Below are 72089 nucleotides of genomic sequence, written 5' to 3'. Positions count from 1 at the left end.
AAGAATCTTTTCTTGCTCATAGCTATGAGCTTCTTTTAGCCACCATCAATCAAAAGTAATCAAGAGTGATAACTGACATATTTTGGGATGACCTTCTGTCTTAGTGTTTTCGTGTGTTGTTTTTCCCAATTTGGCCCACTCTTTTCTAGCAACACCTGTCAAAGCCACATTGCCAAGAGTTCTCTGTTCCTGAGGAGCTTGATATTTCATTTTTGGGAAGACGAGAAGGAAGTACTATTACAGCTATATTAAATAAAGACCACTACTTAAACCCTCCAGCTCTGCACCATTAAAAAATAAGCTAGTTGTGGGAAATCTCTGTGATAACTCTTCCCATGTTTGTTGCACCATTTGGGTGGGGTGCATTGGCCCAGCACATTTGATCCCATCTCCCAACAGAAAGAGATCCTTGTCACCTATGGAGGACGCTAAGCAGCACCTGAAACACAAGGGACAGTTCAAGCTCTTTCATTGGTGCCCTGATTGCTAATACCACCCTGGATATCCAGAGAAGAGTCCCTGCTGTTGCACCGCCACCCCTACATGAAGCAAGCGGACTGCACTGATTTCCCAGTGAACTCTTCTGTGAAGAAAAGTACACCCAGCACTGGTAGAATAAGCTATCGCAGCTCACATGCAGTCAGTCACCACAGTGCTGCAAGCCAAGTCCATGGCCACAGGCAGGCACAGGACACAGATTTGAAAGGGTAGTGCCAGTCAGGTATTGCCTGCAGATCCAATAACTGATGGGGTGAGGGTGACTCATGGTGCATAGGATAGAGACTCCAAGGTTATGTAGGGAGAGATCACAGTGTTTTATGAGAGGGGAGTCTATTTAAGCATGAGGAGGAGGATCCTGAGAGGGACTCAAAGAGACAGCCAGGGACCCCTCCTGGACTGTGCATCACACAGCTGGGAATGCTGCACTGACCTGCCTGACCCTTCTTCTTGACTGCACCATCTCTCCCAAAACTCAGGAAAGTCATGTAACTCATAAAATTGCACTTATCTGTGATTAAGGCATTTTGGTATCCAAATCCATTTAACCTCCACACTGCCATTTGTTCTTAAACAGTGGCAAGTATGTAAATAAAGAATCTCTGAGGAAAGCCAGCATGGATTTTTGTGCAAGGAAACCCTGACTCATTGGCATTCTACAGTTCCTTTTTGTGTATCAATAGGCATGTGGATTAAAAAAAAAAAAAAAAAAAAAATCCAGCAGACATACTTTGTACAGATTTTTTTAAAGCCTTTTATTATTAAACAGTTGTCACAGGACTGGAGGAAAAAAAATCTTTCACAGCTTAAAAAATATGAATCAAACAACAAGGCTTAATGAACAGTTCTCAGGATCAAGAGGAGTCAACAGTCATGTTCCCCAGAGACTGACTCAGCTTCATTCTGCTTCTTTATCAATGATTTGAAGTTCATTGTACTGTGAACTCTGCAAGCCTGCAGCCAATTCCACTCTTCCAGGCGGTCAAAAGCCAAGTCATTCACCAGGAATGCCAAAAAGTCTTAACAAATTTTGTAAGTGGGTAAAAAGGTAGCAGATGAGCAAGGAGAGAAGGCTCTGGTTAAGGAAAACTACCCTAAAGTTGGCATATGCAGTCCTGAGATCATAAAAATGCAATTATAATTTAGAAGAATTTGAGAGTCATCACTTGTACTTCTCTGAGACTATTGTGCAGCAGTAGCCCAAAAAAGGGCAATAAAATGTTGGACATCAACAGAAAGATGTTGAGAGCAGGACAGAAGACATCACTGTGCCATTTTAAGAAACTTTGGCATGCCTGCTTTGGAGTTACTATGCCCAGTTCTGGTCTCTGCATCTGAGGAAGGAGACATAGCTAGAGGAGATGTAGAGAAGGTCAACTAGATGGTCAAGTGGCTAGAGGGATACCTTATGAGGGTAAATGAGGAAGGCTGGGACTTTCAAGTATGGGGCAGAAGAGGCCTTACAGAATCATGAAGGCCACGGAAAATCTGAGCACAAAACCGTTTTTCACCAAATCCTGCAATTAGAGAACTAGGTAGCACTTGTTGAAACACTACTAGGAAACTGACTGAAAACAAACAAAATACTTATTCATTCAGTAGGTGTTAACTTATGGAAAACAGGAGACAGGGTAATGAGATAGTGTCATCACACACAAAAATGGGTAGACAGATTCATGGAGCACAAGACCATACTAAAAAGAGAGTTCGGAGGCATACCTTCTAACTTTCCTAATACAATGTTTCTGAATGCTGGGACAGTAAAAGGGGAGTGAATGCTAAAAGTGACAAACAAACTGAGTCTCCTTTGTGCTGTGAAAAGTAAAAAAAAAAAAAAAAAAAAAAAAAAAAATCCACAAATGTTTTAAGGTCTTAAAGATAGATTGCACAGTATCAATCAAACAATAGATAAGATACTTGTCAAAAGCTGGAATTCAAATCCCTCCTTCCCATCCCATTCCTTTTCTTCATCAGTTCTCTAGTGGCATGTCTCCATTTTGACACTGCTTATATGTAGCCTGAAATGCCTTCTTGACTGCTTTAGGGCTGGTGGGTTTTGATCTACTAATAATAACAAGAGAAATTAAAAAAAAAAAAAAAAGGAAAAAAAAAAAAGAAAAATCTTTAAAAGATATTCAAATAATTGACAAAAGCACACAATAAGGTTGTCAATCCACCTTAACTCAGAAGAGTAAAATAGATGCCAGTAGAGTAGGTTGGCATTTACTCGACTTGAAATTGTCAGGAAGTGTTTAAGTGCACCACTCCACAGTGAAGCTGACAAAACCTGCAGATTTCATTCCCAGAGGGGATGTCAGCAAAGGGGAAAGAAACGGGAGCTATTCAAAATTCCAAACACATAGTCAGAAATGCAGCCTTTGCAAATTCAGTCTCTTCTACACTAGTCTAAGGACTCTTATATACACCAGCTCCATTTCAACTCTCCCATTACCTTAGTAAAGTTTAAAATAGTCTGCTTAGAGTAGAGGAGGAAAGCACATGGAATGAGGTGAAAAATGCAGAATTCTGAGACTATAATGAGATCCCAAGGTACACCCTTGCTGACATTGGACTGCTGTTTCAAGCTTTACCATTTGGCAGGCCCAGAAACTTCACAGGACACCCAAGTGGGTAGTCCCTCCCATACAGGCCTCTAGTTCTCCATGGGAAGTCTATGAAACACTCACATACATGAAAATTGAATGTGTCGGGGAACACACAAGGCCCATAGCTACTCTGGTACCCATCAAAGCTGGTACACATAGCCACATGTCTTCTGGTGAAGAGTAGAGAAAATGGTTGGTGTTATAGACCCTATCAAACTGTAACATGGCATACACAGTAGCCATAAAGACCAACTATTTTAACTTCATTTTCATTTCCCCCAATTAATAGAATAATTTTCTTCTTTTTTTCTCTTTTCTTTTCTTTTCTTTTCTTTTCTTTTCTTTCTTTTCTTTCCTTCTTTTCTTTTTCCTTCTCTTTTCTTCTTTTCTTTCTTTTCTGTTTTTCTCTTCTTTTCTTTTCTTTTTTGACATCTTCCTTTGGTCAGATAAAAGGAACAGAGAATCATACTAATTGGTTTTGATTTTGGACTGCCTAAATTATGTTGCAGGTTTAAGCATGCACTGCCTATTTTCAACACAAGAATCCCTTTTGATGAAATATTAACTAGGTTCAGCAAAGAAGCCTGAATATTAGTGAAAAACAGAGGAATTAGCCTCCTGAGTCACCCAAGTCTCTTTTAAGTGCTTTAATGTATTATATAACAAATTAAGATTAAATTATCAATTGCTTTAGACATCATTGTCTAAAATGTTTTATTACACTAAAATTTAAATGAAGTAAAATGGAAATGCACAGCAGAACAAAGGCAATATAGCTTTGTAAAAGTTCATGTTTGACACAGATTTTCAGTTTAACTCATTTTTGTATTTAACTTTCTGCTGCACTGTCATGAAAACAAACAATAATAGTAAGGGGTTCATAGCTAAGAATCAAAAATGAGGCTGTTTTAAAATTCTTATGTTTATATTTTAATTTCCCTACCAACATTCATTACACAAACCAGATACATGATTAAACACATTGAGGTTTTGTCAGTTTCCTCATTTTTTCACCTCTAAAATAATGTTGAAAATTTAACAGGAAAGACCTGCAAATACTTTTTCTTTTCCCACAGACTGTCTTTCAAGGCATCACCAGTTTTTTGATCTTCTAATCCATGTAAACAAATTATCAAATTATTTCTTCCCTGTAAGTCTGATAAGAAAATAATGAATATCACCGCTAGGGGATGCTGATAGTAAACCAACAGAACTTTTTAACCTTATATCGGTATCTTCATCTTGTTATTTTCTATGCAAGTACTTCAATTTCAACTTGGAACTTTATACCAAAAGACAACACGCCAGAGGTATTTATTCAAATTTGGTCAGTGAAGACTTGAAGAAAAATTATTAAAATATTCTATACATTTAAGAGAACAAGGGTGGCATGTAAATAAAAGCCCAGAAGTTTTTTAAGTGCTGGTACAATACAATACATTTAGCACTGTTTCTCATCAATTCAGATTTAAATTTACATAGTTATCTATTAGTTCTAAGATCTTGGTGAGTGGGATGTACAGAGGAGGAAGAAAAATGCAGAAATAGTTTGAAGAAAAAAAATGAGTTTTCTTTCTCCTGGCAATTTTAGTTTGGGAAGCTCTTTAATAGTAAAATTAGGTCAAAACCTAAATAATCGATGTAACTGAGGGAGATAAAGTTAAGATACTGTTTTACTGTTAACACAAAAAATCATCCACAAGAATCAAGATGTAAAACGAATGCAAAAAAAATCTAAATAATTTCTGTTTAATCACCAGTGTGGTTTTATAGCTTGTATATTTGTGTTGAATTCAGCAAAGGTTTTACCATTAAGATTATTTTATTGCCATTCAAAAAAAAAAAAAACCATCCTCTATATCCCATTTATCTTAAAGTATTAGAGTCTTTTATCTTTGCTGCTACAATGTTGTTTTTGTTTGGAGTTTGTAATCTTTGGAGTCAGATCCTGGAAAGTGCTGAGTTGATACTGGAATTAGCAAGTCCCCAGGATTTGACAAATTGACATGTTTCCATGGCCTCTTAAAAAGAGGAGAGAAAATAACTTTAAACTTTTAACTGTAAGTTAATGCTTTCTCCTAGCAAGCATGAAATCTGTCCATTGAAATCAAAGGAGCATCATATAGTACAGTGAAAGAAGAACTCACAGCTGGCCCTTAGATTAACTCTCCTGCCTGGTGCCAGTGTGCAGAAGGAAGCAAGAGTGTGATAAGGCACAGCCAAAAAAACAAGATTATTAACAAGACAAAAGCACTTCAAAATTATGCAAGATGCAGCAGCTAGCCAAAGTTCAAATTATCTACAAGTCCTTCCAGATACAGTAAAGACAACACTGTAGTGGTTTTAGATTTACAGCTTTGTATCACACTGAGCACATCATCTGTCCCATTTCACTTGGTATAACACCTGCTGAAATGGGAGTTATACTTTCTTGGGGAAAGAAGAGGGAAGCAGGTAGGATTTATTAATAACTGGCATGAGGGCTATATGGATGTGATGTTTATAGTCTGAATGTCAGATCTTGAGGGGTACAGTCACACACTTGCAAGTATCTCATATTTGATCTGTCCACTTTACTGTATGTAGAAAGAATTCTGTTCCATAAGTCTGGTGAAGCTAAAGTACCTGTTGGGAGTTCCTTGGCAGTTGCTTTTAAGGATGAACAGCATGCAAGATAGATTGGGCCAGTCTCTCTCTCCTGTATCTTTGTAACTTACTATGGAAAGATAATTTAAGGCTCTAGAGCTGTATCTAAAATATTGCACATTTCTAAGGCTGTAATTCCACACTGATGTTTGTATCATTCTTATATATGTGTTATATTCATATAGATTTGTATCAGAGTGGTTATCTTGACTAAAATCAATTGAACTGATTAAATCGACAGCCCAGAGAGATAAGCAGTGGTTGAGAAGTTGCTATTCACAACTTAGTCATCACTTCAGGCTGATCAAAACAAAGCTACAAAATTTTCATGTCAGCTAGCAGGATGGGAAATAGTAATGAAACTGATATTCTTAAATGCAGAGGGATATAGAATATACATGTACAAATACTCACACTCTTACGTATATTTGTGCATTGAAACTAGACATAGACACACAGCCTATAACTGAGATGTTGTATTGAATTTCTCATCATAAAGATAACAGAACAGTATAATGATAGCTTCTGTACCTTTTCACAAGTGATGTGTGTGGAAACAAAGGTCTTTCATTTTCCTTCCTCTCCTCTTCTAACCTGCCCTTTCCAGTCTGCCCCCATTATGGAGGTATCACAAGGGCCACAATTACCACTCTAGGTTTTGGGACCTCTTACCCTGTCACAGTCCCTTCCATTGCCCAGTCCCATACCAGGATTTACAGGTTCCTGATAGCCCCACATGTGCTGTATTTCTGCTCAGTCCTATTCCAGGATTTTCTCAGGAAGGCAAAGGAGCATGTTGACAAAAGAGGAGACAAAAGGGGACACAGCCCTACAACTCTCTCCTCCACATTGCTGCTCCAGCAGCAGGTGCGGGTGAGGAAGAGGCAAGAAACAGATGCTGGACAGAATCAAAAGCATACATGATTTTGCAACACTGTGTGGAGAAGTACTGATTATGTCAACCTTAATAATGCTAGCATTTCCTCAATACAATTTACATTGGGAGCAGTGAAACTACATATTGAGCATCAACAGAATAATGTAGTTGCATATAACCACACATAAAGAAATCCAGAAATTCAAATCACCCCTTTTTTACTTTCAGTAAATATTCATGTATAAAATTTATACTCTGTGCATGTCTGTACCACCCTTGAGAAGGTATGGGGGACAACAGCAAAATGAAAAAGAAAACCTATTGTCTATATGTAGTAGGCCTGATCATAGCCATCATTTATTTTGCTTCATTTCATAAATAAATGGGATTTCAAACAGCTTCCTTTAGCACAACTATATTGTTAATACATACATAAGGCTCCTAATGAGGGATATAACTCACCACCTATTCAGGCTGTTTCCCTTTGCTTATCAGCATTTCCCACTTAGATCTCAGTTCAGTTTCAAACAGGTAAGTCTCAATTTATTCAATATTCTGTTCGTTCTTTGGTTTTTGGTTTTTGATTTCTAAAAGCATAAGTGATATTATTTATGGAATTCAATGTAATTCAATCAAAAGCAAAAATAAATAGAACACTTTCATTGTAGATACATAACAATTCATTGTGCAGTTGTATTAAATTAAATGGTAAGTAACATCTTTTAGTTTACAGGATGTATATCTACATGAACGTATCTGATACTTCTTGTGGGGCTGGATATATCCACAACAGTGATATGGGAGTGATATGGCAACAATAAATCTCCTTATCTGGTGTGTAACACACACAATTCAGGCTGTGCTACACACAAAAAAAATCACATTAACTTCAGCCTTTTTGTTATAACCTTCCAAAGCAGGGTGGATGCAATTTTTGGGTGAAAGACTTATTAATTCCCTTCTTTTTTGTAAACTAAAATATGTGCAGAAATGAGCTGCTTCATCTCCACCGATAAAGTCTATCACAGGTGCAGCTCACTTCCAAACCACTCCATCATCCTGATCCAGCCCACCTGAATTATTGATAACTCCTTTAGACAACATGTCTAAAAGACCTCTTGAGAAAAGCAAGTCAGTAAACCTGAAAGAGAAACATTTAGTAAAACAAAAACAAAACAAAAACCAAAATACAACCCAAGAGATAATCTTGACTGGGGCCTCAGTTGTCAGCAATGTGGTACAAGTGGCCTCATTTAGGTTCATACACACAGGATGGTTCCCCAGTCATGCCTGCAGACCACAGACCTCTCCAGATTCTGAAATCGGATTCCTTCTTAGGAAAACAAGGAGCCAAGATGCCTGCATAGCCCCAGTCTCAGAAAGACTTTTAGATCCTTCTAATTAGGACGAGGTTTTGTGGTTAGTCTTCAGGAGTGAGAAGCACAATCCTTGACTATCTGCCAGAACAAGACAAATAAGACATAGCATGAGAAGTTTTCATTTGAAATTATTAATGTGAGCCTAATTAAACAATTGAGGATCATTTTAGGGACAGTTTTAAAATTAAGGGTGAAAAATAATCAGATATGGGAGTGTCACATGTGTGAAATCTAAAGAACCTAACAGAAATGAAAGAAAAATAAAACAGTGGGGAAAATTTGTGCCCATAATAGCTGCCAGACCTTGTAACCACATGGAATTTCACATTTAAATCTTACCTAGAAGGCAGCCTCTTTCACTTGAACTACATACATGATAGTCTTATAAGAAGAGCTCTTTGATTTTTGAACTCTTACCTTGACTGTCTGACAGCTTCAGGTTACTGCACCTGAATTATACCTACTGCAATGCAACTTTCATCTTTCTCCAACTTGCAAACTTTACCCCAAATTCAGGTATCTTATTAAACCATCACATCTGGAGATTTAAGTGAATAAAAACCACTTGCATTATGTGAACAGTTTTATTGCTCATGGCTCCACCTTGCCAGCGGCAGCAAGGCGCAGATACATAGAGAATGTTCTCAAGTGTGAAATAATGTCCTCAGCTGCCAGTTCAAGCTGCATCTAAGCAGCAGTTTCCCAGAATTTTAGTACCATGGCTAAACTGGTGAAAACAGACTAGATACTCATCCACACAGAAACTTTTTGAAACTGAAACTGAAGACAAAATGCAACTGAGACTACAAAAAGCAATAAATGCTTTCTGATAAAATGCTTTTGAAGTTAATGGAGAAATTTTCCCAGCATCCAAGGACTGGAAATATCATCCCAATTATTTTTTTTTTCTTGATCCTTATTCTTACTATTCTTCACAAACAGTAACAAGAAAATATGGAAGTATTTCCAATAATGAATTAAACTTCCTTTTGTTAATATAGTTTCTGTAAGTAGTTAATAACCTTGAACATATTCATTTAATTAAATGTATTTATTACTTCAATTTACTCAACAGAAGCTGTCAATAATTATTTTATTTAATCTCTAGGCTGCACACCCACACACACTTTGCTGCAAGAATTTTAGATTTAATGTCTGAAACCTGAGATCTTTTTTAATTGCAGAGGGTCACGAATATTGTTTCTCCCCTTTAACTGGCTCCCATCATCAAAGAAGTGTTGGGGGAAGCAGCTGGGACTGGCAATCTCTCAGGAAAAGTAAAGCAGTGCTAGGGAATTGTAGTAAATTTACATCTCTGAGTGTTTGAGGGTAATGAAGACCTTCTGAGGAAGCTGAATTCACTGTAAGTTTTCATACATATATAGCTGCATCCAGAATTTGATTTTTTTTAAATGGACTTTTTTATGTGTCCTGGTTTTGTTAAAAACAAGTTTCTCTTTTAGTGAATTTGCCTGTCAGCTAAAGCTTTCATATTAGCTGCATTTTCCTGGAAAACCAGAGACATGTTTTGGTAAACATAGCAATGGAACGTGAGGTTATTGATTATGAATTGATGCACATCTTGTGAGAGGAGCAACGAGAAACAGGTGACCAAGAAACTGAACAACAAAGTATAACATTCCATTCACATGAATACTTCATATAAAAGTGGGAGATCACAAGGATCTCGTCCCTTTTCCTTATGGCCAACATTAGGAGAGGACCTTGCTAGTTGTCCCTGCGAACTGAGGCCTAGTGAAAGACTGAATCCAGCTCCGGTTGGCTGCAGAGTCCAATCCAGAACTCCAGGTGCCGGCTCTGCAGTTGCTGGGACTTTCAAGATTGGTTTTGTATATTTTGTATTATTTTCTCTATTCTTATTGGTAGAATTAGTAAAACATTTTTAATTTTTCAATTCTCTTCTCTCTGTCCTTCTTTCCCTCCAGATCGCCTGTCCTTAGTGGGAAGGGGGGAGAGGGAGGGGTTGAAGAGGGAAGGAGGGGGAGAGGGGTTAACAATACATTTGCCATGGTTTTATTGTCACCCCGCAATCAAAACCTCGACATTATGTCACAGTCATGGAAAATTTTGACTTTGACTGTTTAAAGATTCTGGCACAGGGACTGTTTTGTTATTCTGATCATTTCTTGCATGGATACTGTAAAGTCTATCATTCACTGAACCGTGAATTTTCTTTGTGTTCCTGAATATAATCTTTAGTCACTTAAAAAGTGAATCAATCAATGTTGTTCCTCTTTGCAGTTTGCATATACATTTCAAGATTTTTTTAACATTGTTTCTTAGAACTTTCTACAATGTGAGTGTTTATGTTCATTAAGTATTTTGATTCTGCCCATATCATGGCCTTTTAACAGCCTGTTTTGCAAACCTGTGAAGTTGCATACTTGCCTGATATTTGTAGCAGTTACAGAAAATACACATAAACTCTCAGATAGTTTTTTAAATACACTTGCTAATATCCTTAATTTATTTGTAATTTAGGGCATTGATTAGCATCTGACAATAAGATAGGGCAGATACCTTGGGCAAATACCTAACAAATACGTTTATGGCTCCCAGAGGAAGACCATTTATCGATGAACCTTAAGAAGGAACATTCAAAAGGCACTGATGGTGACCTAGGGTGGATCTCACCAGGCTGCACTCTGGCCAGTACATGAGCAGAGCTCCTCTGGGAGAATGTGGAGTAACTTTGACAGAGAAATAAAAATGTAACTAGCAATTTTTCTTCTCTCATGCAAAGTCACAGTGGCCTATCAGATCACTGTCTAAAGAGAATCCATAGAACTGCTGCTTCTTATGTGAGGAATGTAGGAAATGAAGGGGTTACTATTCATATTTTTTTCCCAGTTGCTATAAATGTGACTGGCTAAGGATTCAGGAAATATTTGCTATAGTTCTATGCCAGCACCTGATTGTGAAAGTCTGATTAGATCAAATTACTGAATGTATTGTCTGGTTTGCATAACAGAACAAAGAAAGGACACACCCTTCTCCTAATCCTATACATGGTTCTGGGGCAGTGTTGCATTTCCATACTGAACAGTTTTTCAGTTTTTCTGCTTTCATTTTCCACCCTTATTGGGTGTAAATACAGGTTGTACTTTAAAAGTGAGCCACCACATTTTAAGTATGACTATTGCTTTAGTGCTGTCTTATTCTAGACACTCCTAGGGTTATCTACCCAGAAGCTAGCACTTTTTTACACATTAATGAACAATTTTACACTACATGATATTTATTAACTTGTATTAACAAACAGTGTAAAACATCATTCTCCCAACCTAGACAAGCCCACAGCAACGGTACAAGAACACCTAAATGAACTTCAGCCTGGATTCATTTTACTGTGACAATATTAAACATATTTCAATAAGAGATCTGAATTTTGCCAGGTATGGGGAAGTCAGAAATAAACTGTGAAACGTTCAAAAGACGTTACTTTCCTGCTGGTTGCTTTCAGTCTCTTGTTCTATCTTGTGTGAATAAAGTTGCAACATGTTTTCACAGATGGGTTTTCTGTTTAGATTCAGATACCTGTGAATACACTGCATCAGTTATCACAGACGCATCTCTCATGCCCTGGGGAATTAGACTATGGATTAAAAATGGTGTTCTTTGGGACATAAACCTAACAGCCATTTGATAAATATACTGAGCCTGTTACTCTATCATGTTGCAGTTTCTATTGCAAAGTGTAATGCTACCTCAGTGGAGCTGCTACTTTTGTTCCTCTCATTTGTTTAATGTTTCTTGCTTCCTGTCTCATAAAAGCAGAGCTGTGTCTGCTGTGATAACACAGATCAAACATTTTTGGAACAATGAAGAAACTTAAAGGTATAATGATTTATTTTCAATATTTGGCAAGCACAAGTGTTAAACTGTAAGATTTGAAGTATACTCTGCTTTATGTATGTTGAATGCAAATGACAAATGAAGCTCGGAAGTTCCAGCATCCTGGAGTAAGTACCACAGAGCCAGTCACTTACAGACAACAGCAGCAAAAAGCATGAATGGCTGGTGACAGGAAGAAAATTCACTGATGTGAACAGAAGCATGATGTGCTATGGGGCACTGAGGCCATTTTATCCATTCAAAAGGACAGAATCAAACCAGCATAAGAAACCTTGCAGGAAAGTTGTTATAACTATAAAAATAGGAGCTCCTGTAATGACAACTGATACAGCTCAAATTAAATCAGGGACAGTGGAAAGCATATAGGATTGGTGTCATCTGATGTCAGTCAGCTCTACCATAGAATCAATATTTTATTTCTTTTTGATGAACTGCCATTTAAAACAACTACAAAGGAGATGAGAACCTTAGAGATAACATAGCTGTACCCCATGGTCCTAATTGCTCATTTATGATATAACACTCATTTTTAAGGTCCAAACCAATAACTTTCAGGATAAGCGGCTTCCAACATCCTGTTGCAAAGCTTGTAAGGGTACAGTAGTGTTCCTGAGATTGTATTATACAAATCACTCAGGTTAGAAGGGATCTCCAAAAGTCATCTAGTTCATCTGCCTGTTCAAAGCAGCTTCACTTAAAGCATGTTCTTGTCTAGCTGAGTTTTCAGTCTCTCAAAAAATATAGATTCCACAGATAATTCGGGCACCTTATTCCAGTGTTTGACTAGCCTCATTATTTAAAATAAATAAATAAATAAATTTCTTACATCTAGAATAAGTTTCCCATGTAGCAACTTGCGCTTCTCATAGCCATTCATCTTGAAGAGGAATCTCACTCCATCTTCTCTACAGTCTCCCACTAGGTAGCTTTGGAGAGCAATAAGAGCTTTCTCTCAGCTTTTTCTTCTCAAATCTTTCAGCTCAAACCTTGAGTTGTTCAAGCCCAGTGCTTTCAGCTTTTCCTCATACACCTGGTGCTCCACCCAGCTCCTTGAGCACCTCACTGGGGAGCCCAAACTAGGATGCAGTACTACAGAATTGATTTCAGATGTGCTCAACATAGGAAAAGAACCATATCCTTCGATTTGCTGGCTACGACCATCCCAGTACAGCCCAAGATGCAGCCGGCCATCTTCAGTGAAAGGACTCACTGCTGGCTGATGGTCGATTTTCTGTTCACCAGGATTCCCAGGACCTTTCCTCCAAAGTCTCAGACTGTATTTGTGCACAGGGTTAATCCATCCCACATGTACGACACTGCACCTGTGTTTGACTTCACACAGTACCTGCAAGCCTGTTTCTCCATCCTACCAAGATCCTTCTGAACAGCAGCCCTGCCCAATATAATCTGCTGAGAGCACAGCAAATATCTTATCTCTCATCATTCAGTTCATTAAGACCACATTACACAAAATCAGCCTTAGAACTGACCCCCAAAGGACATGACTAGGGAGCAGCTGCCAGACGGACTTTGTCCCATTGATCCCTCTGAGACTGGAATGACATGTCCAAATGAAAAAAAAAAGGACAATTATGGCTCTTTAACTGCCTGTGACTTGTGGGAGCATATGATCGCATTGACAGTTCGTAACACTGACCACAGCAGACTGTCCCAGGGCAGGAGCTGCTGGGCAGTTCAAATCCCCAGATGGGGGAGGGAATGAATCAGCCAAGAATTACAAGATGCACACTGCTCATTCATATGAAGCTACAGTATTAATTCAACACAACTAACCACAGTTGAAGCAAAGAAGCTTTCTGTGAGCTATTATCATCTCCCAGCTGAGACCTTCTTCTGATATACATTGCGTAATGCAGCCCTGGTAGCAGCAAGGGTGGTTGCCTCAGACAAGCAGCATGCTAGCAGTGCTGTCATTTCAGTGGGAATCTGAGTGCTGGTGCAGCAATACTGACCACAGGAAAAGGGATACCTCGGTAACTGAGAGAGTATGCCATGAATACCCACATCCTAGGGGTATATAACAACCATGCTTTATACAAAACAATCTCACAAGACCTTGGACAGAGGCTGCCTAAGGAGGAGCTAGATGATGCCTATGTGTAACCACTCTTTATTTGTGGTAAGAGTCTTGCACTTCAGAGACATGCTTGTGCATTGCAATACATTTAGTCTGTCTCAAAAATAATGAAATACTGGATGGGCCATAGGACCAAATCATTCACTGTATGAAACAGAGAGGATTGTTTTGTTACAACAGACCCACAAAACAGGAAATCTGGGTTCTGTTCCCAGTTTTACAGCAGACTTCCTATGTAACATTAACCAAGCTTCGTTCAAGCCATATACTCTGTTAAAACCTACCTAAAGATGCTATCATGACCTTACTGAGAATTTCAGAAAATGAATTAATAATAGAAAATAGGATTACTTCTTTCAATGCATGTTCCACATTTATTAAATACTATTTATTCTTATTAATGAACACTTACGTACTAATGGTATTTGCAAGGGTTTTGACATGTTTGGCGGAAAATGCAAAGTGTTACCACAGTTTCTTAGCCAAGTACTGTGTCACTTCTTTCACAGCACATTTAGATCCAGCCATTGACAAATCTCCAAACCGACTTCCTCCACACCCCAGCTCTTCCCCTGATGGTGCAGGACTCTGAGTGCTCCCATGAACTAGGCGGATCCTCTCACCAATGGTACAAGTGAAGCCACCCAATGTTTCACTTTGAAAAAGGAAATGCATTTTCCTGAATATGTGCCAGATTCTACTCCACCCCTGACTCTGCACTGCTTAGTTACATATAGTTTAATGGCATGAAAGCTGCAGAATTAGTGATCTGTTAATACTCTGTCACTACATTTTCTGTGAAAATGGCACCCTTTATTGCATTATAAAAGAAAACATGAGTGAGAAAGGGTACAGTAGTGAACCGTGTATGTAAATGAGCCTATGAATCCTAGGAAATTCTAAAGCTTTCTTTTGCACCTGAAAAATGGAGAACCAACAGCCAAAATGAGATAGACTGCTAAAAATACCAAGTATTTAAAATCATAGAGTCATAGAATTGTTTCAGTTGGAAGAGACCCTCAGGATCATCATGTGCAGAAGAACCACAGAAAGCATATTGTAAATATATGTGCATATTAAAAGAGAGATAGGTTATCTATTACAACAGTTTTGTAAGCTCTACAACACTAAATTAGTACATACAGCAAATAAGAGCACTATATCCAAGATAGTCCCTGTAAATGGCATACAGCAATCAGTACTTATAAAAGATACATGATAACATACAGTAAATATGAAAAACATAGCTACATTAGTTATAATTCCCATGTGTTAGCAGCATTCAAAGCAGAACTCGCAAGAATAAATCTGGAAGAATCATCTGAAGAAATGAGAAGAATAGATGGTCAATGGAGCTAACATTGTTAGCAATCAAGGACACATAACCACGGGTGTAGTTATATGCGGTGCTTTATTTCAGCGCTGGGAAACCAGGGGTTCACACCCAAAGCTGGCTTCCCTGGTCAGTTTAAGTTACACAGTATTTATACAGTCCATTCACATACATATTCATATATTCATTAAGATACGTAACGGTTACTCAACATTGATTGCAACACCTTGGAACTATTTTGATCACGTGCAGTGTCCTCTGGTGGTCCTTCAGGGGGTCTTCAGGATGAAGTAAGTAGTCTTCATCACTTCTGTCCCTTTCGCCTTTGGGTACTGCACAGGCATACTATTTCTATAGCTAGATAACTGCTGACTTGCGTATAAAAGCTAGGTTGTTAAGATAAGAGTGTACTCAAACACGATATGCTTGAATATCCTTTCAGGGACAGTTTACAAAACTGATTCATCTTTTCCGGAACATTTTGTAAAACTGGTTCTGTTACTAACAACATCATTCCTGAATTGTATTCTGGATAGTCTAACATCTTAGCCAGAAGGTTTCTGAAAATATCAGTTACTTGTACAAAGAGAGAATCTATCAATAATAATTATTATTATTTACTACATTTCATTTCCCATCAATCCAAACTGCTCATTCATCCCTGTTATTTAAGGATGATTGAAGAAAGAGCACTTCCTTAAACATTTCATTGAATGTGTTATTCACCCTATTTTCAAAATAGAACTAAAATAAATTTCAAAATGAAATAATGAAAAGCTTCATTTAGAGGAGAGTGATGTGAAATATTTTTATATTCTGAACTCCTTCCCCTCTGCCTCAGTGTTTTTAAGATAAAACTGCATGTCAGATTCAGAATTCCTGAAAATACAGCTGTAATTCTTGTACCCTCTGGTTTTTGCCCCTCTGTTTAGGTGTCATCCTTTATGCAAATTTATGTCAGCAAAGATGGTAAGACAAATGCTGAAAAATATAAGAGCTAATTTTCAAGAGACATTAACCCCTAAAAGATTCAGTAATAAGCATAAAATTTAAGTAAAAATAAGCAGGTTGGACCTGAGATCTCCCTATAAATATAATCCCCCTAGTATGGCAATATCCACCAGGTGCACTGTTGTGAAATTCCACTGGTTTGGTGTTAGGCATATGACAGTGTAAGATGTATATTTCCTCATATAAGTAAGGTGTCTAAAGAATAATTGCAAGGGAAGAAAACAACAGAGTGATACAATCATATTTTTAGTAAAATAACCTTTAACTAAGTTCGCACCAAAAGGTTAGTTGTGTTTGTATCTTCGATATATTTCAAATTACAAAAATAGACTCCAGTTTTTCCAACAAATCACTCATAATTTCATAAAATGTGCTATTGACTGAAAACTATTATCTCTAGGGCTTATCACCAGCTGCATAAGTATCTCCTGTCTTAAGGCTACATGATTTCAGCAGCAACTGTGCATAACATGCTTCACAGAAGTAATTAATAAGTGATTAACTTTGTAATTCAAGACTTAAGCTCAGTAATCTTTAACACAATAGAATCTAAAAGAAGGCATTTGAAAATGAATTCTTTGCTTAGAGGGTACCTGAAATTATCACGTTGTTCAGCATCAGTTTTTGTTGAAGAAAGCTTAGGAAGTTTCATTTTAATTTTGCTGAGCACTTAGTTGTTCATTTTCATGAACAGATGTTTCGCACACAACTCTAAGACTCCAAAAGTGTCTTAAAACTTGGGACTGGAGTTCTCAAGTGGTTTAACTTTCTTTAAGCTCCTGGACAAGATTCTGTTTTCAATTATATGGGCACGGATACAATGAAACTTCATTGATTCCCTCTTTCATTCAGAAGAAAACAGGCTGCTACTGCCTATCTGGGTTTCTGAGTTTCCTAGATGTGCTCTCTTCTTCTGTTCCTATGGAATCTGAAGACTCTGGATGCTCTTCCGGGATATATATATATATTATTTTTTTTTTTTTTGGCATCCAGTAATGACATCATATTATGTGTTTTAAAAAATCATAGAATGCTTCTTAGATCCATCCTGCTCCACTGAAAATCTGCTCAAGTTTGTATCTTTGGAAGCAGGTGTTATAGTTCAGGTTATAGTAAGACAAATCAGCTCAGAACTGAAAGCAGTAAAATTGTATATACATGGCAGTGGTCTGCATGGGCTTTGTGTAGACCCTGAATTTTCTAAACTTCATTTGCATGTGTTTGTATTATCTGTGCTTTTCTCTTGGGCACCAAAAGCCTCTGTTACCCAGAAAACTGAGAGCTAATTACAAATGGTTCTCAAAGGAGATTTGGGTTTCAGGCTCACAGGCACAGCAGTGGCAGAGCACTGCCTTTATCTCCCAGAGCCTTCATGTCCTCTGACCCTCACATCCCAGGGATCCTAACTAAGCATCAATTTACCTAAACTTTTTCACCCCAAAGCAATTTACAAATTTGATCTCAATGCTGCAAATTCCTGCATATTTAGATCATTTCAGATCTCTTACTATGTTTAAGGAAATTCACAGCTGAGGTACCCTGTGTACTGAGTAGCATAGACAAGGTCTGAGTGACCCCATGATCCAGCTTCCACAGGTATTGAGGCAACTCTGAAGGTAACTGAAAGCAGCAAGTTACTTTGCAGAGTACTGAATATCGCAGCACTTACCAGTACAAAGATAAAGAATGCTGTTTGCTATGATTGCAGGGCTTCTGCCACATAAAAACATTTGCTGTTCTTATGTTACCCATAAGAGAAGACATATATATGAGAGCACTTACCACTCTAGTTGAGGGGGCATGCAAGCAGAGGGAAAGGGAAGAAAGAGGAAAGATATCTCCTAAAAAAACATAGCTATGGAGGCAATGCTTGAAAGAGCTAGAACCAGAATGCTCTTCTACCTCAAATTTTATCTTCTTTGCTTAGAAAAAAAAATGGTAGCAGCAAACAAAACTAACTCATACTCAACTACTTTCCTTTTGGTTTTGCAGTTCTTCTCTTACCCTTCTATATTCCCTGTGAATAAAAGCTATTTAAAAACCCCAATAAACACTAATTACAGTCTTTGATGGATGCAGTTATGAATTATAATGAATAATTATGAAGCACTCTAGATTTGAAGGTTTGATGCACACAATCACGGCAGAATACCAACAAGGTCATTATTGAGGTCCTATTTCATTTGCTGTTTTCATTAAGTACTTCAGAGTGAGATGGCAACCCATACACATGTAAGGGTTAACTAAAGGCTCACTTATAAAAAATTATGGGAAAAGTGATCCAAACAGTAAAAAAGACATTTCTTCCAAAGAAGAAGTGAGAATCAGTCCTGCTGAGCAAATATGAGAGTTGCCAAAACCTTTCATGCCCCTTTCCTGATTTGAACCTCATCAAGTCATACATCTCCCTAAAAGGCTGCCCTAAAGGCTGCCCGTGCAATCCCCACAGTTCTCAGAACAGCTGTCATTACTGTTGCAAAACTATTTTTTCACTTGTTGGTTCTTTATCTGAGATGTAACACAAAGCTGATTATTTTTATGGATGCATCACATAAGATATAACTGGAAAACTAAAATTCAGTCATTCATCTATGATAAGGGAAAAACTGCTCTTACTTGCCTACTCAGGTAAATGAGTATACACGATTCACTTGAGTTTCACCATCAGCCACCAGTAAATGCCCTGGCCACTAGCTAGTAAGTACTGCAATGTTATTTGCTTAGAGAATCTAGCTCAGTCTACTATAGACAGTCTTTGTTCTTGTCTAATTTGTAATCCACTCTGTAATCTTCTTAATTTTAGTGTTACCTATTGAAATTTCTTATTTTTGTACACTTTATTAAGCTATAATAATATTATTTTCTTATAAAGAAAAGGCTCAACTTACCTTTCTTCTGTTTGTTTCTTCCAGATTTTTACTATTTTCATGCAGTCACTTAAGGAACACACACCACAGTTTCCCCTAACCTTTATAGGGACAATTTAGGAATAACCAGAATTTTATGCTACATCTTTGCCAGATCTTGTCCATATGATGCAAAAAATAGTAAGAATATCAGTCCCACACTTTGTTCTGCCAGCATCCAGAGAATTTAAGAGTTAAGGGGAAAAGGCTAAAGAAGGCAAGCTTGGTCTTCTCTTTGATATAAACAAAGTTTTATTCTGATTTTTCATTGTACTTAATTTAGGAAGCAAGGTCTTGTCTCGTTCAGCCGCTTAATGCCAGGACCGGTCCCAATCACCTTTCACAAAGCTTTAGGTGTGTCCCCTAAGCCTGGTTATTCGATTTCTGTGCAGTGTATGAAGAACTTGCACATTTCATTTATAATTTAACAAATCCCTTTTAGCTGTCACTTCAGCTGACCTTCTCCCTGATGATACTCCTCTTCCCTCCACAGCCCATGCTGGTGTGGTACCTCATTTTTATTTTTTTTTTTTAGCTCTGTTTGTGAACTCTAAAAAACAGAATAAAAATTTCAAAACAAAAATTCCTCCCCAGACAGCACTGGTTGTGTTGTTGCTGTGTATCAGCACATGCTTGCTTGCTTCCTACAATCACCAGGGCAGGAGCAGTAGCCATAGGCAGAGTAGGTCCCAAAATCAACAGTCAAGCTGATGGTTAGGATTTGGTTTGGCTGGTTTTAAACTGAGAGCAAAGAACTGAGCTGAGATTTAAATCAAAATTAGTAATAAAAATGTGGAAGATCAAAGGGGGATGAGAACAGACTCAAATATCTGGGGATCACTATAATAACTTTCATTCTAGTGTGTATTGAAAAGTATCAGGTCAGCTGATAACAAGAAAATGTATTCTAATCTTATTGTTGCTGAATAGTGAAGTGGGAATAAACTAGCCAAGCCTGCCTCAATCTTCCCATTTTGTGTCATCTTAATATGTCAAAGACAGAAGAATTAAAGGCTTGTCCTTGAATAAATTACCTCTTCTACACATACAAAAATGTTGTATAGGTTGCTGTCCCATTTTCTCTTCTAACCATCCTTCACCATAATCACAAATCTATGGTTAATTGTCACATGGCATCCTCCGTGAGTAATTAACTATCAGCAAAGCTAGCATTCCCAGAAATAAAATGTTTGATGGGATGTTTCCTTCTATCTCACATTCAAATAGCCTGTTATAAATTGATGATACCACAGCTGACTTTTCTTTCAAATGCCAAAGCCTTTCCTATGTAATAGCATGTGAATTTTAAGTAGAAAGACATTATCATTTATGAACTGTTTCACTGCAAAACCATAAATCATTCTTCTCAATGATTTCTCCATGTTACATGAGCAAAATGCTGAACCTATCAATCCCTCTTGTTTTATGAGTCTCAGGACAGCACAAAGGCGTGAAAGCTGAAAGAGTACATATTAATCCTTCTGAAAACTCAAGACTCAGCTAATGTAAAGAAGCAAGTATGTTTGACATTGCTCATTTGGAAGCCACAAAGTGAATAAGTCAAATGGGGAAAGTATTGCTGTCACATTATCACAAGGAAATACAACAAATGGCAATCTACTGAATGTGTATCAGCAGAATCTGAAAGTGTGAGTAAATACATCTATCTTCCTTAATATATTTAAATGGATACTCTTGCTTTGCTCTTTCCCATAACTAGTAATTGCACACTGCTGTCAGGCTCTACAGTATTTGCAAAAGATTATTAAATCAAGATTTTTTAAATGTTGAAATTACTGCAGTATTACTAAAATTTAAGTTATTTTCCCATAAAGTCCTTACTATAGCAAAACAATGATGATAAAAATACTAGTTCACCTGACAATAACCTTTTATAGTGATTAGCCTCAAGGATTTGGGCCAAAAGATGGTTTTAGAGGTGAAAGAGGGAGATGGATACCCCACAACAGCACTTTTGTGTCACTGGAGAATCCTGTCTCTTATGAGTTTCAGGGATGCCCCTGGGATATTAGCTACACCACAAACAAGTGTCAGTAAACTGACAGGAAACCAGACTTCTCGGCCAGCTACTGTTAATGGTTAGCACAGTTTTAATATTGATTTTAAAGATGTCCTTACCTTCCTCCACAAAGCACCCAAGGTTGGGTGAAAGGTTTGGCTTTTAAAAGTTATTATCTTTATTGTCATAAAGTGTGGAATCAATATTTGACTGATTGCCAACCAGATTCAGAGAGCAGTCCCACTGGCATGCTAGATGAATATGACATTTCACACTCCTATAATAAAATTGAAAGAATCATGATCCTGGCACTACTTGCCTCAAAGAAAAAGGTGACGGAGCTGGCATCTAGTTTAATTGTGTTTCATTAAGTTCAATAAAATAAAACAAATAAAGAGATAAAAAAATAAAAAGCAATGCCATGTTGTTGAACTGAGATTTCTTTTGGTACACTAGTAAGGCTATACAGAGCACTCCACAGCCACATAAATGACTGACATCCCTGGTGGGGCAGCAGCTTTGGATGAATAGCTTCCAGATTGGGACAGTGACTCCATGTATGTACTGATCAACAGTGATCTGATAATCTGTTAAAGTGTCTGTCCATATGATACTGCCTCCTTTGCTGATGGAGCTATTCCAGCCACTAAATTACATAACAAACACAAACAGACTGTATTGTGAAATCTGAAAAAATACTTGGTGCTGTTCTAATGCTTCCAAAGGCAACATAATTTTTATTTCAGTGCAAGCAGAAGGTGAATTTTCTCCATATTTCTTTCCAAGAACAGACAAAACTTATGACATGGTGAAGTCATCAATTGAACTACAAAATAATCTGCTTATCAGGCAATTTCTAAACTATAGTCTCGATTACCATCTGCATCATGACAAATTTTAAAACATCTAGTAAGGGACAAGACTGTCTCAGACTTTTTTTTTCCTCAGGCTACTTCTATTTTTTCTTTTCAACAACCAGGAAAAGCTAAAATGATAGACATAATTCTTGTATCTTAAAAAACACAAATAAGTGCATTGTTAATTGGTTTTTATTTCACCTTCAGATAACCATTAAAATAATAATCAGGCTACTTAGAAAAATGAGAGTTGACAGAACCTAAGAAACAAGTAAGCTTATAAATATGAAGAAAAGGGTAATTTTATATAACAGTTCTTAGTAAATTCAAGTTCCCTAAACCAAGTCAGTATCTACCAGCCTGGGAATGTTATTTTAAAAAATCCCTCACAAGACAGACACAAGTAGATTCTTACATTCTCTGACAAGTTAGCACTTCTGTTTGGTTGGCAAAACCATTTGGCTTGATTCATTTCCTAGGAATGTCTCCATTACAGCTTGATGTCCACAGCTGAACAAATTTCTCACTTGAGTAGAATACACAGATGAGCTACTATCAACATCTACAGAAATGTAATTGCCCCCAGATCTTGACTAACAAACAGCCTCCAAACTCTGCAAAGCCTCATCAATGTTTGGCAGCCTATATTGGCTGGCTAAAGTAATGTTGTATTTTTCAGTAAGAGCATTTTTTTGTGATATGAATTGCTCCTGTTTTTCTAGCCATAAAGGCCAAATGGAACTGTTTGTCTATATTTACGGCTCAAAATAATTTCACTGGTATTTATATAATGCAAAAGAATAAGAGTATGCTTTTGTCACAGATCATGAATTCATAAATACTTTTTTTTTGTTAAAGTTGGAATATGAAACGTAGACCCAGAAGGCAGAATTGGTTAACTTAATTTACAAGGAAAACAAGAAAAAGTTCCATTCACTTACAGAGTTCTGGGAATCATATTTTAAGTACTGTGGATTTCATATTTAACCAAAATGTTAACTTTGTGACCTAGCTTCTATCTCCAAATGTATCTGCCAGCAAAAGGTATGTCAGACTCCAGTCTCTTGCCCCGAGTATAATTATCACAAAAACGATCCCTTCGAGCTTAGAACTAAATAAAAATTAAACAAGTCACTTCATTTAAGCCTAAGTAACTCTTCATTAATGTGCAAAATGCAGAAAACACTGCATGCACTCTATTTTACTGCTTCATATTGCACTTTCAAGGTATTTATTCATATAGATACATAATTACAGAATTTTCCAAACGAAGTAAAAAATTGTCTACACATTATCATGTCACTTGTGATGACATGAGAGTAATCAAGAAGTGTATCACATGGCCTTAAATGCTCCTTTGAACAGTTTGAACTTCTTTGGTGTCCTCTGTCACTCGCCTGTAAGTATGTGCACAACTATACATGCACTGACATGGACAGACACAGTGTGGGGTGCATTAGGAAGAGTGTGAGCAGCAGGTCGAGGGAGGCTATCATCCCCTCTACTCTGCCCTGGTGAGGCCGCATCTGGAGTTCTGTGTCCAGTTCTGGGCTCCCCAGTCTAAGAAGGACAAGAAATTACTGAATGGAGTCAAGCGGTGGGCCACAGAGATGATTAGGGGCATAGAGCATCTTTCTTACGAGGAAACAAAGGGCAACAAAGATGATTAAGGGAGTGGAGCACCTCCCTTATGAAGAAAGGCTGAGGGAGCTGGGTCTCTTTAGTTTGGAGAAGAGGAGACTGAGGGGTGACCTTATTAATGTTTATAAATATGTAAAGGGTGAGTGCCACGAGGATGGAGCAAGGCTCTTCTCGGTGGCAAACAATTATTGAACAAGGGGTAATGGGATCAAGCTGGAACACAAGAGGTTCCATTTAAATTTGAGAAAAAACTTCTTCTCAGTAAGGGTGACAGAGCACTGGAACAGGCTGCCCAGGGGGGTTGTGGAGTCTCCTTCTCTGGAGACATTCAAAACCCTCCTGGACATGTTCCTGTGTGACCTCACCTAGGCATTCCTGCTCCAGCAGGGGGATTGGACTAGATGATCTTTTGAGGTCCCTTCCAATCCCAAACATACTGTGATACTGTGATACTGTGAAAGACTGAGAGAGGTGGGTCTCTTCCACCTGGAGAAGGCTGAGAGGGAATTTTATAAATGTTTATAAATATCTCAAAGGTGGGTGTCAAGAGGATGGGTCCAGACTCCTTTCAGTGGTGCCCAATGATAGAATGAGGGACAGTGGGCACAGACTGAAGCACAGAAGGTTCCATCTGAATATGAAGAGAAACTTATTTACTTTGAGTGTACCAGAGCACTGGAACAGGCTGCCCAGAGAGGCTGTGGAGTCTCCTCTGAAGACATTCAAAACCTGCCTGGACACATTTCTGTGTGATCTGTTCTAGGTGAACCTGTTTTAGCAGGTGGGTTGGACTAGATGATCTCCAGAGGTCACTCTGTGACCAACCATTCTGTAGTTCTGTGATTGTATATTCTGATAAATACTTCTTTTGGATTATTCCTTTGAGTAGGTTAACCACCTGAGCAGATTATCTGGTCTATTGCTTGCTTCACCTCCTCCCCCTCAAATTACTCACCTCAAAGCATAGTGCTTTGTGTAGATTTTCCTTCACCATCTGTTTTACCCAGTGACCTCCTGTTCTTGTCCAGTTGTTCGGCCAAGTATTGAGGCTCAGATGAATTAAACATCTGGTGCAAGGTCACATAAGTCTCAGCTCAGCCAAATTTAGCATCAAGAATTAACAACAGATATTTAAGTGCACACAAAATATGGAGAAAAAGGTGAAACTTCATCACTTAGGGGGTTGCTGGGTTGGGTTTTTTTTACAGATAAACTTAGGTGATTTTTGGTCCTATCAAGAAGAGACTCTCTTCTCTCCTTCCTCCAAGAGATCCTTGATTGTGGCCTACAACTATCTTTTTGCACAGAAACAGCAAGGTTTGTCACAGTTTTTCCTCCTCTTGTACCACATCTAAAGGACAAGGTGTAGTAATGGGCAATGCTGTATCTGATTTTTAACGAGGGAAAGGCATAAGTAGCTGCTAATAGCTACAATAAACCTTCTCCAAGACAACAGAGGCTCACTGTTTGTTGTTTTCTTTCTTGGCAGCTGATAAAAACAGGACACTAGTCCTGTAAAGTGAAGAAAATTAGGTCCTTTTTCTGCCATGGTTTTTAAACTTTTATGCTTTAGGCCTGCAAATAACTGCATTTAAGAGGCTTATATGACATATAACAACAACACAAAGTATTTTATAAGGTAATAAAATATTGTCTATATTAGTACGTCTGTGTGCCTAAGAAGTAGTTGATTTGAAAAAAAAAACAAGTAGGATCATTGCATGAGGCACAGAAAAGCTTCAGGTTGTTTCAAAAGGTGTTAAGATACAGTTCCAAAATAAAGCATGCATAACCATTAATAATAGATGAGGATATAATAATATACTATCTTACTACTAAGGATAGATGAGATTTTAATAATATATAACCTCTATATATTATATAAAGGTTTTTAGTTCTTGTCATCCTCCCAGCTGCATGCCAACTGCATCATGATTATTTAAAATATGTATGTTTTTAAGTCTAAGATTTGAAACTTGTAAAAGCTCTGCAGAGGAGAAAAACCTCAAATTCATAGTTTTTCTTCTGTATTTCCCCAGCCGCCCCAAAAAAAAACTTGTGTCTAAAATGAAACACTATCACCTCCTAGCAAAAGAATAACCATTTGTTTCCAATAGATCCCTAGAGAAAGGCGATAATTTCAGTTGATTGTCACATTTTCACAATATGCACCCTCTCAAATTAGAATTTGAGATTCATTTTTAAAATATTTCTTTTACTACATAAACTATCATCTCTGATTTTTTTTTTCTTCCTGTAGAACTGAGCCTGTCGACAGTATAAAGTATGGAGGATTTTCTGTTTCAGCCTTGAAAGGGAATAGGTAAAGCTCAAGCATTTACAGTTCTACAGGCATGACACCCCAAATTTTCTTATACCTCCCAGCACTGTAGATCCTTCTAATATCCTTTCAGAGTTAGGCAATCACTCATTATGCACTTACTTCTTTTAATTACTTTCCACCATTTAAAAAAAATCCTTGGTCAAATTCCTCTGTGGTTTTCAGTTTCTCTCCTACAGAAGAAAACTCACTGTATTTGACATGCCCTTCAGCTTTAGTACTTTCAGACTAAAATACATCTTCCTTTTGTTCGTTATCAAAATCTATTTATATATTTCCATTGGGAAATATCTGAGTCTCATAAAGCAATGAGAAAAAGCACTAATCCATTCATTAGCAGAGTATTTGATCTTTTCCAAGACTATTCAGGATGGAAAAATTAGACTTCAATATTTTTCTCCTACAGCAATTTAATCTTTAATAGAAAAGTAAAAACAACAAAAACAACAATTAAAGAGAAAATTATGTTTTCTGGTAGGTCTTTGAAAACATAATCTCTGAAAAATCTCCAGAAGCAAGCTATAAAATATCTCAAAGAGAGGACATAGATATACAGGTATCAAATTATGAAGCTTAGACATTATTTACATGGGTAGTACAATCAAACAAACTCAACCACACACACAAGATACATATACATATATAAGAAAACCCTCTGTAATGTAGCGTTGATAGTAATCTTTATCCAAGATGTCTCCAACCCGCCTAGAGATATTTATTTTCTTTTTTATATGCATACAAACACAAAAGGATAAATTATTCTTTCCTCATTTTCCCCATTTTTTCTTCATTTCTCCCTAGCTATTTCATTACCTCTGCAATCTAAAACAAACCAATCTACAATATTACCATACAATTAAAATATGACATTAAATAAATACGTCAGTATGCTTCCAATCAGTCATAAGGGTAGGCAGGTCAGATTTTATTCTCATAGAAACTGATTCACAAAGATTTGAATAATTTTCTGTGCTGCTAAATATGTTCATGGAAGTACTGCTTTGGAAGGCACAGGAGAAGGAACATAATTTCAGATTTGCTCTTGTTCTTCTTATGTGCTGAAATATTTATACTACACAGATTTTATGTTGGTTCAAATATAAATCTCTATCTCAGATATGTTGTTTTTTCAAAGCTTTCAGTGCTAGAATGAATCTGAAGCAGATCTTCAATTAATTTTAACACTGGCTTTGCACAGAAAAAAAGTACAGATCTTCATGAAAAATCTGTTAGATGCTCCAGCTGGGAGCAATTCTTTGCCTTGCAAATGCTAAATTATTTACTGTTCTACTTAATGTTTAAAAAAAAAAAAAAAAAAAAAGAAAAAAAGAAAAAAAAAAAGAAGTAACACTTTCTGCAATGATCAAGAATGCACACATCCTTAAAATTCCTACTGACCTCCTCAAATAGAAACAAGAACGGTTAGACAGGATTTCAAGATTTACAGTGTCTCACCCAATGATGTAAAAATGTAAGCACAGACACAGAGTCAGGGCAAAGGCTTTCACAGCTCAATATCATGTTTGTCCAGTTAGAAGCCAATTCTGGAAAAGACATGCAGAATAGGAAAAGCACAAACTATCTGCCCTTCAGATGCCCTCCTGCGCTGCCTTTGGATTGAGCAGAACAAGTCTTTCTAACAAATGAACTTACCACGTTCTTGCCCACACATATTTTTAGCACATAAATGATCCTGTGAAAAGGAGCTTCACACCTTAAGATTTACTGTATGAAGAACCTCATCCCCTTGTTTCTTTTAAGCCAATCCCTCCAGCTTTTACTTTTTTTTCCCCTTAGATCTTGTTTTGGGAAAGACAATGAATCATTGATCCCAATTCACACTCACTACATCAGCTACCTGAAATAATTCCACTGCCCTGGGCCAGAAACCTGCGTGTTACTTCAACAGTGGGCTGGTTACAGTTACCCAGAGTACTCGCAGGTCACACTCGGGGAAGGCAGAATGTGATTAGCGGCATCAGCTATAAATGGAAGCTCATTCCTCTGCCATATTTTTCTTATTCTTGTTATGACAACCCTTGAGAATGCCTGTCTTAAATCATTAAAAGCTTCAGGCACTAATACATATGTGGAAGATTTCTACAGAGACTTCTATAAACAAATAACTTTATCTGCTTTCTCTGACTTTAGGATAACTTCCTTCAACTTGGCAAGAAACAACCATTACTACAGTGCTGAAGCCAAAGATTTAACTCCAAGGCCTTACACAGAGCCACTTCACAGGGCAGTGTGAATCCTGACACAGCTGATGATGTGCAACACCATCAAGTGAATCACATTCTTGCTGTTATTTCCTCCCCATCTCCAATATCACAGAATCACAGAATAGCTGGGATTGGAAGGGACCTCTGGAGATCATCTAGTCCAACCCCCCTGCTAAAGCAGGTTCACCCAGAGCAGACCACACAGGAATGTGTCCAGGTGGGTTTTGAATGTCTCCAGAGAAGGAGACTGCACAGCCTCTCTGGGCAGCCTGTTCCAGTGTTCTGTCACCCTCAAAGTAAGCAAGCTTCTCCCCACATTCAGATGGAACCTTCTGTGCTCCAGTCTGTGTCTGTTGCCTCTCATCCTGTAAATGATCAATCTGGGTAAAGTGTGGGGAGGGAGAAGTGTCAGAACTAAAAGTTACACTGATGAAGAGAACTGATGTCTTAACATACTCATACATCCTGAGGTAGGTATGCATGTGAAGAAGTGTCAGCATCACAAAGCATAATTATTGTGTTGGTTTTTAAAAATAAAATCATTATTTTTAAAACATTGTTACTCTTCAAGTAGATTTCCTTTCATTTAAAAATTATAGTTTATGAGGGAAAACTAAAATACATAACAATACAATCTCTTTTTTAAAAGCAATTTATAAAGGCATTTCTTGAAGTTTTTCTTCTAGGAGCTCAGAGCTATTATTTTTGTAACTATTTTGTTCACTTGCACTGTACATCACATATTCTATAAACAAAATATTTAGCTGGTGAAAAATGTAATTTCAACATTTCTGAAGCATCCAAGCTGGCAGCATTGAGAAAAACTCAACCCCACTCCCACCAAAAAAAACCAAACAAACTGAGACTCCATCATGAGTTTAATTCTGATGTAATTGAATGTATATAAAGTAACCAAACAATATGTGTATTAACTAGGAGCCAGAACTTAAAAATCAGTCCTTTTTCAGCAAGTTTGTCCTTGGTTCTTGGAAGAATAACTAATTCACTGAAAAGTTACTTGAAATTCAAATTAATTAAAAATTATTTTATATTTTCATAATATGTTGCTTTTAGATGACAGCATCATTTGTTTGTGTATTTAACAAGGGTGTCCTAGAGTATTTTTTTTTGAGCACTGATTTATTAGTACATAATATATATAATTGAACTCTAACTAGATTAGCCACATGAATAAATCTTAAGCACTGATTATTTTCTTGCAGTTATTTCACAAACCTTTTACATTCACAGTTGTGTGTGGCGTTCATGTATAAAAGGAAGGATTTGGGAATTTGGGGTAGTTGGAGACAGGTTTTTTTGGTTTGGTTTGTTGTTTTTTTTTTTAAGACAGGCTTTTTTTATTATTGAATTATAACATTAGCCATACTAGGAAGTTTCCACCTGATGTCTCCACATTTCAAAAGGACACCACCAGTGAAAATAATATTTAGTTCTTATATTGCATTACAGTTGGAAAGTATTTTTATTATATTAAAGCAATATACTAAATTAATATATTATCAGATTTTGAGACAGAAAGTCTTTAATGATTATGGCAATTACTGTTTCTGAAACAAAGTCTTTCAGTCTAACACTCTGCTTCCTGATTATCCATAGGAAACTGTCCAAAATGAACAGGTTTAAGAAAAACAGAGCTTAATTTTTTTCCCCAAATATCACCATTAATTGGAGAAAGGTAATTATCTAATTACAAGAGGCTACGATTTTCATTCTGAGTATTCAACTATTTTCATAAGAAACTTGAATATATTGATACAGTAAATTGAGGACCAAAAGAAGATAATGAGGTTATCTTCATTTTCAGCACAGTATTAACCCACACGAGGAGTTAATTAGCTCCCAAACAAAATGATTCTTTGGTGAACACTTCCCAGCACCTAATGGGTGTGATGTTACCAGTGTCAATATTACACATTTCATATAAATGCCTGTAATCAGACCAAAAAACTTGCTACTGAAAATACAGCAATACTAACACTTTCCATCCTTCCATCATCTCTTCTGTTTGGATTAACCCACTGAAACTGAAAAGATGTGTGAAGAGAAAGTAAGCATGGGGGAAGTCAGAAAATTTGAAATTGGTGATCGATTGTCACCGATGAGTGACAGAAAGGAGCAAGTCTGCCAGGGACCTGAACTTTGGTATCTTTCACCTTCAATCCAGCCTAGAAAGGCAGGAATTTCTCAAAACATTGCCAACCAGCACGACACTATTGTTTGCAGTAAGATCTGAAAAAGATGCCAAAAGCTAAAGGAACTCACATACAAAAGCTAAAGGAACTCACGCATGAGCGGTCACATCACCTGCAAACTCTCTCAAGGCAGGCAAAAACCACACCAGGAGTGGTGCTTGTCACACCACCTACCCTGTGCGCCAACCCTTCTCTTTTTCAGGAATGAGAGAAGTTACATTCTTCTGCCTGGGATTTGGGAATTTCCCTAACCACCTTCTATGTTCAACAGAGATAAGCAGAAGTTTTCATTGTGACAAGATACAATGCCTCAACAGGAGTGGCTCTTTGGAGACATGCAAATTCAAAACTTATATAGAAAAATAATGCTGAATTTCATAGACTTTAAATTTTCCAATCTAAATATTTTCCAGCTATAATGTATCTTATGAGCACAATATGTTGCACAATCAAGTCTTTTAGAGGTTTCAGCACTGTAAGACTGACTGAAAACACTACTTGCACAAACCAGTTGAGGTAACTTTTCCATTAGCTCCAAATGGAACTATTTAAACCAGAAACAGTTTTGCTTCAGAGAAGATCAGGTTTGAGGAAGGTCAGAATATTCACAAGTTCACTTTTTCTCTTCTTAGAGTGATACAGGGCAACAACCAGGGAAGAAAGGTGTTCTGAGAGAAAAAAAACTAGTACACTTTTCAGTGAAAACCCCTTTGTAGCAGTGGACACAGAAAAACTTTTGTAAATCCAGACTCCCACCAGAACCTCAACAAGACAGCAGCTGTTTCTTGATGGTAGTAGAGGGCTGGGGCAGACCTGGCATGTTGAATGTGGGCTGTGGGAAAGCAACACTGCCAAAAAACTTTTCTAGCGCAGACACCCCTTTGTTTGATGTGACATGGTCAAACACAGAAGCATCCAGCGACAATCAGAGAAATTCAAGGTGTTCTCTATTAGTTGAAATGTGTATAACTGAAAAGACAACACATGTCATTAAGAAATTGATATGATGTTGATCACATGATGATAGATGCCCTAGCTATTTCATGAAGGACTCTGGAAAATATATTTGAACTACTTCCTCCATCTATTTAAGCAATATTTCCTATTTAAATACCTAGAACCAACAGAGGCTGCTTTTAGAAAACTGTCCTTCTTACTGCAGCAGGCTCAGCTGAGAAAAATGTGACACCCCATCATAAAAAACTGAAACTGCAGCTAAAGCGTTTTGCAAATTAAAGTTAAGAAAAGTAGACAAATACACATTTAACATCAGACACAGTTGCTCCTAAGTTTTACAAAATTTGTGTTACCTTTGCTACAGCTCCTCTTCCTTTCACTGTATGTTGATTCTTCGTTCCATAAGACGTAATTGCCCAAATGGAACTTGAGCTGTCAGTGTCAGGAGTGGTTCAGACTCCATTGCACATCCTTCCTCTGTGTGCATCCAAACTTACTCATTCTTATCCACCAAAAATGAAACAAGTCTCATTCATCTTTGCTTCCTCATTCTACGCAAGGAAACTTTCCTTTCTTTTTTAAGGCTGTTTCGAGGGTTGGTACCCCGCCTACCCAACCCTCAGCAGCACTATCTTCAAAGTTTGCACTTAAAGACATTCAGTAATTTACTGACAGCATGCAGCAAGTTGGCCTGAATCACAGGCTCCTGTCCCAGAAAACAGAACACCACCAATTTCCAAGTCATTCCTCAAAAACAAACAAACTTCGTCTCCACTCCCTACAATATCCTTGTTCCTATTTTACATGGCTTTGACAGGAATGAGTAGGAATTATCTTACCAAAAAAGTCAAAGATGTGCATACTAATGCCACAAGGGCTGCTAAAATGCTCAGCTGAACCTTAGCCTATGATGATCAATGGACTGGGAAGCTCCCACATGAGGTAAGGCTGAGAGAACTGGGTTGGGTTTGCTCAGCCTTCAGAAAAGAAGGCTTAGGGGACACATTATCACCACATTCCAGTATTTATTAATAAAAGGTGGCTACAAAGAAGACGGAGACTCTCTTTTTACAAGGAGTCACATGGAAAAGATGGGGGGGCAATGGGTACAAGTTGCTTCTGGGAGATTCTGATTGGACACGAGGGAAATTTTTCACAGTGAAATCAATCAGTCTTTGGAATAAACTACCCAGGGAAACGGTGGATTCCCCAACACTGGACACTTTCAAGATTCAGCTGGGCGGGGTGCTGGGTCACCTTGTATAGACTGAGTTTTTGCCAAGAAAGGTTGGACCAGATGATCTCTGAGGTGTCTTCCAACCTGGTATTCTGCGATTCTATTACTTAATTCACGTCTGCACCCCCAAGCCTTTGTGTCTTGGTACAAGGGTTACGTTATCAGACATGCAGCAAGCATTCTGAATCTGGCAGCATCTTAGCATTTCTCTTCTACTCCCACAGATATGAAGCTGACTGAATATGAGGCAGAAATAATTAGGATTACAGGCATCTTGACTACAAACATTTCAGCCCTACCTGGATCACGCTAGGCAGCTGCAATATTAACTCTTACTCACCTTTCACCACTTACCAAAACTACATTGGAGAATAAATCTATTTATTGCCAGATTTTCTGGAGTGAATGGAACAAATGCAAAGAAGAGCCTCATGGAGACTTAACAACAAAAACCCAGCAAGATCCCCTGCGAACCACACACTGTACTGAGCATGCAATACTTGCCCCAGCAGTAGGAAGCAGAAAGCAGTTCCTTCATAGATAGAAAAAAAAAAAAAAAAAAAAAGAATTCTTTCTAGTTACTGTTTAAGGAATTAAGTTACAGAATAGACAGAAAAGAACACATCAAGCGTGGACAACACAAACGATAATTACTTACTACCAAGCTTGGATTGTTTTTTTAAAAAAACAAAACAAACAAAAAACAAAACAAAGCAAAAAAAACACAAAACAAAACAACCCCCAAACCAGCTATAACCAAGACCTAAGGAGCAGGTGGTATTAATATTTTCTTGAATTCCAGTAGTGAGTCTGCAAGTCACAACTACAAGAAAACGTGAAAAATTGCACATACTTTTTCTAAGATAGAAGTCATTTATCCTTGATCTCCTAGTTTATTTGTCTGATTTCCCAGGGCTTAAAATTCCACTCCTTTTTTAAAGTGAATCTAGGACAGCATCAAGTGAATACATGAAGATTAACAGCATATGTAATTTTTTTACTGTGGAACTAAATAAGAACTATTTGCATGCTTGGAAACCAATAAATAGTATACTACCTTTGAAATGGAGACTTTTGTTATGACTTTTCTAATTTTTTAAAGGAAGAAAACAATAAAAGTTATCAAAAAGATAACCTATGCTACATCCACAGACATTTAAAAATCATATTCTAGTTATGTTCTGGCAATTTTTCTTCTTGCTTTGAAATGTAGGAATTAATATAATCAGTATACAGAAATGTTTTGAAAAGTCAGCTAGCAGGGGCAAAACAAAATCATACAGAACAGTTTAAATTGTAGACACTGCAATTTAAATGGTTAAATCAGATGCCCAAATTTTGTCTTTTTTTGTTTGTTTGTTTTAGAATATCATTAAGATATAGAACACTCCACCAACCTTTTTGTGAACGAATTTTTTATTTACATACTGTATCCAGAAGCAGATACATAAATCCTTATACAATTATTTTTTCAAAAATGTGCAAGAAATTACTATAATTTTGTTTACAAACCAAAACACATTAAAATCAATGGACTTTGGATAATTCACTTTGTGGCGTGCTTAGTACAAACAGTGCACACCAGGTCTGAAACAGAGAAAAGTGTAAACTACAGCAATCTAGATTGCAAGTATTAACTTCATGGCACTCCATCATCACTATAAAAATTCTTTAACCCAACATGTATTCATACAAAATTCATTAAGAATTTTTCATTATCTGTGTAGAATTTAGAACGCTCTTCAGATACAACAATGCCATATTTCCCAAATTGTGAACTACCATCTAGCCCATTTTTTTTATTTATAAAGAATGCTTGCAATTTTTATTCTTTGCAGTCATAAAAAGATTTTAACAAATTAAATTGGCAATCATTCATTTATCCATAGTTTAGCTCAGAATTTGTAAGTTCCATAACAGAGAAATACTTCTCGTCAGAATCATAGCCCATATATTGCTGGTATGGTGTTTAAAATTCATAATTCCAGTATTCACAGAGATGAAATGCATCAAAACAAAAACTGCACAGATTTCATGTAGCCCAGCAGTCAATATTCACAGAAAGAAACTGGCTTTAACAAAATGTAAAGTCAGCTCATCTGCAAAAAAAGAGTTTAATTAATAATTGCATTTCTGATCCTTCTGACAGAAAGATATTTTTATAAAAAAGATGGCATTCACTATGTCAACAGCAGGATAAGTGCTATATCCTTCAAACAGATCAAAGAATACACATTACTTTCAGTTGTTTATTAACACTGGTTTACAACAACAACAACAAAAAAGGAAATTGTGCAAACTTACTTTTCTATTTCCAAATACAAGGTGTTGTTTTACTCTTCTGATTGGTAAAACAATGTTATCAATAATGTCAATCATCTCAGATGCTCAAAAAAGGAGTTTTATTTCAAAGTTTCATTTTTAAAAACATTTTTTCACAACTCAATTGCATAAAAAGCATACCTTTTGAACCCTTAAGCTGTTGTGCTGAATAAATAGCCGTATTTCTGCTCTATAAGGATCATATTCAGTTAGCTTTTATTCCTAGTGTATCTACTTCCAAAGGTCCCCAAAATATCCTCAATCATTTTCCTTTTATTTGTCAAGGACACTTTTTTACTCTAATTTTCATGAAGAAGAAGTCAACACAATTTCTGTGGTTACTCTGAATACTTCTAAATTGTCTCATAACTAAATGTTATATGTTTCTTTTCCATTAATCTTTATTATAAGAAATTGTCAGTATCTTTAATGTTTTTGAAGCAATTTTTCTGGGTTCCTTCTGCTGGCTTGACAGTTATCTCAGCATGAAAAAAATACTGCTAGGTTCTGATTAATGAAACCTGTAAAAACAATTATTTTTGTCTACCTACTACTGATTTAAAGTATTTTGAGCTTAGTTGAAGCATCATCACAATTTTTTAATCTAGAAATGAAGTGCTATATGGTTCTCACACCCTAGGCCTCAATCATTTTACAGTGTTCCTTTTGTGGAAGCTTTATGGCGAGGGGGGGCGGGGGCTGGGTAATGACAAAGTTAACTTGACCTGATTAAGTTCACAGATGAAGAACACAGCAAGGAAGGCAATTCAAAAAACATATAGTTGAAACAGAGGTTTTTTAAAAAAGCATCAACACACATGAGTGTACAGACTGAAATTTATAAAGGCATGGCAAGAAATTTAGCATGTGCATTCTTGCATGTTTTTCAATTCAGCAGTAAGACCAGGATATTATAGCTTCAACTACTTAAGTTTCAATGCAATGACTGCTAAATTAATGCATGTGGTGTAGTAGAAACGTATGTTTAATGCATTCAATAGTGGTATTAAATGGCAAAGAAAATATTTAATACAATATAATCTTTCAAAGATTCTGCAGAATGCATAGGCCCTCTAGCTTGTATGGGGAAAGAATTTTTAAAGTGAAGAAAATGCCAGAGGTTTTCTTCCAAAAGTATGCATCTGAAATCCATAAAAATGCTTTTCTTTTTCCTCCCCACAGAGAGAATCAGAACACTGTACCATACAATAGGTTATTGTGCCTTTTTGAATTAAGTTAGTGATCCTGATTCAGGGGAAGGGGGCTGGGGGGGAAGTCAGTAGAGGAAAAAAAGAAAACAGAATTCACACTTGCATACATATATCTCAACGGCAGAGCCAAAAAATTACGCATATAGACTGCTCTAGATTTTTTTTAAGTTTAAAACTTTAACAGACTAAAGAAGAAATCCTTATTCTCCCTCCCTTAAAAGCAAAGGCAGCCTTTATCTACCTTTGATTTTCCTTTTTTTAATTATTTTTTTAGTTAAGCATTATGGTCAAAAAATAAATTAAAAAAATATAAATTTAGTCTATCAATTCAGGCAACCCAAGATGTAGTGCTATTGCACCACCTTGCAGCAATATTGTATTATCACTAAAGACTCATTTCAGGGGACAAAAGGCTAGATTAAACAAGAAGAAAATGACCTAAACAAGAAAGCTGTTTCAAAAATGAACAGCTTTTTCTAAGCTGATGTTTACTGACTAGCAACTCCTATCAGAGATGGGGAAGATGACATTCTAAAATACAAAACGGGGAGGCAGAGGCAGGCAAAGCAGGCCCCCCTCCCAAGCCAGACATTACCCCTTTAACAAATAACTCATAAAAGTGATAGAATCATGGCGGGGGGCGGAACAAAAAAAAAAAAAACAACCAAAAAAAACTCCAACAACCTGAAACAAAACAAGAAAATGCCATGGATTAATCTTGCATGACAAAAATATTACAGTGTAGAACCTGTACTCCCCACTGAAAGTCTCTTTTTCCCTACAGAAGGTTAGAATAACTGTAAGCTTTTCAAATGCCAGAATCTTTGACAGATATCATAAACGTTTACTTAACTGATTCAATATTTCACATGTCAAAATGTATTTTGTGATAATAAACTGAAATATTTTCTGCGGTCAGTGTATATCCAAACCTCTCTTCCCCATGATTTCAAAGGCTACAAGAACAGAGCTTTAGAGATGTATTTTAAGTATCTTTCATCCAAAATGTTATCAGTCTTGTTCCTTCCTCCCCTAAGGATATCCCAAGAAAGGGAAAAAATATCCAAAGGACACTAGTGTATTACTGCATTTCTGAAGGGAAAAAAAAAATATATGCAGAAAATCATAAAATTTCAAGTAGTTTGAATATAAATTGTAGAAATCATCCTATCAGAAACGTTACCCAATCCCTAAAATGGCTTATCCATTTATGTTCCCATAGTAACAATTCCTAGAGTCTTCCTACAAATCCAGGGAATTCCCACTCCCATCACCCCCCCAAGAGGAGGCAGGAGCAAAAAGGACAGAAAGAGGGGACCTGGTAGGTGTTCATTTAAGTGTGGCATGTTTTTAAAAGGTAATATTTGACAAGGCCCCAATACCGCAATTTCCTTATAGGTACTACACATTGACTTTCACAGACTTCTTTTTTTTAAAGGCCATTTTTAGAAGGACAGAATACTGAGACAAGAAGAAAGCTGAACCAACCTTCTCAAACACAAAATAGTGTACAGACAATACAAGGTTTAGGAGAAAGATTTTTTTTTTCCAAAGATATGCTGCATAACCATGTTTTTATCATACAGCTCTGTCTATAAGTTCTAAATCAGGGCATATCTCTATAGAAATTCATAATTAAGATACTAGGAAATTGGTTTTCACATAGATGTAAATTCTGTAATTTAGAATACCAATGTTTTTTATTCACAATCATTTTTTTTAAAACAGGCTATTTTAAAGGAAAAAAACCCATTCAACAAGTTTCATTTGACTTTTACTTATGGTTGAATACACATCAAATGTGCTTTCAATGCATAAAAATCACAGTGGATAGCAGCAAAGGACTTGGGGGAAATTAAGGAAAATTTGATCATTCACATTGTGATTAATCTGCACATTGATGAAAGATAGCTATTTCACACTTCTAAAAATAAACTTGAGATCATTCTTAAAAAAAAAAAAAGCCCCCCAAAATACACAAAAACCCCCAAAACAAACATAAATCCAAATGCATTACTTTTCTTTTACACACAAAAATGAAATATTTTTATGGCAGCAAAATATTTTGATAATAATGAAAGTCTGTAAACTGTAATTCAATCTCTTTTTGTTGTTGTTGTTCCCAAAGTGCAAGATGCAAGATTCCCATAAGCTTTCAGTAGTGCTTTTCCTGTAAATAATCCTTCATTTTGTTTGGCAAAGGCAGTTTCTGAATCAGGTCTATTCTGGTGTACTGACGTATTACAAAACGACACAGGTATTGTAAAGAACGCACCTGCATAAACCGAGAGACTGGATTTGTCAGTCTCACTGGGTAAGTTGCAGATCCAGGCAGTCGGGATCTCGAATAGCAGAAAGCTCCATTTTCAGAGTCCCTGATTGAATGTTCAATTAAGTCAACTATAGATGTATGTCCCTCCACATCTGGTTGTTCATAAAAGCTAAACCTACCATTTGAGTGTTCAATTCTAGTGTGAAGAGTTTTTCCATGGGAACGAAAACTCAAACTTAAAAGATAACGATCATCAGAACTATCTCGAACAAGAAACGAGCCATCAGGCACATTAGCTAATTTTCCCTCTGCCTCCCAACGTGTAATGGGGCCCCAGTACCATCCTTGTTTTGCAAGTTTTTTCAGTTCTTCTGTGAGACTTGTCACAACCATAGGACCACTGTTCTGTACAGAATCATAAACTCTTCCAACTCCAGGGGCAGTGTTAGGATCAAAATTCAAATGGCAGCGCACACTTTCAGCCATGTGGGCATCTGTGCCATTTAATCCATTGAAGTTCCTTTGGATTTGATTATTTTGCATTGGAGGTAGCAAAGGTGAGAGTGGAGGGACATCACTATGATTAACTCTTGGGCTTTGCAACATGACTCCTGTGGTACCAATCAACAAACCATTCACTGTCTGGTCCACAAAGATATCCGGTGCAACAACTACATCCTGATCCACTTGGCTCTCTTCTTCATGGAAAGCATTTCCCCCCACTTGAGAAGAAACCGTTGAAACTTCCATGGGTGAGGAACTATCCAGACAGTAACTACGTGATCCTTCCAAAGGATACATTCCCTCATCTAAAGGCACAGTATACTGAATGTAGTCCTGAGGCATTAATCCAATAACTACAGGCACATGTTCATCAATATGAAGATGCAAGTCCCCATTCTGAGATTCCGTATTTTTTAATGCATTGTTTTGTTCCTGGAACACGTTGTCTGACTGCAAGTCATGGAAGTCCTTTCGAACGCCATTCAGTGCTGGGCTGGGATTAGAGGAATGGACCAAGGCCTTGACTTTCACTTCCATTTTGATGCAAGTCTCTTCCGAATTTGTAGGTCGAAGGGGCCATGGAGTTGGACTGTAATGGTGATTACGGAGGGAAGTGGATCTCAGAGGTCTTTGAGCTCGCACATCTTTGAAGGTTATTGGAGCAGATGAGGAAGAAAAGGTGTCATCATCTGCAGAGCTTACAGATGGTGTGCTGCCTTTGCCTTTCTGTTTTTGTTTTGCTGAAAGCCTCCTTTTTAACGTACCCATTAAGCTTTCACTTTTTGATCTATTTTTGCCTCCTTTTTCATCTTCACTATTGACTTCACAGCTAGCCAAATCTTTACCATAGCAGCTGCCAAACAAGGAGTCATCTTTTCCAAATTCACTCAACGATGGCTGCTGAACCACTACAAAGTCGCTTTCATCTTTACTTTTATTTAAGTTAAAGGACTTGCGAATTGTTTTGAGACTAATTTTCTTCATTATGACAAGTTACCAAGTCTGGCTGATCAGCAGTGCTTGTGGTGATATAGCCCTAACACATGCAGAGCAGCTTCTGCTTCATTTATGTGTTTTATCCAGCCTCATTTAACTTCAAGAGCCATTTCCTAGAAACAAATAAAAAAACAATTAACTTCACAAAAGAAATATTTTTAAAATTATCTATAAGGGTTTCCGCCTCTCCAAACAAAACATAAATTGCAAGTAACGATCATGAAATCGAAGTAAATAGAGAGAGCCGATTTGGAAACCAATCAGACTCAAAAAAATGAATCTGCTAGATCTGCCTCAGAGACTTCCACAACTTCTTTTCCTGCTTTTAGCATGCTATTTTTAAAATATACACACACATTATATCACACTGATAGGCATCTATATTTAATGCACATATATAAAATTTTCAAGCACAGAAACATGCCTCTCTTTCAGCAGGCTCTTAAAAAAATCCCCACTAAAATACCTATATAAGACATTCTATCCAACAGGATTCCTAGATACAGGTTAAATTGAGATTAGTCCAAAAATCACGGTCTTACAAGGTCATACTTTACACAGAAAAGTTAAGCATTATTGAAATAGTTACATAATTACAGGAAAACTAACTCCAGTCAAAAAATAGAGAGGAACTAATAACAAAGTAAAATCTGTTTAGAGCAAACCATAGAAGACCCCTCCTTAACTTCTAGGAAACAAATGTGATTTCCAAATCCTGTTTTAGGTATAGAGGTCACATCACAGGCCCTCCTTGCCTAGTGCTATTAGAACTTTTCTTCCTCCAGTAATTTTGCCAAGACTAAGTGGGCACATCTGCTCAAGTCCCAGATAACTTCTTCCACCTGGCATCTTCCAGAGTCAGGTATCCACCCCCTCCATCAGTTTGTCTGTTCAGCTTGTTTATGGTTTGTTTGGGTTTTGTTTGTGGGTTGGTTTTAATTTTTAATATCAGTTAGACCTTCCAAAGCAAGCAGTTCTGCAAAGAGGGAAAGAACAAGGAGGGAAAGAGAAGAGACGGAAGTTGCTGCTGCCACATAAATAGGTACTACAGTTAGTAGTAGCTGTTTTGCATGTACGTCCAAATACATGTTATGCGGCAGACAAGCCTGGCTCCAGGCTAAACATGGCAAACTGGAGGAGTCCAAGAATCTTTCAAGTCATATTCCAAGTTTGGGGACTGAGAGGAAAAGTAAACAGCCCTTCTGTACACACTTCCCACTTTTCTCCCACGGTATCACAAAATAAGCAACTAGGAAAAGTGGTACAATTAACTGAAATAAGTTTTATCAACTAAACAATACAATTTTCTAAAATAACCATTCAAAAATTGCATAAAAGCATTAAGGAGAATGATTACTATAATCAAACAGCAATCCATTGACCTTTACTCTTGTCCAGTCCAACTTTTGCAGTCCTCAAGTACACAAAGGCTAAAAGATCTTATACAAAGTAAACTAAAACACAATGTAAGATTATGAACTTCAAAATACCTTGAAAAAAATTAAGTAAAGCCCTGCTGCTTGGCGGGGGGGTGAACACTGTTCTCATAAGCAGCAGAAGCACTAAAGCTAGATTTACTTGGATTTGTATCCTAGTTCAGTCTTCAAATTTTCTACACTATCTGCACCACTCTACCTCGAAGACTCATTCTGTCTTTGCCATAACCTCCAACATTTCCCAAGTCAAACTTCAGCGTGTCTTCAGCTCTTCCAGTTTCCTTTTTTCTAGTTACTAAACAGCACTTTCCTTTCTCTCAATAAGAAACTAAAAGCTTCCTCAAGCTTCTTCTTCTGCCTGTAAAATTATTTACTTGCCATCAGCAAAGAACAAACATGCCCTAAAAACCTGTTTACTGAACAAAAGACTAAGAACCAACTCTTGTTAAAAATGAAAATTAAATCCTTAAAAAAAAAAAAACAAACAAAAAAACACCAATCAAAAACAAAACCACCCCCCCCCCGACACACACACACCTCACAAAAAAACACAGGCCCAGTATTTTATTAGAAGTTCATTACTTATTTTCCACTCTTAACATGACTCCTGTGGTATCTGGAGTCCTGACACCTTAAAAACTGTATTCCACTAACAAAATTGGAAGATGATACTAAGATATGCACATGTATTTTCAAAGGGTAAGACATTACTTTTGTTTTCCTTTTCTTATAACAGATGCATTCAGAAGTGTAAAATTTCATGTTTTAAAATACTGATATTTAATATGAGCTCCATATGTTTGGAATAATTGGGAAATATGGAAGTGCTGAAAACCAAACATGAGTAGAATATATTTAGTGGGTTTCATATGTCTGAAATCTGCCATATCAGAGTAGCTGATAAAGTACAGTAATTAAGAAAAAGCTAGATACCGATGAAGGGAGAGTTACATGTCAATTAAAAGTAGACTTAAAATGCCTTGTTGACCTTATATTCCTAAACCATTTGGATTTCACCATCTTACCAATTCACAGTACTCTTTTCATTGTATGTAACTAAATGAACTTTTGTATCATTTTCATTGTACGTAACAAAATGAGTGAAAAATATCATTTCAGGATTCTATGCTGCTCCTAAACTGAGAGTGTCTGTCCATTTGATAAATTTAACTGTGCCTTTGTGTATATATTCCCTGGGAACACTCACATTAGCCCCACTTGTGAAACCCATAATGTTTTCCAACTGCTTCTGACAGACATCCACAAGCTGATACTACTTCCACTGTAAGAGATATATTTCCCCATCCTTGTGGGAAATGCGTCATCCTGTTTGCAATTCCTAATCCTAAAAAAGCAAGTATGAAATAAAGTCTCCCTTCTGAGCTGGGAATGAAAATAAAAGAACATGATCACATTGCTAACTGGGGAAACAGTATGTATAGAGCCCCAAACTGTCTTGTTCACTTTTTTTTTTTTTCCAAAATATTTAGTTACCTAAAATTTGACTAAAAGATCTATATCCATATACTTGGAAATGTAGAATTTTCCACTGTCTGCATCTAGAAGAGCTGAAACAGAAAAGCCCAGCATGCATCCCTTCCTGGAATACAACAAAATGAGCTACTCAACTTCTTCACAACCTTCAGCACTACAATAGCTTCATTAGTATTTTGTACCAATTATGGCACCACCGAAGTCTCCCACTGACGTGCTCTTCCAGTGCCATCTGCTGTGTAGTGAATTCAGACAGCTTAACTAGAGACACCTCTAAAAATTCTGCTGACAGGTATTTGCAACTATAAGCAGACTCTGAATTACACCAAGGCATGGTGGCTATGTAGGCTGAATTACCTGGAACACACAGAGTGAAAATGAGAGATTATTCAGAGCCAGAAAGAGAATCAAATGTTAACACACAGAAAAAAGTCAGAATGAAACTCTGACTGAACTTCCGCCACAAATTCTGCATCTTGGAATCTTTTAAATTATGCAGGTTGAAAAAACACAGGCCTCCTGACAAAAATTACCTGGACTACCAGATTACTACCCAGCAAACACCACGGTCCCTTTTGTGTTTATAAAAAATAATCAGAACTACATTTGCACATCTCATTTTGAGGTGAAGAACCACATGTATTAATCACGTAAAAATGTGAAATTATTAGTGAAGACATTTAAAGCCAAAACTAATCTACAGGCTACTTCTCAGAAATGTAAAGAGCAGGTCATGCAATCATATATTGTTATTATAGTGGCCAGTACCAGTTTATTAAAAATTATGTAAGCTGAAATAAAAAAAAAAACAAACCACACACCAAAACAAAAAAACCAAGCCTGTGTAAATCTAGTTTGAATATTCGATACTTCAGAGTAGTTTCAGTTTGATGCTACAAAGGGGTTTTAATGGACTATAATCAGACAGCTATCTCAATTCAGTGTTTGCAAAAGTACACCAACAAAAAGTTTGATTATTTATATGGCCTTTGTTTCTTTTTCACAGTTTTAGGTTAGGTGCGCTCATTTCCAGAAACAAATACTATAACCAATGTTGCCAGAATACACTACTACAGAAATAAAACAGTGTTAACTTTTAAGAGTTGGGACAGAAATCATCACACTGGAACCATAGAGCAAAATCCAAGTCATGGTTGAAAAAGAATTGGCTTAAAAAAAGTCATTACAAAAATGGCTCAGAACTTTTAATCTGCACTGTTTCGGATAACTTAAGACTTTCCTAAAATAAACGTTAATCTGCTCAATTCTTTCCACAAAGTGAAACAGTGAAGAATTAAACTTCATTTTTTTGAACACACAGCTACATTATTCCTGAGAAGTCTGGCTATCCGTGAGAAATACATAATTTTTATTCTTATACTGAATCGTAGTAAGACAAAACATTAACAACTTCATGTTAAGCAGATCTTCAGAACATTTGGCACAACTGAGCATGGTGCCAAACTGAAGAGAATAATGTAGACTAGTTGAGGAACAACCATGGAAAGTATGTATCTGGAGATCTGGAAGTTCCAGTTTGGCAAAAAGAAAAAGCTTTTTCACCATGAGGAGAGTCAGGCAGTAGAAGATGTTCCCCAGAGAAGTTGTGTAGTCTCCACCCTTGTAGGCTTCTAAAATCCAGCCATGCAAGGTCCAAAGAAACACTGCCAGATCTCAGGGCTGAGAGGTTAGACGTGAGACATCCTGAGGTCCTTTTTAAAACTCAATTATTCTGTGATTCTATGACCTTAAAATTTGCAAGCTGTCTTAAATTTAGTTAAATGCAATATTTTACATTTATTTTTAAGAAAAGTTCATGTTTGAAAATGCCTAGGAACTTAATTTAAAATTTCAATGCAGTATTACAGATTTGCCAACTATTTCTACTGTTGAGCAGAACATCCAGCTTATAGATAACATGTAAAAGCTAGAATTAACTGCAAATATTCTACTACAGAGAATCATAGCACATATACTTCAAATGTATTGCATTTTTGACACAATTATTTATATAAAGAAAATAACTAACAATACCTTGAAACTGGAAAAAAGTTTCTGCATTCCTGGGGCATGATAAGCACCAGGTTTTCATTACAGTGAGATAATGAAGCCTAGTCTCATTATCTGCAGAAATATGAGGTGGTGTTCCCCTTCTGCCGCCGAACTCTCACTGAAATATATTCATACATTACTTGGAAGGGAGTTCCAACAACAGCATCTTAAGATAACACAGATTTCAAGTGCTATATTTTGGAAATTCCCAAATATCTAAATTTATTTCAGAATTCCTAAATCCACTGATGTAAATTACTAAGAAGTTGTTCTCCATGCCTGTTCCTGTTAATTTTACTTTAATAATGAAGTCCATATCACTGAAAGGTATTTCTCCAAAGCAGTAACAGACAATATTGACTCAAGATATTTCCTTCTATGTACTTGAAGTTTCAGTCTATGTGAGCACAAAAAACACACATAAAACACTCATTAAGTAAAAACAGATTAAAAGAGAGATTAAATACCTATTTCAAACATCAGCAGTTTCTGATAGAACACACACGCACTACATGGCAGCTTTCAGCTTTCTCATTATACATGCCAGTGGCATACTGAAGATGGTGATGTTTTTCCCTTCCCTGAACTTCAAGTAAATTTCTACATTACTTCATTTAAAAACTCTTCATGTTACAGAGTAATCTAAACTCCATCTCATACTTTTATATCTTGAAAACAAGAAAAAAGGTAAATGGTTTTAACAGTAGCTTGCTTTGTAACAGGTGAACATTGTTCTAATATAAGATAATACAATTGTGGATCTTATAAAAGCCCATCCACTCTTGCACACCTGCTTTTCTAGTGAGTGTGAAGAAGCTCAGATGCACACCTTCATATAAAATTAAAACAAGGTGTACGAAAAAAAATAAAAACCACATAAACCCACGATTATAAGCTCATCTGACAGTACTTTGTACTCTTAAAAATTCAAGAGTACTTAAAGCTTCCTATTTTTAAGCTAGCTAATCAAATGCCTGGAAACAGAGTACATGTTATTCACCATAAATTTAAACTTCCACCCTGCAAGATGTGAACAGCTGAGGAAAGTTAATTTAATAGGCTTTACACAAATAAAAAAATTAAAAATCAACACACAACAATAAGTCATGTAATTTCTTCTTTTTTTTTTTTTCCCCTCCTTTTACAAAGCCTAAAAGAAAACCAGTCCATGGACACTAGTGCTCTAACACTATAGTCATCCTAATCACTATTAGCAAACTTCAGCTGAGAATAAGCAAAGTATGCCTTTGGTAATAAGCAGAAAAGTGGGGTAAAGTAATAATGAAAACTTGACAAAGAGATTTTTCTTCAACACCATTAGTGGAATTAACTGCATGAGAAAAACAAAACAAAACAAAACAAACAAACAAAAAAAACCACAACACAAGGTAAAAAAAAAAAAAAAAAAAAACACACAAGAAGTCCAAATACCTTGACTACTTGTCTCTGGCCTGCTGCTGAAAAAGGATGTCCCTTAGTATCTGGTTGGGGTTTGTTTTTTTTTTTTTTTTTTTTTTTGTTTTTTTGTTTGTTTTTTTTTTTTTCTTTCCTTTAAACACTACTCACTGCAAGCAGCCATGGATTAAGTCCTGTTCTTCTTTCCCATATTTGGTTGTAGGACAGAATATTTCTATCTGATTGGTAGTTTTCCTCTGGGGAGTAACTAAGGAGTGTTAAGTGGCATCTTTGTATTACAGTTCATCTGTGTATATACAGTCTTGTAACTACAATAATCTCATCACTACAACAGCCAAAACCAGCTACTAACACCAGCAGTCCTCACCCAAGGTTACATCTCCCTTACACAATTGATTGGGGCACATGTCTCTTCCTGAGCTACCAGACACTAATCTCTGTATTAAACCGAAACCAGCACCAGTTGATATCAGCTGGTATCTGCTCAAGAACACACAACACATTGCAATACCAATATTGCTGCTAGACTAGGAAGCTCTGGGGGAGCTGGGTGGGTGACAGCCGGAACAGGAACTACTTCAGCCGCTCCTGCTACACCTCTCAGCAACTGGGAATCAACACACAAACAGGGAACAAAGCAGACTGTACTTTTTATGTGTTTACTTAAAGACTGGTGCATCACCTTTCATCACGCTCTTTTAAGCAGACATCTGTAACTATGTGTACTCCTAACAAAATTTTTCAAGCATGCTGAAAAACTACAGGGAAAAAGAAAGCCACAACTTGGCTCCAAGACCCTGATGAACTAATAGTGAGGGGAAACCAAGGAAACAAAAATAATCCAGCTGATCAATGTATGCCAAGGCACTGAAAAAGTGAAATATTTTTGTTGAGTCAAATTAGAGAGGTCAAATAAACCTGATGTATGTAGTCCACGTGCATTCATTTCATTGCAGAAAATCTCAACCGCTGAGTGCAAATAAACCTTTGTTTTTCTTTCTCACACAGCTGTGCAGAAGCAGACAAAGAATGAGAATAATGCTCAGGCTCAGTTTTCATTTCTTGCTATTTTACAAGACAGCAGCAGCCACCCTTGCAGCAGGCTGTCAGCAAAAATTCAGTTTAGCTTCATAAGCAAAGGTTAGATTTCCTGGGAGATGATGTATGAGAATTCATTTCCAAGTAAGGGTCTGTCCCACTTCAAATTGACAGAAGGTGGACAAACCAAAATGTTTCTTCTCACTTGTAAGATATGGTGATACCCTCAGCATAACAACAAAGACGACCTTATGGTTATCTAAGATATTTACGCAAGCTTTTAAACCTTAATACTGCAAGACTGCAATGCTCTACAAACTAACTTCTCATTTAGCAATAAGGGTCAAAATCTGTAAAAAGGAATAATTTTTAAAACAATTTTGCCATAAGATTGTTGTAAAGTTTCCTGTAGAAACCAGTATACAATTTATAATAATACACAGCCTTTGGCAAGTAACACACTCTGTGCCTACTTGCTGGAGAACAACAGAAGTGATTGAAGTTAATACAGTGAAAACAAAATGAAGAATGGGAAAAACATTCAGTAAAAAGTGCATTTCTGTATTTCTTTTTATGAAGAAGTGTGCACAAATGCCTAAATCCTGGAATATATGTTGGAAAGGATATAACCTATCTAGTTGTATGCATGCAGGCACCAAAATCCAATTCTAAATGCAGCTTGTTTCTGAATCCCGATGCACTTCGAAACGTAATTTTAGAAATGCTGTCCAGCCATTAAAGTGTACACCAAAAAAGACAGAATAAACCAGACCATTCTCTCGAAGTGATGTTTGTGGTCAGCAATAATCTGACCATTCTTTTAATATTACTGACTAAATAACATAATTGTGAGAAACAGTTTTGGAGCCCTTCCCAAAAAAGGAAAGAAAACACTTAGCAAACATGCAACAGCTGAATATTACCACTTCATAGTGACTTGTATTGATGTTGGTTTCGCTTTCAAAGTTTATGTCTGGCTACTTCAGGCTAGTGCTTCTATAGCAAGCAGAGCAACACTGTGACTGTGTGCAACTTCCAAAACACAAACAAAGCCAGCTGAAAAGGGTCTGCTGCTGACAGGTATTTTAATGAGGAGACATGAAACAGGCACCATGAACAATCTTTCCTACAGAGCTGTCAGAACAGACATTCAGCTTCTCAGGCCAAACCTCTGCCACCAATCAACCCCGCAGTACACAAAGCACGTACCGAATGGGCAATACAGAAATACACTGCTCAGTGAACAAGTGTATGTGCTTGTCTGTGTCCAGGAAAATAATGCCAGAAAAGAAAGGAAAACACTGTGAGGGGAAGGAGGAAAATACAGGAAAAGTAACAGAAACAGAAGCTTTGTACCATATTTCCGCTGAAGATTATAAAGGTCTACACACAATCACCACATACTTCAGTATACTACTTGCTGGTATAAACACTTTTTTTTTTTTTTTTTGTAGCCATCCTCCCTAAATTACGAGCTGTTAATTTGGTATAATCATCATGTTTGCTTCTGTCTGTCCAATTCATTTTATGTGAAAATTAAAAGAGAGGCAATAGCGTTTACACACTGTAGCACCAAGCAAGTACAACTGATAATCATCATCATGCTTCTTTTTTTAAGGTGCAACATGGGATACTCTTCTTGAGAAGCAGAAATTAAAAAAAAACTAAGCAACATTTCAGGAGAGCTATAAAGTCACATTCATAGAAAACAAAAAAAAAAACAAACAAAAAACAACAACAACAACAAAAATACAAAAAACAAAAAGTCAAACCTAACTTTTACTTTAAACAGCATGCCAGCCACACTATCTAGCCAACAGGTGACTTCATAGCACGTATTTGTAAAACTGGTTATGCAGACCAGCAAGTTGTAAACTGCTCACCTTCCCACTTCCATTTATGCTTATCTGACAGACAACTAGAAACATGTAATTGGCCTTTGTTCCTATAAATCAGATTCACCTGCCAAAGATATGGAAAACCAGAAAAAAAAAAAAACTGCACAAGTTATTTCAAGGTAATACAACTATTTTCAAAATATCCAGAAGAAAAAAGAATATTTGTAAAATTACCCCAACAACTTATAAACTACATTAAGATCATGCTTTTCTTCAAACAGTAATACAAATGTAGTTATCTGTTCCACTAATAAGAAAGAAATATTGTTAAACTCTGAAAGAGAAATTTATTCTACAGAGATTTGTCTAACATACATGAGCTAAAACACAATCAAGTGCAACAAGTTTTTTAAATAGAGACTGGTTTGAGAATTCACTATACAGAAAAAAGTGGATTCCGCTTTTCCAGCATATCAAGCACAGTCACATGCTACAATTGGAGAACCTTTGCTTAAAGTAAGATTTATTCTCCTATTTTTCAGCTTCTCTAGAAGGCCTGAACAACCAGCAATACGCTGCTCTTGTATCCACCATTCTGCCTTGGATCTCAGGACTGATGATGGCTGCACCTGTGACTTCAAATTAACCTCAGCTGGGTCAGTTTCTGACTAGGGCTGAATTAACCTTTGAATTCATATGAGCAGCTAGGATCTCCAAATTCTTTGCAGCTATCACCCCCACCACTTCTACCATGCTATTTTCAATAATAATAAAAGCTTTCTTTAATTTGGAGATAGCTTAAATTGAGAGGATAGAGTGTTAAGATGCAGCAAGCCTTTATAATGCAGTTAACCCTCTACGTAAGTGGAAGAATTAAGTGGATTCGTTTATGGCATGAGGGGAAAGAGAGCACAATGCCTCAATTAAAGAGAAATAAAAGCAGAAATATCTTTCCCACAGCATCTGCGCACTGTTCACACATGGAGAGAAATCTCCAAGGATGCCAAGGAGGAAGAAGCAGCTAATAAGGACACTCTTCAGAATCATGGAGAGGAAAGGACTGGTCACTGGTTTGGGACTTTCTTCACTAAATTGCCCAGTGAGAAATTCAATGTATTTTCTATACATACACTACAAAGATCCCACCATTCTCCTCCAGACCATACAAAGAGGTTTAATATCAATACTGCATAATACTTGCCTCCTATCAAGGCATTCAGTTGCTATACAACTCAAAGATTTAATAAGTTTCAAACCTGCAGAGACTTTCATGGCTTTGCTTTTTTATGCACATTAAATCACTTGGTACCTTTACTTTCTAACAGTGAAAAATTTTGACAGAATACAAACACTGACAACTGATATTATCCTTTTTCCCTGGGTGTGCAATGTGACAGAAATCTAATTTTTGTGAAATTCACATTATTTTGTTAATTCGTTTTTTATTAAAGACACAGACATCTTTCCAAAGTAATAACCAACTGGTTTACTACAAATGTACACAATTAACACAAATAACATATATACAGTATGTGCACCCATGAAGTATAATGCATTGAAAGAGAAATAGATGTTCAGTGAAACATGAAGTACCTCGGGTGAAAAGGCACTGGCTACATTTAAATAACAGTTACTTTTAGTCAACCAAGGCCTTTCCAATCCTTGAAATAATAACTAGATAAAATACTATAACACAATACAGACTTGAGAAAATTAATTCCCTAGGCACTTCCCAAAAGTTTAGCATTATATTCGCATTCAAAGACTGCAGTTTGTTTTAGCATTTCTTCCTATATAAACAAAGCTCAACCAACCAAGGCTCCTTCTGTCTGTGTGCCCTGCAGCCCCTCCAGGGCTGCACAAGGGAGTTGTATCAAATAAACAGATAGGTAGTGTCTCAACTGAGAGAGCAGCTCTAGCAAAAATCCATATATTTCATATATCTATTAAAAAATCCAAGGCACAGACATTTCTAAATATAAGAAAAGCTTTTTCTGGAGCTCAAGTGTCTCCAAAACCAAGGAAGAAAGTGGCATGAAACAACTCCATTCCTCACAGAGACACGTTTCACAAAACTGTTTCGTTATAATGATACTTCAAATCAGCAATTAGTAATAAAATAAGTCTATATGAATAAGTTGTTGGTTTTGTTTTGTTTTAAATTGGCTAATTTACAGTGTCAGTAACAGAAAAAATGTTTACCTCCACTTCTCAAGATATCACCAGTGTTCATTAGAAGCAAAAGTGGTTTGCTACTGCAATTTGTTTTTAACTTCTGATTAGCAGTTAAAGAGAGAAAGGCTTAGGTGATACTTTTTATATCACTGTAGTAATAAAACACTGGCAAAATATATTAAAAATTAAAACCATTTTCTATGTATCATATTAATTTAAGAGTCCTTATTCCCAACGTGATCACTAAGTTCCACTAGCAACATTACTTTCTTGAAAATTTAGAATATAATCACTTAAATAGTACTAGACAACTTCTATCAGTGAGTAAAATCCTTTGTGTTTTCCCTCGTGAACAACAGCATATTGAGGAAATTCATTTTATATCCTTTATCTGAACTATTTATATAGGAAACACAGTAAATCATTTCATTAAGGTCTAAAGTTCAAGAACTCAGAAGTTGAAAAAAGCCAGAAGAATTGCCTGAGCAGTTCTCCTCCTTGCCTCACATACAGAACAAAAATGTTTACATAAATTTCACTCCCCACCACCCTTTAAAATGTAGGGTCCCATAATTTACTTACAGAATAATAATTAAACTCCAAATTCCAGAGCTCGCAGACAGAATTATTGGCTTCATTAAAAAAAAAAACTTTTGCTGTCTCTTTATCTGACACTTAAATGTTAATGCACAGGCACTCAATGCTGTATTCAACACTTCATAAGCTGGAACACTGAGAGCTCAACTTCCACTTTTTAAGATGGATTTGTAGGCTGAACAACATGCACAGTCAGGCCAAATTAAGGTCATTTAATTCTGAGACCTGCATTCTGAATTTTCATAATGTGGAGTGATGGGAGGGGATGGCGGGGGTTGACTTGTTGGGGTTTTGAGTAAATACCTACTTAAATCTGAAATATCCTCCATCTCTCAATGTAAGTATAAGATGACAACAGAACCAAACTAGTGCAACTCCTGTAGTTGATTGCAACAGCAAATTGTCACCCACTGAAGGAGATCAGGTAAAGCTTTCAAGGGTTTGCTGACAATGCAGGAATAAGACAAACGCAAGGCCTTGGGTTTCATCATCCTGTGGAGACATACCCAACCTTTCAAGATACCTTCTATCACTGTCCTCTATTTAGTCATTATTCAACTTCCTGACTTTCTTTAAAACTTTACAATTCAGCAGATATTTTACAAAGTCTTTTCAGACCAACTGCTTCATCTATCAAAGCAGTAAGTGAATGAATCACCCATCTTACAGTACAAAGAAGTATCAGGTAACCAGAAGATGATCAGAAGATCCATCAGTGATGTACCTCTAAAGGAGTTAAAAATACACAGAAAAAAAAAATGAAAGAAAATAAAAGAAAAAACAAAACACAAACAAACAAACAAAACCCAGCAAGGTACAGACAAGGGGAGGAAAAAAAAAACCACCAAAAAACCCCACAAACAAACAAAAAAGTCCTCTGTCCCCTAAAATGACCCAACACCCTCCAAGGTTATTTCTAAACTATTAATGAAAGTGCAACCTTCAAATAAAGTAAATTCAGAGTAACAAAGAGGCCAACAGTATTTTTGTGCATTGTTTAAGCTTTATACAACACAAACTCCTGAGTTTGTTAAATTGGTGACTCCCATGAGGCACAGAGTATTCTCACAAGCCCCACCACATTCTGCTTGCAACACAACCACTCTGAGGCTGATGGCCTGCTTTCCAAAAATAAAATTCAAAGCAAATTACATTTGGCAAACTGCAAAGGTCAGAACTACAACCAGTCACCTAAAATATAAATAAAACATCTGATTTTTGTCCAAATTCAGACTTTTTTCAGTACCTAAGCATAAGCAACTCCTCCGAAAATCAACAGGATTTGCAAGTACTCAGAGCATTCTAGGAGAGTCAGGTTCCTTAAGACTCTAAAGAAATGAGCATCCTATACTGAAAAAGTTTTTCATCAAAACCCTTCTCCCTTCACATACACAGAGCTGTCTATTCTAGGAAGCACCAAAATTTCAGAGGGATTTTTTTTTTTTAATTAAAAACGCCTAAGTAGCCCTTAGCCTTATTTTTGCATATAAAAGCAGAAGTACTTAGTGTTAGCAGATCTGTACCAATGAACTGCACTCTACCTCCAGGCTATACCTCATGGCTACGCCTTCACCTACCTCCTTAGTCATGTTCTCGAACTGTCCATCGTTAGCTCACAGAATCATGCTCAATAAAATGCTGAATAACCTCTTTCTGGACATCATGAGAAGTGCATGAACAACCACAGTATCCCTCTGCATCACATGAGGAGCTTGCAGCAGGGGAAATCTAACTACAAATTCTAGCAACTTGGATAGCAGTCCTACCCATTGTGGAATGGAAATTCTTACTTAGTCTTGATTAAGACACTCTACTGTGCAGAAGCAGTTTCAGATACAGGATGAATTGGGCCAGAAAGTCAGGCCCAGGTTTTCCCTCTTCAAGCCAGTTGCTTACTCCACTGGGATAAGAAAACATTCCCTTTCTTATTCAGCTCAGTTAATACTCTGTAGAACAGATGTAAAAGAAGAAATAGAAAACTTTTCACACTACAGAGAAGGCAAGAGGTTGTTCAAGGCAGTTCTCATACAGAAAGAAGTGGAGAATTTATTTGGCTATCTTACATTCTGACTGGGGGCTCTAGTTACCAAGCTGCTACAGCTGTATTTTATATCACTGGGACATACTGCTTGCAGTCTATGAAACCTGTATGTGCAAATGACAAGGGAATTTTTTACTATACTTTTATATTTAATTTCATATTTCATTGCAGATAAATTTTGTTTATCATATGATGCTAGGCCCAATGTCCACCGATTACATGGTTCCCAATAAGTAACAGTGACAACAATATACTTCATTAACACATACTTTGGAATCCATTTTAAAGGCAAAAGAGCATTTTTCCTTACTTCAGCTGTAAGGAACTCCCTCTTTACGTAGTTATATTTGTACCTCATTTGTATTCTGGAACACCTATGCTATTTAATAAGATGCAGTTCAACTGAGACTAGTATTCGTTTGGTCTAGGCTCTGATAGTACTTAATAGAAGGGAAAACTTAATCCAAAGCGAAAGGTTTGCATAAATAACTTCATCAGAAAAATGTTATGAATAACTTCTTCCAAGTGAATATAATTCTGTCATAAAACTTGTAGGATTATGCATTGGTAAAGGTTCAGGCTGTCAAAAATGGATCTGGGTCACAGTAACACTCAGATTCCTCCTCAGCTGTCTTACTTCTGCCCAACTAGTTGAAGCAGCTATATGTACAATACTAGACTAATGTCCATAGGACAAAGTTTGCAACTAGTAAATAAATTAAAAACACCTACTGGACTCCAGTAGGAAGGGAAAAAAAAAAAAAATTAAAGTTGGAGGTACCAAGATATGTACACTTTATTAAGCATCTAAATACTCATGAAAGTTTATGTTAGATCTAACAAAGTGGATTCTAATCAAATATTCTTGGATAAACACAGTTATGAACCTAATAGCAACAAGAACAATACAGGCAACACTCACGACCACAATTAAGGCCACTGGTGGTGTCATTCAGTCAAATGTCTCTGGCCAGGAGGATGCCAGAGCACCAGTGAGATCCTCAGCTGGTTTGTCCTAAAGCTAGCTTTCATAGAGTTGCTTTACCTATGCACAATTGCTTACAACTGTGATCCGAGAGCATGAGAGCAAAACCGCAATCCATCTGTCAAAGAGACACAGGAGATCAAAATCATAAATCATCCCTCAAAGATACAAGAGACTCGATTTTCATTTCTTGGAATTCGAGGTACAGAAAAGGGAAGGAGGAGTGGTGTCAGTCATAGTTTGTAGAAAGGCTTTATCCATAAATAATAGTTACCAAATAGACTTTTAACTTCATGGTGCGTTTAAGCACCTGTACTTTAAACCTCAGAGAACCACCTCATCTAGAAAAATAAATATGTTCCACATTACTTCAGTACCTTACACAGTCTTGTTGAATATACATAAATCATAACATTAGAAGTACTCTAAAAGGAGGTATGAATAACTTTCGTCTTTTTTAAACCAAAATATTTTTTTTCTGAAAGTAAAAATTAAAACTTCAAGTGACTTAGTACCTTGTACTGATGAAGAAACTTTACAATTTCCCATTACTACTACATAAACCAATGTAATTTTTAAAGAGACAAAGTAATAAACACTAAAGAGTCTTTCAAATAATGGCAGTCAAAAGTTAGTACAACACAGAAGCAACTTAATCCACAAAGTTAAAAAAAAAAAAAAAATCCAATTTTCTGAAAAGCTAATAGTACATGGAAAGTGATTAATTATAGGGGATTTATTTGGTACATTCTGAAGTGAGAAAAAATAAATCACTTCTGATGGATACAAGACAGAATTTAAACTGCCTTTCAACAACTGATCTGAAAATAAATCCAAGTATTCCTTTTGTTTGAAAAGTCTATTCCTCCACAATTTGTACTTAGTAAGTGTTTACCATAAAATTACCAGCTTTGATAATATTTTATAAGTACACAAGCTCCCTATTTCCTGCATCTTCATTTTTGAAGTACTCCATTATTTTAAGGTCCTCTAAATACAATCAAATATGGAGGGGCTGAGGGATGGAAAGGCTCATGTGGGTTGAGGTTTCACCCTTCCAAAATTCTAAGCACTGAAAAACAGATTATTTAAACAGATATACTCACATGTTCACCTTGATGAACTGATACCTAAATAAACAATAATACAATATTTAAAGCTATACTACTGATTCTGAAATCAGTTTCAGAATCTTCAGAATCAGAAAATTAGTTTTATGCAAAACAAAAGGGTCATGTATTGTCAGGTTTCTTAGGAGCACAGCATGCAAAAATAAGATCGAAGAAGGCTCATAATAACGTTCTCTTCTCTTTTGTACTATTAAAACTCCAAATTATTTTTATTGCAATCCTTACTTCAATATATTCTATTTCCAGGATCTCCAGCATTTTCTTTCCTCCCTTGGATTCTATGTGATTCATAAGCAAGCCTGTCAACTGCTAAACAAAGTTAAAACAGTTTTAAAGCTTTCTGAAAGAATAAAACCTTAAGAAAGACATTTGAAAACTATCCTTTTCAACTGTCATGATTCTTTAAAGTGAATATTCCTCACTTAGAGCAAGTTAGTACCTGTGTCAAACCACATACAGGAAGATTAGGTTAGGAGCACTGTCAACCTCAAATCCAACCAATTTTATACACAGAATGTCAAATAGGATTGGCTACTGAAGGTCAGTCTTTCACGGTCAGCAACACAGATCCAATCAGTGAAACAGAAAGCAGGGTTTATTCTACAGACAAGCTAGCACAACACAACAAACCACAAGGAAAAGCAGAAACAAAAAAAGGAGGGGGGCGGGGAGGAGCGAGGGGAAGACTTCCTTCTTTTCCTTCTTTCTGTTTAAAGATCAGGGGATCTTCAGTCAGGTGGGTGCCCAAGAGGCAAGATCTTTCCTCACAGAGTACCTCTTGTAATTAAGCAGCCACCCCTGGAAGACACTCTGGCAGCAGAACCTGGATCAGCAGCAGAACCTGGATCAGCAGCAGAACCTGGATCAGCAGCATAGCAGTCCCACTGGGCACCTGCCCTCACAGACAGCCTGGCTGCTCCTCCAAGGTCTAAGGACCCACTGCAGAGAATAATCCAACTTCTGCATTCGGGAAAGCGAGAAAGTAAAAACACATTTTATTTAAAGTATTTCCATCCCCACTTTCACTGGGAGAAGGCCCAATAAGAACAAAGAGTAAACTAATTATCTTCTTTATGATTTAGAGCCTATCCATATATGGGGAACAGGCCACACAGCTGTGCTCAGAGTACTGTCAAATAAAACAAGGTAAAACACCAGTACAGAGTATTATCTCTGTCTAACCTCACAGAATTACTTTATTTCCCTTAAAACAGAAGGTGAAACATTAAATACGTTTATCTGAATTGACAGTCCTTTTAAGTCCAAGGGGTGCTTTCACAAAAGCACATATATTAACACTGCACAACTAGTGCACTGACCAGAATGGGAACATACTTTTGACTGCATGGGCAAAGCTGCTTAACCACCTTTTTTTTTCATGAAATCCTGATTTGTCAGAATAACACCTTTTTAGGGGACTATACCAGTTCTGACAAAGCTTACTCTACCTGCAAATTTTCTAATTTTGGGTCAAAACTAAGGAGACTCTTAATTATTCATTATTAAGATCAGGAACTTTTCTTCCTTCTACTCCTACACTCTAATCAGCTGCAGACAGAAATGTCTCACTACCCCAACCAGCAAATCTGATGGAGAATATTTTAGTTGAAGTTTTCAGACATACACTGTTTCACCCTGATGCACACTGGAAGACTTTCAGTTTTAGTTATGTTTGGGGTTTTTTTGTGGTGGTGTTTGTTTGTTGTGTGTTTTTGTTTGTTTGGTTGTTTTTTTAATAATGTTCAACAGAAGCAGAAAATAATTTTCCACACAGCCCTAAACAACCTGATTTTGCTAATATTCAGTCCCAACCCAGCAAATATTAATTAACTGTGATCAGTCACTTAAAACCATAGGACCACTCATTGTACATTATGTTTATCTTACACTGAGCAACTTCATCTTGGTGTATAAATTCTTGCATGCAGGATCAAAGATAACGTTTTCACTGTCTACATGAAGTTAATATGCTCTATGAGATTTACACAAACTCCAAGCCTTAAAGATAGCTTTCTCCAGAGCAAGGTCAAATTTCTGCAGACAGGAGTATAGAAGCCCAGCTGCGAAAGCTAGCTAAGCTTGAAAGTTCAAACATGAAAGAAATAGTCATGTACATGCACACTATTTTTTCTCCTGTTCTCTCTGACACAAATTTAAACTTATACACACTATAAATAAAACTAAAATCTGTATTAGTCCAATTTAAAAAGAGAGTAAACATTTTTTCAGTGCAAATACAGAGAATTTCTGTTCCTGTTTTCCATGTCACACAAAATCTAAAACACAGCAGATTCCAAAAAGCATTTCTTTTTGTAATACACAGGACATTTGAGTCAGTATTGAGGTAACAACTTGCCTTCACAGTCTTCTTTTGAGATTAGACTGCAAATAAGACTAGTGCCTTGGTCAGTATAGACTTTCTTTTATCCCTTGTAGTAAAGGACTGCGGAATATTTACATCTAAGTGTATTCCCAGGTAACTAGATTCTTTGCACAAAATCACGCCAAAGGCCTATGGCAAGCCCTTTATTACTTCTCAACATTACTTACTAATAAACAACAGCTCTTTCTTTCAATAGTCAAGAAAAGGAGAAAAGTCAATGTTTCAGAGAGCACTGGATCAGCATTCATTTGCCTCTCTCTTCCACTGAAGAGAGAACAGGGAGGAGAAAAAAAAAAAAAAAAAAAAACACCAGACATCTACCTTACACAGAGCCAGACTTGAGATCTTATACATAACCTGGCAACTTGTACCTCTGAATGCACAAACCAACTATTCTGGAGTCAGTCTCCTCAGGCTGACCAAAATTCCAGCCTGGAAAACTTGCCCAGTGCGGGTTTCACCCAAACCAGTATGTCTGCACAAACAGCTTCTGTTAGTGAATCTGCCGAGAATTCCTCACTCATCCAGTTCCCACCAGCTCCTGAATGAAGAGCGCAGTCCTGACAAGCTGCCTACACTGTTTTTGGAGTAGCTTCCACAAATCTCATCCTGGAAGGCACACCTTCTGTAATCAAAAACCTTTACCTGATGCCATTCTTTTTCATTTCTCTATTTCAATTATTAAACCTTCTAATCTGATACCAGATTACCAACCAAAAGGGATTCCAAGGGTATTAAAACCTATTACTGATGCCAAAACCACAGTTGGCATTACAGCTTGTAATTACCTGGTCTTGTAGCACTTACTGAGACAAAGTCAGGGGAGACAGGATTCCCTAAATCACAAGCAACAAAAAAAGAAATAAAGCTTGACCACTGTATCAGAGACATCTTGGGATCAAATAAACATGCTTCAGAAATGTTTGGAGTAGCCTACTGATTTGTTCTCAACCTTTTTGAGGAATGCAGACTGCTTTAGAGAAGGAAAAACAATCACCTACTCAAGACTCCTACAAACTGCTGTTTTAGCACATTTACCAGAGAACGTGAAAATTAATTAAAAATAAAACTACTCAAGAGAAACAGAGATCACACACTGTAAAAGCAAGTCTGACTGGAACCTCACCTTCCAACAATTTTGTCATCAAATGTAGCACTCTGTTTATTAAGTTATACGGAACATCTTTGAGGAACAATACCAAAGCTTTTAAGTCTGCAATCTCAAATCCTAAAAATCAATTTATCTACTAGCCACATTTACTTTATTAACTCAAGACCACCAAATCTTACACAGATCTTACACCAAATCTTACACCAGATCTTACACCAAATCTCTTACAGATCAGTATCATATACCATCCAAGTTGAATAATACAAATACAGTTGCTAATTATACACTGCACTGGGACGCAAAGGAAAACACCACATATCTGTATGATTTAGCTAACAATACATATAGGTTCATTTTCATTGTTAATGTTTTTTAACTAGAGACCGCTTAATGAACTCTTAAAAAAAAAAAACAAAACAAAACACCAAACTAACATCTACTATTTACACCTGGCAGAGAAAACAGCTCTCATCCAAAACTGTTTTATAGCAGTTTACAGAAAAATTATTTGGTGTTTATAACAACAACAAAAAAAACCCATATACTTCACAAACCTGAGATTTTTTAGAACTGCCAAGGTACCGCACTTGGTAGATTAAAAAAGAAAACAATGTTTCACAGACGACAGGAAGCTTCTGGTGCTCTATGTGCTCTATATATACGCAATAGGAAGCAATGTTTGGAGAGTAGCACCTGGACAGAAATCCATATATATTGCATCCTTAGGTTGGGGTTACCTGCAAGCAAAGAGATTTTTTTCATATTCCTTCAACAGAGTTTTAAAGACAGAGGCACAAAAACTCAGCCAATGTTTCTGCATTCATGTTACACAAATAAAGACTTTATTTAACTTGCACAGTTTTCTTGGTGATTTAGCAACCAAGGAACAATTTTTTAGGTAACATGTGGCTTACATCCTTGTCATAAATGAAGACAACTGAATTTCTCACTGTCCAAAGTATTATGTGAACTGTTCGGGACATACAAAAGGGCAAATAATTTTCAGAGTATTTCATCTTAATATCTTCCAGAAGAAAATTTCATGACAGATAATAGCCTAATTTTTTTTTTTTTTCATAAAAATATCTAAACATGGGTCCTTAAATCCATATTGGACTCTAATAAATAGAAATAAGATTTGCAAAGCCATATGCCTCAAAACTTCCTGAAATTATCTGGAGTCGTAGATGCTTATTGTTTGCATGCCTGTACATGACAAAAACAGGAATCAGAAGATCATGAAAACTGCTACAAGAAAAAATTCGGAGCAACTTTTATTTAAGAGAGCTTAAGAAATCAGAGAGCTAAATTTCTAACACTTTGATGCAAAAGTTTTAATTCTCACAATAAGCAGACTAAGTCAGACTGCATCATGTTGTCTTTTCAAATTCAGCCGCTGTTCTAGCAAAGTTTGTGTAACCTTCTTTATATATTTGATGTATTACACAACACTTTGCATACAGTCAGCTTTCCATTTTCATCCAGGGCAATCATGCAAGGCCAGCTTGTTTTGGTTTTGACCACCAGAAGAGGCTCAAGTAGGTAACATGTTTTTGTTTCAATAGCTTAAGATCATTTAGCTACAGTGAGAAAAAAACTCTACTGCAACAAAAACCCCAAAGCTACTAATTTTTAACTGTTCGTTTCAAAACCAACTAAACTATTTTTAACACAGAAATTTATCCAACTTACATAGTACAGAGTTTTAATTCAGAAATCAATTATTTCTAGAGAAAAAAGCAAAAATATCAACAAAAGAAGGAATCTACTGTGTGTCGTGAATCTTTCTCCTCTGCTGTATCAGGAGCATGTTTGAATGGTATGAAGTTGCTTTTTAAACGTGGACAATATTCCATTACAAACACACTCTTGCTAAAAAAAAAATACTGTATGTAACTTGCCATCTGAAATCGTCAAGGAAAATTTTCAGGCCAGTTGTTTTTTTTTTTAAAGGATACTGCCTTACCTACTACTATTACAAATGTATTGAGAGGCACTGGGACAGGGGCTGTAAGAATTTGGGAGCTTTCAATCAGGTTTATCTATTGTCTTATTGTCTTCTGAAGACTGACATTTATTTCCAGGAAAATAAGCATACACAAAGATGGAATTAAATTAGATCTTGGCAAAATATAAGGATAAGAAACATTACCAGATATTGCTATTTCTGTTGGGGTTTTTTTATTTGTTTGGTTGGAGGTTATTTTTAGAGAGTTAAAAAAGAAGAAGCTCAAAAGTTCTGTATTTCTTTTCATTTTAATACTTTCTACTACAAAATATACAGTTAAATTACATAAGAAATCTGTTCTGTTTTTCAATCCCAGTCCTAGCCAACTTATACTCAATAAATTTTAGTATTTGCATTCCTCAATTAGGTTACATTTAATTTTATACTACCTCTGTCTCATTTTCTTCCTTGGACCATCACAACCACTTGAGATACCCCCTCTAATTAGTTGCTAACACACATTAAAGCACTATCAACAAAACACTGAGACACACACCACAAGAGAACAGTCTCCTTTCTATCTACTTTATGTTATCACCTCCCTACAACACGTTGTACTACACAAACACTACCAAAATAGTGCTGTGTAGGCCCAGGAGGGCAGTAAAGCAACAGCAAATAAAGCACTTGAGTAAGAAACGACCCTGGACTGTGGCCTCAGTTTTGCCAGCAATAGTGTAGCAAATAAGTGATGAACTCGAGCCAATGCCACTGGATGAAGTCTTTCAAAAGTTTATGTTCAAATTACTGTATGACTATGAAGATTTCATAAGGAAGAGAAGAAAGAATTAACTTGCTTCCTAAGAAAAACTCTTAATTAAGAGTTCACTCTCTTATTCCAGCCCTTCACTGCGCTAAGGAGAGGGAGGAGGTGTAATCTACTTGTGGAACAATGCAAACCAAGTTATCATTTCTTCAAACCATCCCTTTCTAAGAGTAACACAAGGTGTTCAACTTGCCTTCACAATCTAGTGTCAAAGAAATTGACAGCATAGTATAAATTAATATACGTATTTTTTACATTTCCGTATGTCAAGTTCTCAGTAAGTTTAGGATTATCCATCATGACTCCTGAATCCATCCAAACACTTTGATGCTGCACATACGCAGTGCGATGAAGAGAGGTTCACAAAAGCTCAGGAAGCACCACAGTGTTTCTTCTTAACTATTCCATAGCCTTGCAGTTTCCCAGGAAGTTGGCAAATGCAGGTATCCCTACATAACAGTACACTGTGATCATTCATACTTTCAAGGCTTAATTTCATTCAATTTTAATTAAAAAAAAAAAATCTGCTTAAAGCTGAAAATCTGGATATAGGGAATACATGCAGGTGAACCTGCTTTATGTCATTGCTTAGTTCCAGCCACAGTCCAATGCCACAACACCAAGAAATACATAATAGGAAGTGAAGACCCCATTCAAGTACTGCTTAACACTTCATGAATATAAGCATTTTGAAAAAGCTAAAATTTGCCTTTCATAAGTTACACATAAAACTGTGAGCTACGATTACTTCCTTACTGCAGAAGACTCCAAAAATACCTACACATTCTCCAGTGGTATAAAGTCTTCCAGCAAAGCTAAGTAATTTATTTCTGTAACTATACTGAAGCTTCCATACTTTCTACAATCCAATGATGTGTTTATTAATATGAAACAAAAATAGCGCTATTTTTTCCACCCAGAACAGAAATGCAGATGCATTATTCCTCAAACATTTGTGCAGACAGGAGGCCCGCAGCAGGCATTTTTAAACTACAGGTGTATTTCAGAGGCTGGGCATAGCATAAGCATTCCTGGCAGGCAATAACAAGGGATTGGGACCTAATAGCAAAAGGGCACAAGAATTTTTTAAGTTTAAGAGAAGCTTTCCCTGATTGGAGTATATTCTGCAACCAAACTCTTTAACAGAGTTACCTACTCCAGACATACACACAAAAAAGTGTTCCAAACTAAGATGATTTTGAAAATATAGGAAGATGAAATAATCAAGAAGGCAGAAAGACAGGCAAAGCACCTCAAGTCACAGAAGCATCATTCTCTGCACCTCTTAAAAATCTCAGTGTTCTGCAAAGGCTTTTTTTCTTAAGCAAACGAGTAGGCATGGGCCAGGAATAGTTCTTTTCTGAGACAAGTGGCAACATTAGGCAAATAGAACGTAAGAAGCAGCTTGAAGAACAATGAAAGCCAGTAAAGTTTGGGGGGATTGTGTTGTTTTTTAGTTGAAGTCAAGTTTTTAAGTGCCTCCTGTCACAGAGAGCAGCCTTTCCCTCGCTCGTCCCTTCGGGAGCCCTTGGGACACCCTCACCTCACAACAAGGCTACACCCGCTGCCCCGGGGCTCCCCAGCCGCACAAGCCCCCGCAGCGGCTGCCCAAACCACCACCTCCGGACACCCGCCCTGGGGGAGATGGGGACCGCACCCCCCAACCCAAAACTGAAGGCGGGTTTCAGGGCAGGTGGATCAGTCCAATTCAGCTGCCCCCGGTAACGGCACGGGTAGGAGCGGGGTGCATTTGGGCAGCTGCCCAGGGGAGGAGGGAGAGAGGCCGGCGGGCCCCACCGCCGCGGCTGGCGAGGGCGAGAGGCCGGCCCCGGTCGCCTCCTGTCACGGCGGGGGCTGGGCAGCACCTCGGCAGCCCGGGCCCGACAATACTCCCCGCCAGCCCGCCCGCCTTGCAGGCCGCGCCGCGGCCCCGGTGCCTCCGCAGGGCCTGGCGCCGCCGCAGGCTCGGGGAGCCGAGCAAACAAAGGGAGAGGAGGCCAGGGCCGCGGCTCGGGAGGAGGGCGGCGGGCACCCGCGAACCACGCCGTCCCCATCCGCCGGCTCTTCCTCCGCGGCCACCGGGGAAAGGGATAAGGGTAGACGGGCCGCGACGCGCCCGTTGCCCCGGGGACGCTCACCCAGCGGAGGCCGCGGTGTCCCGCTTCCAGCGCGGGCCTCTCCCCCGGCACCTCGGCGGCGCGGCCCGGCCTGCGCCGGCATCCGGGCTCGGCGGCGAGCAGCCTCCCGGGGCGGCGGAGCGGGACTCACCGAGGAGGAGGAGCTGGCGCTGCTGTTGCTCTTGCGGGGCCCGGCCCGGCTTCGGCTCCAACTCCCTCCCTCGCCGTGCCGCCGCCTCCCTGTTCCTGGCGCCGCTGCCGCTTCCTCCGCCTCCTCTGCCCCCACCCCTCCGTCCTCGGAGGGGCGCACGGGGGTGGCCGGCCCGCGATGGCCGCTGCCTGCGGCAGGCACAGCTCCGGCTGCGGCGCCCCCGCGTACAGCCCGGCGGGGGCAGCAGGGCCCAGGACACCCCCGCTCCGTCCCTCCGCTTTCCTGCTTGACTCAACCGCGCCCGCCGCACCAGACGCGGGGCGGCCGGACCCCTTCCCTTCCCCGAGTCTGGGCGCCTTTCCCCGGGCTCGTCCCCGCTTGTCGGCCGCGGAAAACTTGGAGGGGGCGGCTGGGATTCGCGCTGGGAGGGAGGAATGGGCCAGGGGCTAACAAAGCCCAAGCGCCTCCCTCCTCCACCCCGGTTTTCCACAGCTCCCCTTAGCTACCGAAGCTGATACATAAAGTTCACAGGGAGCAACTCCCCCTTTATTTGTTTTCGCGAGAGGCATTGCCTCGCTGGCATCGTACCGCCGGGGCCACCCCCAGCCTCTCCCCGCCCCGAGCGGGGGCGACAAGCCCGGCCCGCGGCTGCCCCGCCGGGAGGCGCCGCCGATGGGCGCTCCCCCGTGGGCCCGCGCCGCGCTGGGCAGGGAGGGGGTCTGGCCTGCCATTCCCTTCCTTCTCCTCCCTTCATCTTCGCTTACATCTCCCTTGGCGTGAACGCGATGGGCGAGAAGAGGCGTTATTTTTGTGTTTTAACTTCGCCTCACAGAGCGACACAAGAAAAGTGCCACTAAACTTCAGCCGCATCAGCTGTGCTACAGCAGCTTCAGGCAAGCAGGCTGTTTGCTTGCTTGCCGATCGCTTTTTTCTTTTTTTTTAATAAAATGCTAAATCGAGAGCAACAAAACAATTCTTAATTTAGGACGTGTGAGACTGACGGAAGCAACTAGCGGGGGGCGAAGAATTAAAATTGTGAAAAACATGGGTCTTAAAAGTTGTCGCAAGTCACATTTGCTCACTGATGCAGTTAGTAAAATACTACCTACATTTCCTGCTTGTGATATGTAACCGATGCAAATCAAGAACCTGATTTGCAAATATCTGCATAATTTGCTTACCTATGTAATCTCATGAGAGTGCCTGAGATTATATGTCTGACTCATTACACAACTACTTAACTGATTTTTAAGGTTAAAAAATTGCTAAAACTCACAAGGTTATGAGAATATTCATGTACATTCTTCATGAACTCTTCTACTGAGATCAAAGGTATTGGTGGGCTGAGGTCAGTGAATTGCTTAATTGCCAAAGTTTTTGAGGTCAGAATGTGTCCTGATTGCATTTACATTTCTATATCTCAGGCATTTATTGAGAGTTAAAGGCTTTTCTTGAGACTCATCCAAGAGTCATATGCTTCTTTATGCGTTTGATCGACCTCAGTTGCTGTCAGGCCAGGACCATTTCGAGAGACGATGACTCTAATAAGAGTTGCAAAAGGAAATTATTTTTTTTCAAATACAAAGTTTGGCTTTTTCAGATATAAAATATCTGGAATGATTTATGGTTTTGTTAAGTGTTTTAAATTAAAACTGTTTGTTTTACAATTATGATTACATATTATCAGTGGTATAACAAACAAAGTTAAGAATAGCTCCAAGTGGATGATTTCAGAAACCTTATGGAGTTTCCCTCTTGCTTGTAAAACCAATATTGTCAGTATGAAAAATACAAGTGGCTTTCTAGGTTGGCAGTAGTGTTCAAAGAATGAAAATAAAAATGCAATAAATAACAAAAAACTAACTTTTTTTGAGCATTGTAGATTCCTCCTTTCCTAGATAAACCATTGGGAGTTTAGCAACCTAATCCAAAAGGGGACCAAAAGAAAGCCAGATAAGAAAGGAAGGCCCTGACTGGGAAAGTTTCAGTTTAATTCTCATAAAGTTTTGTCAGTTTCTTGAACGAGGTTTCGTTTGGTTTTGTTGTATGTGTGTGTATGTTCTGCCTTCTTCTCAGGCCTCCTTTTCCTTTGAATACAAGCGTTTAAACAAATAATTATTTTCAGGTTCCAGCTGATATGCTTGGTTGATGCACGTACCTAACGTTAACTGAAGCAGTGTCTTCAGCAGCAGTTGCAGGACAATAGCAGCCATATGTGAAGAAACCAACTGAGCTAAAAATGTTTTTCTGCCTTCAGCCAGCTTTTACCGTAGGCAACTTTTGCAATAGGCTATACTGCATGTGACACAAAACAAACAAAAAAATGCTCCTAGGAATCTTATTCTAGAGCCTCCTACTCTATTAACATAACATTGTTTCTGGATTATGTTTTCCAGCCTCTGTGTGGACCAAAGGTTTCTGTGTGTCTGTAACTGCCCCCTTGTCACTCTGTTACCAATCAAAAGGCTTAGCTTATTGCAGAAATGGCACTGATAGACAATCCCACAGAGCAGGAAGAAAATAATCCAAAAATATCAGTTACTATTTCCCCCAAGAGTTTGTCTTCTGTACCTTATCTTTCTTCACCATAGGGATGATGCTAACTAAATATGTCTTGAATTAGTATCACTACTAGAAGCAGTGACCTTCTTCATCTTGTCTATCTCCTCCCATCCTCCTGCCCATACGCTCCTTTCATTTTCTTTATAGTGGCTCATTGGACCTCTCTTAGCCAGCTCAGGTAGCTGAATCTCTTAAAGTTCATTTGCCTAACAAAAATCATGACATAAAGTAGAATGAGTGCCTTACCTTTCACTTCCATCATTTAGAAACGGTCATCTGTTGCTGTAAGAATTCACAAGAACAGCATTTTCAGATTGTTAGCATTAAGCGGTTTATGAGAAGTCAAAGTCTTTTAAGACAGACATGCAAACTGAATAAACAAAACCAAACAATACTTTCCAGCTGGATTAGTAGCTGATGTAGTTCAACCTGTTATCAGTCAAGTACCGCAGCCTACACAAATAGAAGAGATAGTTTGCCCATTTGGAGTGGTGGTAGAGAGAAAGGGGGAGGAGGATCAGGAATTCTGACCTTCTCTATAGGCTACCAGAGTGCTGTTGGCTTGTCTTAGCTTTAATATACAGCTTCATGTTCTGGATAGATTTCTTCCATCATTTGTCAGCAAACAGCCGTGTCCCAGTGACAGCAACAGTTTATTACCAAGGGTGAACTCATCTAAGTGTCATATGGGCAGTGCAACTTGGATGGCAGATGAAGAGGGTGTTAGCAGGATCACTCAAAGAAAAAATATTCTTGGCTTAAAAACACCTATCAAACTAAATGGGGGAGTTCATACAGCTGGACACCTTGTTTCAATGCTCTCTGCATACATCACCTATTTGATTTGCCTCACAGTTGCTAACTTTTGTTCAAAATGATGTGGAATAGAAATTTGTGGTTAGTAATACAAAATGAAGATCTTTCATATCTGAAATCGTTACATGTGTGAATTTCTAAAATCAGGAGCTCCAGATTCAGTCCTAATTACTTTGACTGAGGTCTGCATTTTGATGAGTTCCATATTTTCATATGCTTATGTCTTTTTTTTCTCCTTTTTTATACTCACGAGTGTGATTAGGAATTATTTCCTAACTTTTGGGTCTGATTTGTGTATATACAAATCTGTAGTTCAGAAAGACAGGTCATAAACCTTAATTATGAGTGTTGATTGACAACAAAGATGATGTTGTACCTGTTGTATCCATTATTTATCTTATTGCTGCCTACCTGCCTGGCACGTGTTACCTTGATCCTGTAACAACTACTCTCCTCCTGGCTCTTTGGTCTGAATTGCAGTGAGAGTTTAATGACTTTTTCTTCTTACTGCTCTTTGCAGGCATGTAACAGTATGTGATTGTACTTTGAGGAAACAAATGCCTTTTTTTCCACTTCTGTTAAACATAATTCAAAAAGGCTATTTGTCATCATGTTCAAATTGTTGTAATGCTTTACAGGAACTTCATCTTTTAGATAGTAAATGTTCAAATGGCCTTGGAAAATTACAGACTGTAAGGAAAACAATATATACAAAATCACTGTAGATTGCTGGTCATTTTTGGTAACTGTGGCCTAATTTTCTGTGGTTTGTTTGGCTTTTTTAAATTCCTATAGTCCTTTTTTATTATATGTATATTATTTAGTATTGTATTTTTATGTTTATGATATTGTTTATTTATATTCATATATTATAATATGTATTAGAAATGTTTCTACATCACATCATCACAGTCAGCAGTTTTTGGACACTGTAGCAACTTACAGTTTAATTTTTTTCACATTTTCTGTTAGTAAATTTTATTTCCATCATAGCTGTTAATTTATGCAAATATTTTCAAAGTTGGGGTTTTTTTCCTTTTTTTTTTTTTGAGGTATTTTCCTCCACCCACTTTAATAGTAACGTTAAAAAAAGAACCACCACCAAAACAATGTATGCAGGAAGTCCTTTCACACTCCCCATTTGTCTGAGTTTGGAGTTAAATTTGCATTGTGTAATGTCATTGCTGAAATCAGTTTAAAGTATAAATGTATAAATCATAGCTACCACAGATAAACTATCCATAACACATACATATAAATCATGTGTCACATCAGGGTAGTGCTATTGCTTCTAGTTCATAATGTGGTTGTATGGGGATATAGCGGAAGATTTGGTGAGGAGGTTAGTTAAATGTAAATACGCTCAAGTGACTTGCACCTGTATGTAGAAAAAGCACATACATCACACTAATTGTTTTACTGATCTTGTGTGCTTGATGAGTGGAACCTCTGTGTTAGATAACATAGGCCTGTGAGAAACTCTAGGCACCTTATCACTATGTCTGAGATTCCTGCTTTGTTGTGAGAAAGAGCAGGAGGCTGTGCCTGCCTGAAGCCTTGAAATACAGGCGAGCTCAGCAGGCCCAGTGATCTTCCAGCAGGGCTGAACTGACCAGCGCCTGCGTCCCCGCCGGTGTCACCTCTGCCTGGGAGCTTAGGTGTGGCTTCAGAGATCCCCCAGTAGAGAGGTAACTAAAATAAAACTTGCTCTTTGCAAATACATTCGTGGCCCCTGGCTCTTCTTGCGACGTGCCTGCGTATGTGTACACAGTGGTTATGTTGTGATATTTGGTATCTTTATCTGTTATGCTTATGTGTAATAAAATCAGTGTTTATTTAACTCATTTTTTTTCTAATTTACAACTATTTTTGAGTGCCACTCTCACATGTTTAATTTCGTTTCAAGAGGAAACATACTTTAAAATGATTGATGAGTACTTCTGAATTTAAGATTTTAAATCCATTACAAAGTTTTCTCGTGTTCATTTTTTAGTGAGCGCACAGCTCAGTATTTTCTTAGATCAAAGTTCTCTAACAATTGTATTATGGTAGACAACAGAGTATAGCAAAATGTTGTTTCTAATAACAGCCCAAGAAGACTAACTTCTAATCTGCTGAGTAACGGAGAAAGGGAGGAGTCATTTTAATTGTCTATGGAGCAGGTTAAATTCATGGTAAATTTGGCCTCACAAATGGATTTCTTTTAAAATTGGGGAAATAATATATAAGTTTTCTGGTCCTCGAAGACACACAATAAATCATGACAATAGATACAGTGAGTAGCTCTATACACGGTTAGGCTGACCTATGCATCTTACTCATTGATTGTCCATATTGCCTGTACATGTGCTTGTAAACTAGGCCACATCTGCAGTGAATCATGTAGATTTGGAGGTGCAGAAAGACAGGCCAAGTGGAGAACTTGTCCTAGATCAGATCTCATCTGTACAATCAGTCTGAATTTCTTGGCATAGTGGATTTTAACCTAGAGTATGACAAAGCTAACAAAGACTAATATACATATATATGTGTGTGTATATATATATATATAAAGTCTGTACTCTCAAAGCCAATGCATTGAAGTACATGTAGGCTTGTTTTATCTACTTCTCCACACTAGTTCATCAAAATAAGATATGTAGAAAGCTATGGTCACATATTTTTCTGTAAGAAAAGAGCAGAAACTTCACAGTCTTCCTTCTTCAACTTGTAAGGTTTATTCCCTTAAAATGTGAATGTAAATGTTCAGTAAGAATTTTTATTCTGGTACCTGTCAGACCCTTTTTAAAAAAAGATAAATCTCTTTTTATTTGGAACATTATATTCTCCTCTGCAGCCAAATTATTTCTATTTATATTCTTTATTGTTCTTTACAATGCAGCTCATGGGCTTGGTTTTGTAGCCCTTAAGTGTTCTCAACTGCCTCAAGGAGCATAGAACTCACCACAAGGCAATCATTTTGGAGAGCAATTGCCGAAGACAAACCAAAGCAACTCCAGATGTCACTTTACAATACTTGAAACATTCTGAATTCTTCGTTATAAGTTAGCCATAGACCTGGAGGATCAAATAAGATTTATGTGATTTGACTGAGATTGTGGCAAGGGCATGTGTTGCTCAGCGTCTCTCTGTTTCTTGGTTTCCCTGTCTGGAGGATGAAACTGGTCAAGAAAAAGTTGCACATGAATTGTTTTTTCAGGGTAGAGTTAATGACAAAAGTGTGCCCCAAATTTTTCAAATATCAACCCAGTCATTTATACAATTTTATTTGTCAGAAGTTTATTTTTCTTAAGTAGCACTGCTTAAAAGGAAAAGCCGTAGTAGTTTACTTTGTCATCTTTAAGGGAGACTAAAGGATGGAATAAGACAGTGAAAAGGAGTTAGATGATTACTTACTCTTTACTTTTTTCACAGGGAAATATATATTTTAAAACCCAAGAAGTAATATTATTTCTGCATTTTTTTCCAGCCAGCTCCTGTCAGAGTAATATGAAGACTAAGCACACAGCTGTAGCTAGAAATTTATTAAACTAACTAAAAATAAAACTTGGTTAGACAGCAAGAAACTTACTTTCATAGACCACATAAAGGAGAGCAAATTAAAGTGCAGATATCAAGTCAGAATGTTCACTACAAAGGATTATATTAAATTAAAAAATGTCTAAAACCAGTAGTAGCAGGTGTGCCTAGAAATTAATGTTGTTCTACTTTCAGTGTAACAACTAACTCTTCCTCTTGGCTTTAATGTTGCAGCCATTTCCTTAGTTATGAAAAAGCAAGTCAAACGAGTTCTTTTCAGACTTCTTCTTAAGAATATGCTTTTAAAAATGTGCATAAAACCACAAAAAAATACTCAGTTCATGGGCAGAAGCATACTAAAAGCAAACATTAAAATCCCTGCCCTCTAAAATGGGTGGATGGTTGCAGGAAGTCAGCAGATTTCGCAA

The 72089-nt window shown here is 37.5% G+C and overlaps 1 protein-coding gene across 2 annotated transcripts; it reads right to left on the bottom strand.

Moving 5' to 3' along the window:
* Positions 1-34125: 34125 nt before the first annotated feature.
* Positions 34126-64910, bottom strand: SOCS6 (suppressor of cytokine signaling 6). Of its 2 annotated transcripts, none has more exons than XM_082044281.1 (2): positions 64765-64910; positions 34126-40139 (listed from the first exon to the last, which is right to left on the bottom strand). In XM_082044281.1, exon 2 carries the CDS (start codon positions 40012-40014, stop codon positions 38410-38412), a length of 1605 nt encoding a protein of 534 aa, XP_081900407.1. In that variant the 5' UTR covers positions 40015-40139; positions 64765-64910; the 3' UTR covers positions 34126-38409. The 2 variants fall into 2 exon arrangements, with proteins under 2 accessions (XP_081900407.1, XP_081900406.1); XM_082044280.1 differs by lacking the exon at positions 64765-64910 and adding an exon at positions 64635-64759.
* Positions 64911-72089: the final 7179 nt, after the last annotated feature.

This window comes from Streptopelia decaocto (genome assembly GCF_964273445.1).
Source record: "Streptopelia decaocto genome assembly, chromosome: 2".
Taxonomy (NCBI): domain Eukaryota; kingdom Metazoa; phylum Chordata; class Aves; order Columbiformes; family Columbidae; genus Streptopelia; species Streptopelia decaocto.
The sequence above is the reverse complement of the archived record's forward strand: the minus strand, read 5'-3'. Positions and strand labels throughout refer to the sequence as shown.

What these genes read in the sequence shown, in the direction of transcription:
- SOCS6 (XM_082044281.1), bottom strand. Translation starts at nt 40,014, where the DNA reads ATGAAGAAAATTAGTCTCAAAACAATTCGCAAGTCCTTTAACTTAAAT.